The following is a 58,803-nucleotide window of genomic DNA, read 5'->3' on the forward strand; positions in this document are numbered from 1 at the left end:
ACAATCATCCTTGCATATCCTAATCTACTTCAACTGAATCGTCTACTGCAATCTCAAAGTCCAGAGTGGAAAGAGTTTTCTTCATGTAAACAAACCTGTTTACACACACATAAGATGAGTGGTCACTGCAACGTTGGTGGAATTCCTCTGAGTCCCTTCACAGACAGCTTAAGGCTGTACTCTTGAAGTGGTGCACACATAGCTGTGTACAGTGGTTTTCAGAATATTTTGTTAATATTTTGCTAAGTACTGGAATACGTTTTTCATAACTTGGTCTGGCTGCACGCTGTGTTGCTGTGAGAGTGACTGAGAAGGAAGGGAGAGGCCAGAACTTGTTTTCAAGTGGTTTATTGACTATTAAACTCTTATAGCCAGATAAAAGCAGCAGCAAATAACCTGATCTATGTGTTACAGCAGTGCACGTCTCACCTTCTTCCCCCTTGCATCGTATTTCCTATCTAGGTCACTGTGCAGTGCAAAGCTGTTGGTTTACCAGATAATGTTTCTACACATTGCTCCAGACACGGTGATGACAGGCACGTTCTCAGGCTGTTTATGCAAATCACTAGTGTCTCGAGCCCCCTCCTGGCATATATTTTACCTTCCTCCTTGCTGATTTGGTACATGGTATGGCTTGCCCAGCCCTATGGATGGCATTTGCTATACTGACATCGAAACAGCTTTGTAGATAAAGCCATCTTGCCATCAGCCTGTCAAACATAAATTCCATCACTACCCTGCAATTGCTGTGTAATTAAATGTTCTCCTGCTAGGCATACTCTGGTTTAACAAGTTTTATGAGTCATGGCAGCAAAGGGAAAGGAGAGTCTCCAAAAACAAGAATGGGCACAAACACCCCCTTGATAATTATCTTATTTAGAGAGAATAAGGTTCTTGCTCATATAGAGAAGTTTACACCAGGTCTCTTCAGATCCCTTGTCAGAGTATCTCACGCTGATGCCCTGTAAGGTACCCAGAGAAAGTGATTTTGCAGTTCTGAATTACATAAAATGTGGTAGGACAGACGCTTGCAAGGAAGTGGTTTGTTTGCAGCATATTGGTTTGAGAGTGCTTGAGAAGGAAGGAATAGGTGAGAACTTGCAAATTCTGTGCTCTCATAAACTCAACCCCAAACCCATCTACATCACAGGACATGTATTACATGTATGAGGAGAGCATTGCCTGGGCCCAGTAGTCAAGATCTGAGTGTTTAAAGCAGCACCAAAACAATTTCTCCCTAGCTGCAAGCAACTAGGGGCATGAAAATTGCTGGTGTGAGGAGGCAGCTTAGCAGCATCGCTCTCTTGTCTGGCTGAGGCAGAGGAGTGCATTCTGTGCATGGCTGGGACCATCTGCACCCTCTGCTTCCACACCTTGCTGTTCCAGCAGGGAGGGACAGTGTGACTCTGCTTGCCCCCAGGGCAGAGCTACATGCAAGCTTCTCCATGACTCCCAAGTCAGGGAAGAGGCAGTCAAGGAGCATGTGGGAATGAAAAAGTTTTGGTCACATCTGGAGTTCCTCTGACCAGACTTGCCCTCTTGGTGTAGCTTGCACTGAACACAACAGGCCAAAGTCAGCTTCTGGGTGCATGGGACAAATCACCAGAGGTGCATAAGTCAATCTTTAAACTCCAGGTCTGTTGGCTGAAGAGATTACCGCTCACCCAGCACTCAGGCACACTCACCCCCCCGCCAGCTTTCCTTGACCTATTTACTGGCATTGAACTAAATACAGGCAGACCTTGTGTTTCAGCTGCCTGCGTTAGCGTGGATCACTTTGATTCTCGAGATCCAAGGGAGCACACACAACCAGTTTTGCTTACGAACATGAGAGGGTAGTGGTGATTACGAGGAGAATGGTAACAGCCAAAGTAAGATTAGACTGGGGTACTGACACTTCAACAACAGCTGGAAGAAGACTTGAATCTCCAGCCTGTGTCCATATAGCTGTTTTCAGGCTATGACTGCCTAAGCAGGGCTTCAAGAAGAGCTGTTCCCTTCCTTCCTCTCCCCATGCCACCCCAGGGGGTGCTGCAGCTGCCCCAGCAGCGTGCCTGCTCCTCCTGTGGCTGCCCTTGTCCTCTTCCAGGATTGAGCACTGTGTGCTCATGCAGGGGCTGGCCAAACTGTGCTGAGCCAGCTCATGTCCGGTGCTTGCAGCAACACACAGACCAAATGACAGGGCTCTGTGCTGTCCCCCAGATGGGACAAGGATCAGCCTGTGCTGTAACCCCTCTGCTTACCTTGTCCTTCCACCTTAAGGTTTTCATCTATCTGGGTCCTGTTGCAAATGCCAAATTAAACTCTTAATACCCCTGAGCAGGGATGGAGGATTAAATCAAATGAAAGATTAGAGTACCTTAGCAGGATATATGCTTAACTAAGGGTACTGAGTCTACAACTAAGGTCTGAAATACCACCAAGGAGCTGGCTACACCCCTGCTGGTGCCAAGATTTGCCAGGCAGCTGCCTGTGTGAGCTGCTGGTCCCTGTTCATAGACAGATTGCTGCTCTGTGGGTAGCTTGGCAGCTGCCTGCTCGAGACCAGGACACCAGCCTCCTTTGGTGGGCATCCTAACCCACCGGCAAGAGAAAGTGGTGCATGAAATACTTTGCAAAACCCTGCAAACCCAAGGCACATGTTTGACATTCAGAAGGCAGAGGGGTTCACACATGGCCTGCTCCTCCAGACACAGACAGCTTCTTGCTTCTCCCATTTTCAGTCCTCCAGGCACTTTTTGAGGTAGCCACCACAGCACATGCTTGAGGTGCTGGCAGAAGAGAGAGTCCTGTGCAAGCAAGAAACATGGTCTGTATATGAGAAGCATGGGAAGTCTGGCATGCAGGACCTTCAGTCTGTACATCCCAGGAAAAATGAAAAAACAGTAAATAAAGCTGTCTGCTTGTTTTGGCTCAGGTGGCTAGAGTTTGAAACTAGGTTGTGTGAATTAGCATAATTTGATTTCCATCACTGTCTTTTATAAGCCGTAAAGTTCATGCTGTATCTCATATGACTTACGATCTTTATAACCTTCATTTTTGATCTCTTTTTAAACTGTGATATATCCATGCTATTTTTAGTTTTGCAGACTATTTTTGGATAATATCTACAGGATATGGTCTTTTATTTAGCTAGTCTCACAACCAAAACTGTGCCAGACTCTCCTTCTCTTATACCTTGATTGCTGCAACATCTTTTCTCTGGCTGTGAGATACATACACATTTACCTTGTGTCTGCATACATATTCACAGGGCTGCTGCAAAACTTGTTATCTTTGCTTGCTGTTTTGTCACCCCTTTCCACTGATCTCCTTGTCTCAGTAGAAGTACTCAACCCAATTTATGCAACTCCATGCTGATGGTATTACTCTGTACATGCAGTTGGACTTCTTTACATACACACACAGGGGTGGGGTGACTTTGCTGCACCCCAGGTTGCAGCAGGAAGAAGTGCACCCCTCGGGTCTCACTGCAAATGAGCTGCAGGCCATTGAACAGCCAGTGGCTGTTTGTTTCCAGCACTACCTTTCCTGGTGTCCCAAGGCCCTGTTGATGTCTCACCAAGGATATGCACCACCCCTATGATGGGCAGGAAAGTGAGGAGCCCTGGGGAAAGGCAGCTGCAGGGTGTCAGAATAGATTTATTGCCACCCCCAGAGCAAATTCCTCCTATCAGAAGCCTGATTGCTGTGATCTCCAAGTTGCCTCAAGAAACAGGTTTTCAAGGGGAGCCTCTAGGACAAAGAACCTGATTTTCATTAGTATAATCCCTGATGGGCCACTCAAGTAATCTGCAAATTCAGGTACCCCAGAGCCACTTCTTCCCTGGTAGATCCTACAGAGACTCTTCCTCCTTCATCAGCTCTCCTGCTGCTGAGATGTGTGAGTTGTCTCTGGGGCTTATTTTAAGGAACAGTATGGTACTGATCTGCAGTTTTTCTGAGGTGTATGCCATATATGTGGAAATACTGTAAAGCTGCTCTCAGCAAGCATAGATTGAGTTTCCCCTAATTTTAAACCATCAAACACAGCTGCTTGTCTTTGCTTTCAAAGCCTTTCAAGCCTATCCCCGTTCTTTCCATGACAAAATAGAAGGTGAAATCCCACCTTCAAGGAGATGCCCCATATTGCCCCATACTCAGATTTTATCCCTGAAACTTTGTGCTCTCTATAATGCTGCCTTTCACTTTCGGGAGATGCACCAGGGAACATCTGCTTCCCGAAAGCTCCTTAGACTGTCTGCAGCCATCTGGCAATGGCAAGGCTGCGGGTGTCCAGCTGCCCCTTGGGCTGGCCAGGCAGTGATACTGCAGTGATACTGCATTTCTAAATGGGGATGACATTAAGTGGTATTTGCGTGCTGCTCAATTTCTCTGCATGCTGCAAACAAGATTAACTGAGATTTTAGAAAGGAAAATAGACATATATAGGCTATGAGTTCATGCAGATGTTTATACAGATTGCTTAGGAAATGAGGATCCCAACCCTCATAAAAATAACAAAAGAAAATATTCTAGATTATTTTGGTGAATTCTGGCCTCTTATTGTCACACAGAATTTGCCTTGAAGCTATTCTAGGGCATCAATCTGTTTTGTCTTAAGACAAAATTTCTTTTTTCCCCAACCATATTCTAATATTTTTATTATACAAAATGAAAGGGTTTAGACATTTGTGCTAGAAAAGGGTACTGTTATAACAATGCAGAAGTAATCATCTGCACCTATTGTGCAGACAGCATAAAGACATTTCATAATAAAACAGCAATTCCAAATTAAAACAGGAAGAAATTTAGCAGTGTAAGCCACTTCTCTATCATCCAAAGTAGGGATTTTGCCAGTACAAATGAGTTTGCTTACAAAAAACATCACAGCTCTTACTGCAATTATTATACTAGGAAAACTAGTAGATCCAGACTGCCTACAAAACCATGACTGCAGCAGCCACCAATATCCTGAGGACTTACTACACCAAAGTCAGTCCAGTTGTAACTCTTGAATTCATTGAAAGTTATTCCACGAATGACTTTGTCCCAGTGGACTGGATTTCCTTTCATAACAGGGTGTAAAATCACATATTCCAGGAAATATGTAAAAAGTAAAATATTTTTTATGGTTGGGGGAGGGACTATGCAGTGACAATGAATCGTTTCTGTATTGCTGCAGGAATTCTGCCCCTCCAGTAAGTATACAACCTCCCACCAGGGTGCTGTCCTCCTTATGAGGCTTATGAGATCTTTACAGCTCCAGGTGGCCTCTTTTTCCCTCCTAGATAGTGCAACTAGGCCTCACAGCCAACACAACAGTTAACCAGTGGCCTCTTAAGGGGGCATGCCAGGTTACCTGTGAATGGATGGCTTGGGGACATCCTGGGCACCCAGCCCCACACTCAGCCTGGGGTCTTCTCCCTGTGTGAGGCTTATCTGGGCTCTCCTATCTGCTCTCCTATGTTCTCGCTTTTCTAAGCCTGACAGAGAAATAAAAGTACCATTTTCCCTCCATCAGAAGAAACAAAGCTGTTTCTGGGTATTGAGGCAGCAAGACACAGAATGCTAATGTCAGTCAAGTTTGGAGGTCACCATTGGCAAACTAAGCAGCTGGAATGGTGGTGGCTTTGCTAGGTATTTTAGCTACAGCAGTCCTTGGGAAGTTGGAATGGGAGGGTACAAACTACTGCCTTGCTTCCACCTCTGCTATGTTCCACTCCTGCGATGGTTTTAAGACAGCATACCCAACTCTTAGGACAGCATGCCCAACTCTCCATGATATTCTGCCAGCTCCCTGTAACAGTTTGACCATTTCCATGTCCTCTTAAGTGTAAGCCAGCCCCACTTCTGGTCTTTTTTCCTTCATGTGGCAAAAGTCAGCTTTGCCAGTTTGGCTGGGGAGCCCAGAGAAATGTCTTTGACTGATCAGACCCAACCAGGTGCCCTAAAGTGCAACATTCCCTGGGTCCGTTCTACCAAGTACCACACAAGGGATTGGCATGTTTTGGTACCTTCACTTATGATTAACATTGACCCGTTTTACTTTATATTGCAGCGGCCTAGGAAAGTGCCTACAGTCCGTGACTGACCTCATCTTAGAGAGCAGAAAAAAATTAAAACTCATTTAATTCAGGCCCTTGCACTTGTCAGTCAGAAGTTTCACTTGCAGCCGAGTGATGCTCAGACACCATTGGCAATATGGCCAACCTATGCAAGTTCACATGGTTCTAGCTTTGACTCTCATTGCTGTTTCATCCTAGGTTTGCAATGCTGCTCCATTCCCAGGGTGCATGTAGCTCCACAGGATCAATGGCAAGGAGAGCCTGTTTCACAGGCTGGCTTCTGGCAGGTGTTTCACATGTGGTCAGTTCAGACCATTACTTGGCACTGAATGTGACTCAGAGTGTGTCCCTTGCTGCACTGGGCAGTGCCTAGGCACGTACATCTGGGCAAAACAGGTGCAAACCACTGCCATTCCTATGAGGAAATGACACTGCTAAAGCACCAGGGGCTGTGTCACTTGAGGTGTTCTAACTCCATGAAGAATGATGCCTTGGGCTTCTTTTCACTCACCTGCTTGGGTGAAGGGGAGTTTTAATGTGTAAGGTTAAAAACTTCAGTGGTTTAGGAGTTGCTTCATATGCAGCTCAGCTGTCACAGCTCAGCAGCAGCTGCCTCCAGGGGAAGTGGAAAATGGAAAGTGAAGCACAGACACCCTACAGCTGTAGGACTCTACCTGTGTGGCTTTGCTTTTGCCTGCTTTTGTAGAACAGTGCAAGGTTTATGTATTTCGGTATCTGCCGTGTGCACATATTACTGATTTGTTAAAAGCCTGCTGGTTACTCCCCTTCATCTGTTGCACCCAACTACTGTTTATCCTAATTTGGTGTTTGGAAAAATCTTGTCACCCAAATTACATTAGCAGAATGTGAAAGTAAACAAGAAGGAAACAAGGACAACAGCATATATTCCATGCTGGTAGATTACTTGTTCTTTTCCCATGGAACAACTGTGGATGTTTTTCTTATTTAAAAAAAAAAAAAAAAAAGGAAAGAAAGAAAAAACCCCAACCAACCCCCAAACCTCTGGATAACTACCAGCTTCAGCTACACCAGCCATACCCAGCTGTATGCACGTAGCTGAGTGATGCCCTTCCAGAGCAGGGCACATTCCAGTGACTTGGCTCTTTGGGATTAACTGTCCCTTTCATCAAGTTGGCTTGGACTACTGTTGCTGTTGATCATGCAATGCAAATCTTCCTGAGAAAGACTCTCAGGCTATTGATTACAAAAGATAGCCATTTTGACAACCATAACATAAAATACAAACCCTCAGTGTTGCGGGCAGTTGTTGCCATAGATAGGAACTGTGTTATTGATCACAGCCAGATATGAAAATAGGCACCCTTTGCACCACATGACGTTGAATATCTAGTGTAGCAAGATGAAAGTTACCACTTATGCCAACTGGGGGAAAGAGCTCTGCCAGAATGGGGGAGGACATAATTTATCTAATATCCTACCTAACGCTAATGGCTGAGAGCAATAAGCAGGAGAATTACGACACTTCTGCTTGTGAAACATCATGCCTGAGAAGCAGAAGGGTGTGGATTTATCCTCACCTCATTTTAGGTGTCTAAATGAAGCATCTAAGTCAGGAGCACAGTTGTGCCAGGCACTTCTTCAGAAAGAGAAGTGGTTAAGATTTTAGGAGGGATAAATTGCTTTCTACAGGCACCTCCCTCTCTCTCGACCACAGAACACCACACAGAGCTACACTCCTCACCTCCTCACTGGCTGCAGAGAGGGAACTGGGTGGCAGAAACACTGCCTGAAGGGAAGATACTGGTACTTGTTTGGGACTGCTCTTAAGGAAGGGAAGGGGGAAATTCTAAGTGATTGACTCAGGGTTTCTGTTTGGGGGGACAGCTTCAGCCAGCAGCAGTCAGCATGTACAGCAGATCCTGTTATCTCCTGCTCAGAGCTGTGCTCCGGAAGAAGATTGTGCTGGTATAGTCCCCATGAGGTAAGAACCTTCTGTGATGCCAACCCCTAAGCTGCGCTGATTTACACTAGGATGAAAATATCCCCCCGAGGTTTTACACTAGTGAAAGGTCAGCCTGACTGGGACATCAGGATAAACATATAAAGGAGTGAGTGAAATAGCAACTTTTCTCTCTGTGAGCTGGAGCTCTGTTCTAAAGATAGACTCCTGAACTATTTATTGGGACAATTGTCTGTCCCCTCTGCATAGGAGCAGGTTTACCTCCAAATGCTATCACTGTTAGAATAGGTATTGGACAGTTTTGAGGAGCCTTGGGCTCAGGCCAGGATTGCATTGTGCTAACAGAGAATTTAAAACTCAGCCCTGTCCCATATCCTCTGCCTTCCACAAGCTTCTTCGCAGTGTGTTCCCTATTAATGCTGGTTATGAAAACTGGCCATATTCCCTTCCCAAAACCCATAGGACTCCTGGGTGCCAGCAGATTTTACACTCATGTGAGCTGCACCAGTGGACAAGTTCAGTGCACCTCCTTGATGCCAACATGTGCAAAGGAAAAGGCACCTTTAACCTTCCCAGCAGATGCTGCTTTCCTGGGATGCAGGGGACACCTGCAGGTACCCACTCCTTCCTTTCTGACCACAGAAAACCATTGCCAGCATGAAGGGAGAGCAGAGAGGGTGGCTGCAAGAAGTATTTGGAAAAGTTCCAGTTATTGCAAGTACAACTCTGAAGAAAAAATGCGGGTGGTTCTGTAAACCTGGCATGGCTAGCAATGACAAAGTGACAAAGGGCATTTTCCTGTTGGTCAGCCTCGAGCTTGGGAAGGAGGGCCATGTCAAAGCAGTGGAGGTGAAAGTCTGCATCACTATGAACATATGTAGAAAGCCAGTCCCCAAGAGATGATCAATGGTTTGGGAGGTCTGAGATGTTTCAGATGTATTGGCATAATTGACAGAGCTTACAGTCCTATTGGCTGACCCACACTCTCATCTGCTCCTTCCAAGAAGGAGGCTTTGCAGTTCAAAATGCAAAAGAGCACTTTTATGTTGTGTTATGCACCTGACTGTCCACAGTGGTCAACATACTGTTTTTAAAATAAGAGGGTCCAGAAAAGATAATGTTAAAACTTTCAAAATACACATTTTTCCCCCTAGTGAGAAAGGCAGCAGTGCAGAAAGGTATGGATGTGCAGTCATAACACGGATCATCAATAACAGCTTTATACCTCCCCTTCCTCCTCTCCCTAGGAGCCTGTGTGCACCTTCCTCACTACTGCACTGGCACATGTGTTTTGGACAGACCTAGTGCTTGCTCAGGTAGGTCCCCACAGACACTTGTGCTGCCACAGCCAAGAGCATGGCATGCTGCAGTGCTGGGGCAGGGGCAGAGAGCAATGAAGGGGCAGGGGTAGAAATACTGCACAGGGGCTCAGCAATGTGCCCGCCAAAGAGCCGGCTTGTTTCCTGTTGCCTTGGTGGAGGAAGCACCTGCGCTGGAGAAATGAGCTGTTTAACTGCTGCCCAAGATTAAAATGAAGAATGCCTCTGCAAAACTGGCAGCTGGAGAAATGGAAGAGGATTTTGTATTTTGCACCACTGTGAGAAAAAGGAGCAACCTTCCTCGAGGGCTGGGAGGCAGAGGTTCAAAGATTTGCCTCCCAGTTTGTGTAACTGGTGAGACACCCGCTTGTGTAAGACCAGAGTTCAGGAACGCCTTCCTGGGACACCACCAGAAGCTGCTGTGAGGACAGGAGCATGGTTAGAGATGGGAATTGATCCCTCGGAGCACTCAGCCTCGCCTGGGTCCTTGCAGGCAGCCATGTGGTAAAGGTTCTTTGGAAACTAAATAGATCTCATACCAAAAAGCAGCAACATTTGCTGCTGTCTTCCTCTGTAGGAAGCCTTTTTGGTCATGCCTCTAGCATGACTAGCATGACTAGGAACTTTCCTTTTAATTTCAGGACTTGGTCTGTTAATGGCCAGTTTACAGTCAAATATTTTTGAGTCAGATTGTCCTTCAAGTTTGTCTTTTTCTGTCCTGTCCCCCCATGGTGTTTATGGCAAGAAATCATAAGCTCTCTCATCCTTTGCTTTGCTGAAGTTTTTCCAATGTCTTACAGGACAGGCTGTTTATTCCCTGTAATTTTCCTGGACATGTCTTCAGAGCACCTGTTCCAGTTTGAGTGCTTTCTGAAAATAGATCTAACTGGAATTGTATACAATATTCCAGATGAAGTTTCTCCGGTGCCTTTTTCACAATGCTACTAGCATTTACACCCTTTCTCTATCTGATTTTTACTACACCATTTGACTCTATCTGTATAATTTAATCTCTGAATGATCTCTGTTATATCTATAACTTTTTGCGTACCTGCAACACCCTCCAGCTGTCCATTGTTGACAGATTTCATCGCATATCAGTCATGTTTCACAACAATCCTGGGGTTTTTTAGTATCTAAACTGTCCGTAAAAATATTGAAAATCCTAAGACTAGTCTCTGTGGAACCCCCTCATGCCAGCATTCTTCCCTTAAGGCAGTTCCTCACTGCTTTACAGTTTGCCTACTAATCTCCATCTTCTCGAGTTTGCCTTTTAATCTCCTAAGTTGGGGCACTGAATCAAATGCTTTACTGAAGTCCAATAGGTGAGACGTACCATGTTTCTTCTGCCAAAGCGACTGAGTTAATCACATCTAAAAAACATAATTGCTTGGTTTGGCATGATGTAGTTTTGAAAGACCCATCTTGCATCTTATCCTGTTTCCCAGCTACTCATTACATACAATTTGTAGTTACTCATTCCTCTAAATTTTTTTCTAAAGCTCTTGATACGCAATTGGCAGATAATCTGGTGAGGACATGTTTCATAGACTTTCTGATAAATCGGATGTGGGATTTTTGTGTAACAGATCTAAATAATACTCTATGCCTACTTGTGCTTTCATCAGCTTTTAACGTGGTCCATTTTTAACTCTTAGCTTATCAGTCAGGTGAATGCTTGCTCCTGAAGGTGTAGGCAGATTCACTGACCTTATTCAGGACTTCCTGTAAAGGCTTTATGTGTTTTCATGTATTTTATGCTTTAGTTCTCAGGTTGTGCACTGTGTGAATGCTTTGTGCCTTCAGGCTCTTGGGAGAATGGGTTGTAAAATTTGTAAAGAGTTGTTTGGCTGACTGTAGAATATAAAATTAGTGTTTGAAAGGGGAGAGCAAAACAGACAGGGTAAATGAAGTGTTTCTCCTTGGAGTCACTCAAGTTTTTTGACAGCTGCAGTGTTGCGGGAGCAACTCAATGTCATGGGAACACAGGAATTTGTTTTCATCAGAGTTGCTTTCCCTGCCAAGCTGGCAGCAGCTATAGGTGAAGCCTTAACAGGGAAACACTTTCATACTGCCTGTGCTAGGAGGGGAGTTCTCCACCAGCGACTAAGTGACAGAATAGTCACCTTCATGTGACTTTCACCTTCTGATCCCTTTCCATCTCCTCCCTGCCCTTGTTGTGTTTTGTTTTGTTTTCTTGTCATTTCATATCTACAGTAATGTAGTAACTTCATAGTGATCTTCTCAAGCTCTCTAAATATCTCTTCTTTATTCTCTACTTACCAAGACACTGGATGGCAGTGAACACATGGAAGCATGAGGATTTGCACATTGCAAGGGCAGAACTCACAAGGTGAGAAAAACAAGTATTGTGTAATGCTCAGATTTCCAGCTTAGCAAAGATAAGGCTTCCTTCAATCCTCAAGCTGTTTCCTACAACCATTCTGAGAATCATCCCCACAGCCTGCTCTGAGTTATGGGATATTCTGGAGGAAGTTAACTTCTGTCTTTGATCCTACATCAAGCCTCTGTCATTTATGAGCCCAGCATCTAGTGAGCTCTCTACCAGTAGGTGATCCACTGTGTTTTGTCCACCATGGGGAGGGGAGGGAGATTCCTTGAGGTTAAGCATGTAACTTAACAATCCTAGTGGGACACAGACCAAGATAAGAGCTAGAGGGGATGCTGATGGTCAGCCCAGTGACAGTGTTTGCACTTATGCAAGTGTTGGAGGGTGTGTTCCCCAGACATGTGAGGAAACAGCAAAGAAAATACCTATTTGCAAGGGTGAAGGGGAGGTCAGTGAGGTGAGCACTGCAATTATTTGCCAGTATGGACCCCCTCCCTGTTCTCTCTGTACAGTTTGATCCAGGCACTAACAAGCGGAAAAGATAGCCATGGCCCTGTGGATTTAGAAATACACTGGAACACTCTCTGCTTTTTAAATTCCATTTCAAAATTACCACAAACAGACTAAAATTTCTCTGCCATGGGTATTTATGGGATGCTCAAAGCACAATAATTCATGTCTTGAAGTGTGCTGTCTACTTGTACTTGAGATATTGCTGTCGTACATCTAGTCTAATCCACTTCTCACACTGCCAGGTACATAAGGCAGATGTCTGTCATCACCAACCAGTTTTGTCCCAGACCAGTCCCCGTTAAAGTTGCTGACTTGCGATGTTGCTGCTTTACTCATTGCTGTGTTTCCTCGTGTTCTTCGCTGTCTCTTCTTTCCTCTTCATGTCGAAATAGGGCTTGTTGAAGGACCTGGTTATCTGGCACTCTCAAAACATGGCCAAGGTCAATGTGTTTTCTCCACTGTACTGTTTGTACAGCTGTGGGTAATCACACAGGCTCTGAAATCTCAGCATTCCTTTGGCTCTCTGACTGCTTTATGATCACTGTCCCCCCGCAGGCATCCGCACTGAAAGCACTTTGATTTCTGGGGAATAGACATATTCTTCCAAGACTTCAACTTGTACAGGTGTATGTGAAATGTATATTTAATAACAGTGGCTCAAGAGCTTACAGGGAAGCTTACTGTTGATGCTGATGACTTCCATATGGGATGTATACTTGTCATGGAAACAAAGAAATTATTCTACCCGTTTTGATATCATATTCTTAGACCAGTGAGTAGAGACATGCATGTTATGTATAGATAGCCTCAAAAGACCCATGCTACAAGCTTATCCTATGTTGTGCATTACCCTTACATAGCCCATGGTAAATTTAGAAACCATTAACAGAGGCATATAGCATTTAAAAGGAATTCGGATTAATGTTTCAGTTTTTACAGTTTTCTAAACAAGTATCGATTCTCTGGGATTTGTTGGAATAAATAGATTTTTCTGGAGGATAGGAAATAAAACCTTCATGCTGACTTTTTAAAGGTGAGGTTATAAACGCATATCAAACCTTTATTAGTTCACTCTCTGGGGCCTTTGCACTGTCACAGAACTATAAAATGGTCAGTCTGTAATGAGCACAGTTTTACTATGATTTCAGTTTTCCAGGTCAGAGCTGATCATAGAGCACAGCAGTCAGGAAGAGCAGGGCCTGAATTTTGGAGACACTTGATCCAGTAACAGACTATGTCCAAGTCACAGCATGGGAAGTTTCAGTGAGGAGGTTTTCAGTCCTCAGCATCTTCAAGGTCGTCACCCATGACCCAAAATTACATTATTAGATTAATACTCTTGATGAAGTCATGTCCAGCTCATTTTGAATGGACAAAGGTCTGTAACACTACTGTACTTCATCTACTTGTCTTCAATTTTTTGTTTTGTTGCAGCTCTGTATAGGGGCTGCATTAAAACCCTCCCCTGAGACCCAGAATAAAAATTCTGGTTTCTGTGCCTGGAGCAACAAAGATTTACCTTTCTGCAGAGTATCAGAAGACTCATAAACCCCCTGAAGCACAGGGGCAGCAGCCTGTTAGTGCAATGCTAAGACCTTGTTTCTAGAGCACCCAGGTACACAAAGGCAGAACTAACTCTGTAATAGCATTTAAACAACAAGGTGAAACCTGTCAGTACTGGTCATTGTGACCCTGTGGAGCAGAAGAAACTTGGATGAAAACAGCCCCTAGATGTGGGAAGGTATAAAGCTATGTAAGAAGGTAGGTGGAAGACCACCAACACAATTTGAAGCAAAGGATTCTTCAGTACAAATCTGCAACTGGTATCTCCTGCTCTTGACCCCTCATAATATGGTTAGCTTAACCAATGCCAATTCAAAAGGTAAATGGCCATTCTCTGTGACCAAGTTGGTCATGTATCAGTCCCCTTTCCCTTCCTCCTCAGGCCTAGAAGGCCCCGTGCACCAGATAGAACCCTTCTCCCCGTCCGTATAGGCCTCAAGGTTCCTGGGTGCCGGGCTGACTTCTCCCCTCCTTACCAGCCTTGAAGGTCTCAGGCACCCAGCCAGCCAGGTTGTGATAACACCACCACAGACAGGCAAGTGTAGCAGAACACAGACCACGGTCTATAAAATCAAGAAGTTACAACATCTAAGTGGGACTTGGACCACAACTGCTGCTGGAAAGCAAAACCTATGATCTCCCAGTGGCCAGGGATACCTCTACTATCATCTGCTTCCTCCAACATTTGAGTGAGTGACTCATATTCTTATATATGTTTTTAATCTTTATTATGATTGTCATGGATAATGCAAGCGAAGTTTTAAGACTGACCCATTCTGCAGAGGGTCCAGGTGATTAGGAATGATGCCTCAGAGCTTTTTGGTTTTTTTTTTAACTTTTGTAGATTTTAGAAGTAAATGTGTAGTGAATGTAGTGAATATAGATTTTAATGTAGCTGTATTATATCCCTTACCCTGTAGCATAGTGTTTACACATACCCAACCTTACAATCCCATCTCATATCACTCCCTCTAAATTTCGTTAGCGTGTTTAGTCTTCTTTCAAGGTAGAATTGTAGAAAAACACCCTAAGGCCTGGACCAGAAGATATCACAGAGACACAGCAACCTTCAAGCCCAGAACTCTGGAGGAACTCCAAGGACTGTACGTGCTTTGAAGAAGATGAAGATGAGAAAGAAGGGGTCCCAAACGCCCCCAGTCCCAATTCCCAAAGGGGCATGTCAGGGGGCAGAATGGGGCAGAACCAGGGGTGGACAGATCTGGAATTGGATGGACCTTATTATAATACCATAGAGCCACTGTCTGGGTGAGCACATGGTATGTATTCCTCTAGGCTTACAGACTCATTAAAGGACCTGCTCTCTTTATCATATCTTCTACACTAAATCGGCCTGGAGTCTTTTCCTCTGTGGTCTTTTAAACCAGAAGCTAACCTGTGATACAAACTTCATGCTATGCTGCTCAGAAAATGGTGATATGCTGATTTGGGTTATAAAAATCCTGTTCCGGTAGCAAAATTTTATGCTATGCTGATCATAAAATTCTGTTTAAAAAAATAAAGCTTTAATTGTAACTACAACTTAGTGCCATCATCATTCTACCCAGGATCCCCATAGTGTTGGGTAACAAAACACCTTTTACAGAAAATCTCTTCTGGCCCAGCTGGGAATAAATCACTTAGAAGAAGCCCCATACAAATACCTGGTACTAGGTATTTGTATGTAGCTAGTTACATAAAAATAGATGTAGCCATTTTTTCAGGAAAGGAAGCAGATTTGTTCTGGTGTAAGTATATCAAATAGCTCATTCTCCAGTCTAATAAAAAGCAACAGGTGGCTCTTCAGCTCTGCTTCACCCCTACCTCTGTGGTAGGGGTCTGCTAACTAGAGTGGCCAACTGTCCAACCACAGAGAAAACAGAGTCTGACAAAGACACAGAAAGTCCCTGAGACCAGCAGTACCAGCAAAGTGTGTGCTCAGGGGGCACTTGTTAATCTCCTTTTTTCCTCTACAATCACCGCAGCCTTCCCACATGCACCAGCCACTAACGTTAGTGCTGCAAAATCCAGAAAGTTTTGCACTGTAGCAAAGCATTGTAGGAGGGATGGGTATTTAGTTTGTTTCTTTATCCTGCAGAACAAGGAGAGCTTCTTGTTGGGGTTTGGAGTCTGTCACTGGGAGTGGTTAATATGAGGTGTGCACGATAGCTTATGCAAAGAAGGTTCCCCTAACCTGTCATTTCTTGTGTGGGTGTGTTTTGCCCTGGAGCAACCTTTAACTGCTTTTTTTAACAGAACTTTTTGGTGGGAATTGTTAGGAAAGTATTTCTCTAACTACCTGAGCCTTGCTGTGTTTTTTTGGCCCTACCTATACCGCAGCATAAAATATTCTGTACATTGGGAATTCTCAAGACTTGATAGTCATCTCAATGGCACCCAATTTAAAGAGAATTATTCCTGATTTACATTGGCATGAATAAGGGTTTTCCATATATAATGTAATATTTTGCCTCTCTCAGATGTAGACACAAAGGCCATTCTCAGACTCTTTCTTACAGAGGGTTAACTGCAGATGAATCAGATTAATTCATTTGCCAACAGCCATTACCTCCAAACTGCAGCATTGGAAAGGACCAAGAGAGTAAAGGAGAATATGCATTTGGCACTGCAGGGGTCCGGGTGGTACTGAGTGTTGTAGGAACTAATTAACCCTGAGACTCCTCAGGGTTAATATAGTTCAGATGAGAGACTTATATATGCATTAAAAAAAAAAGCGAGTTCTGCTGTTACGTGATTTGATTTACCATTTTTGATGAGAGCCACACCTTCAGGCTCCCTCACTTTTCTGACTCCCACAGCTGAAGGAAACGTTTTAGGACTTTTTTTGTTTGCAGCTCTTACTCTACCAGCATCTTTTCCAAAACTACAACACACTATAACTTTAGACCTTTCCCCTGTCCTACCACTATGGCAGAAAAGCCCAGCATTTAATAGACCAAGCCAGTCTGGAGCAGCTAGAAATACAAAGGATCATATGATTTCAGTTAGAATTTGCAAGGGGCTCAGACACAGAGAGGGGTATGAGAGAGATGAAGGAGAAAGGTTAATCTCTACGCTTCACTTCTACTGCATTAGGGGCGATGCAAAATAAAGATATTCTCACCTTGAATTCCTCCAAAGCAATTCTTTCATGTGGTTGCCTCAGTAGAATGAAATCTTTATGAAATAGCCAGCATACCCACCCAGACATAAGCCAGGCACTAACTGTTCATGTTTAAAAACAAACATTCCCCATGGGTACATTATTCATAGCCGGTCATTTGCCAGTTTTCCCTTGGAAGATATAAACTAAACATTAGGAATAAAGGCAATGCATAGTTTAGTCTCTTTATTTTTTTCTGAACTGGATGTTGCAGCAAACCTGTAGGTTCTCTGTCCTCTTTTCCACTGGCTTATTTATATAAGTCAGCTAATTCCATGGTGCATTCCCAAAGTCTTCCTGCTGATCCACTCAAAGGTTGCACCATGGTGTATAAGCATTTGGATCCTGCCACTTACAAGATTGAAATTCCAAATTCAACCAGCAGAAAAATATTCACAGCTTTCAAACATTATTCCAGGGAAAGAGGAAATCATCCTCCAGATCCATCCTGCCACTACTATGGGCATCTCTGTTGCCTGAGAAACATAACAGGTTGTTGTTATAACAACTAGAGACCAGCTGACCTCCCTCTTCCTTTTGTCAACCAGCTGCAAAACTCCTTGCTCATGTAACAGTCTCAAATTGAACATCTGACCCCAGTTTATGCAATTCCCCTGTGACCGTTTCGTAAGCTTTTTGTCACTTCACTTCACTCCACTCAATTGTTTGTTGAAAGCACTCTCAGTTACACGGGCTAATGTGAACGTTTCGGTCTAATAGAGAGCCCTGTGGCTAAGCCCTCCATCTCCAAGGCAACCTCACAACCTTGCTCTAAGAGTACGTCATGTCATGAGATAAAATGAAAACCAAAAGGATAAGCAGAGATAATTCCAGCTCTAACTATCCATAGTGCTATTGCTTTAGCAGAAACTTCAGGAGACATTCCCAGGCTGGTTATTTAAACGTGGGAGGGCACCACAAAGATAGCATTTGTCTCTAAAGCTATACAAGCCATACAGGGGCACGAAGAGCACACTGTGATGCTGCCAGGGAACCCAGGGATCTTAAACAGTTTGCGTAGTTATATTGGAACGATTGAGGGCAGCAAGACATGGTGTTTTCATGTGTCTGACAAATCACCTGGGTCTTACCTCTGTTCAGCTCCATTACTTGAAGCTACAGGTGTTGAAGCAGCTTCACTACTGTGGTCCTTGAGTTGGACCCACCACCACTCCTCTGTCTGCCCTTCACAGAGTTCAGCTGAGTCAGTGTTAGACTTGGGCTTTGCCAGAGAAGGAAAGATTCATTCTCCACTCCCTTGAGTGCCATTTCAAGGTGGTCTCTGCTGATAGTAGTGCAGCAGACCAAAAGTCTCACTAAAGAACATTGTGTAGGAATGTGACTAAAGTAGGTCATTGCTCAAAGGGGCAGACTTCAGGGATAAAATGAATGAAGAAGTTCCAACCCCCTACAGTGGTCGTTTTCAATTGGTTTGCCCACACAGAAAGGCACAGATCATATCTGGTCCACCTTCTCATGCTCTCTCCTCACCACTGTGAGTCTTAAAAACCACTTTTTTTCCATGTGAAAGCTGAGTTATCAACCTTGTCTTAGGATCTGGAGCACAGTCATTCACAACCCATGTGCAACATCTCAGCGTGACCTTAAGTCTCTGAGAAAACCTTGTTGGTTTGTTGTTAGGTTGGGGGGGGGGGTTGCCCTACTCTAAATCCTTGCACCTCCTTTCTGTTACCATTTACTCCCTCAGAATGTTGCTATTCCACCTTCACACTTGTGAAGGTGCAGGTGTCATTGTCTTCAGGGGTAAAAAACACATAACTGGAAGAAGGAGAAAGGTTTAATTATCAACTAGAAGAAAGGGAAAAATATTGCAAATAACCTGTTGCCAAAGTGGTTTAACACTGCCACATTTAAACGGATTGTATCAGGAAAAAAACCCCAACCAGTTCTTATTTACAACATCTCAAGGATGTCAAGCAAGTTGTTGAGTATTGTGCACGTGCAAAGTGTCGCTGGTCCAACAGAAATCAGCGGAAGACCAAACCTCCACTCCCTAAAATTGGCTGAAAATTCTCCACTGCTGGGAAAATTCAAATGCCAGTGCTCTTTCCACTCTCCTGCAACATCAACATAACCAAAACAACTCTGCTTTTTACCCAAAGAGCTGCCAAGAACAGGGAAATAGCACAATTAAAAAAAAAAAAAAAAGGTCTGTGTTTCCAAAAGCAGTTTTGTACATCTTCTAAAACAAAAGGCTGTGCCTGAATGTGTGCAGCGATAACACTGACACAAATCATTTCATGTCCTGATTTTGCTACATAGAAAGCAGAAAACTCCTGTGCAGCTGCTGGAGCAGCAATCAAGCTGTTGCACAACTCAATATGCAGATCAGGCCTGAGGAAATTCTGCTGGGATCCTCTTTGTCCTCTGCTTTTCAAGTGTGATTGAAATCTGTTTTCTCAGATTAGGAAATTGGAGAGAGGTTTTATGTTACGCTTCGGAATAATTTTGAACACTGCATGACAGTCATGTGTTCTCAGTGTTTGGAAATACCAGGTTTTAGCAACTCCTGCTTGGCTGCCTGGAGACTGTTTAAAGCTCACTGTCAAAGCTTTACTCCTCTACTATCTGACTTAGGTGGTTTATTGTCCTCCTGAATCTGTTGACAGATTCACCTGGTATTCAAGTTTGCTAAAAGCTGTATTTGTTTATTTGTTAAACACAAAGGCCTGAGCCAGGTCTGGTGTCCCTGCTCTTTCTGAGCTCCCTAAGGCTGGGCTCTGCTAACCTTGGACTCTGAAGTATTCGCATCTCACAGCTGGGCTTATCTGGTTTCTAGCAAGGTGCAAGTTCCACCCAAAATTTTTTCCCTACTCAGGATGTTTATAATCACTCCTGGAGGCTCTTTCCCTCTGTCAAATCAGATCAACCAATTGACCAACAGATTAAAAAATTATTAAGGGTGGGGAGGAAGGACAGGCACACACGCACACCCACACACAAAGGCTGTGAGCACTCCGCCTTTGTGCTCATATGAACTTTGTTTCCTTGGGAATCCAGCTACTAAAACAGGCAACAGCTGTGACAAGCAATGAAATCTAGCAGCAGAGCAGCATGACTGATGATTTGCAAACCTTTAGGTTTGGGAATTTGCAACACCCCTCCCTATCTTAAACACGCAAGAGGAACGTATCAGGATGCATGTATAGGAAAGCATGAATCCAGTGGGGCAAGCAGACTTTTTGTAGCTCATCATCATAAGAACTGAAGTGTCATCAAGTGTGGGGAGATTCTTACAGCATGCATCCATCTCCCTTATGCTCAATCCTGTCATGTCTCCTGCAAACACTCACACGAAATCCCTGGCAGAGGAACCATAATTTTTACCAGGCCTGACTAAACATAGGATGCAAATAACCTGGGTTCAGGAATTTGACTGCCCTGTGGCAGAAGCTACATTTGCTGCTTCTCAAATATCTTTTCCAGGTATCAGTTGGCTTCACTATCAGATCTTTTCAGTACACAGTCAGTATCTCCAGTTTCCAGGTCCCGTCTCAATGTCAGTTCACATCCTCCCTGGCCTTCTTCACCTGGCACACCACGTGGCTGGGCGCTAACGGGAGTATCCTGGCACTTGGTGTGGTGCTGTGGATGTGCTCCTGATTCACCTTGCGTGGAAGGAAAGCACCATGGCCCCGACATGCCAGGAAAGAAAGGGGCAGTAAGGAGAAAGGAGAGGACAGGCAGTATGGAGAGGACACAGTCTTAAGCTGTGCCAGGGGAGGTTTAAGTAGGACATCAGGAGGAATATCTTCACAGAAAGTGTGATTAGATATTGGAATGGGCTGCCCAGGGAGGTGGTGGAGTCACCGTCCCGGAAAGTGTTTAAGGAAAGATTGGATGTGGCAGTGAGTGCCATGGTCTGTAGTTGGCATAGTGGTGTTCAGTGATAGGTTGGAGTCGATGATCCCTGAGGTCTTTTCCAACCTAACTGATTCTGTGAAAGCACCGTGGTTGATCCTGATATGCCAGGACAGAAAGGGGCACTAAGGAGACAGGCGGGGGGTGAGGGGAGGGCGACGGGACAACCGCTTTGTACGGGTCCGGGCCGAGCAATGTCGTTGGGTTTGGCGGATCCAAGGCGAGGAATGCCGACTCCCCGGTGGCGGGACACGCCAGAGGCAGCGCAGAGCCGTGAAGGGGACCCGTGCCTGCCCTGCCCCGCTGTCACAGCGCCGCCGCCCCGCCCAGCACTACATGTCCCGTCGTGCCGCGGGCGCCGAGGCCCCACGGCGTGGTCGCGCGCTAGCTGCCCCGGAGTCGCCTGCTCGGAAGCACGGCCCGCCTTCCGTGCTACCCCGATTTCGCGGTCAGCAACGCCCGAATCACCCTCCGCCCCGCCACTGCTCCCTCACCGCGCCTCCCGCGCCGCGGTCGGCGGGCCAGCGGCCTGCGGCTCTGTGGCGTCTTGCCGTCAGGCACCCGCGCAGTGCCCCGCCGTGGCGCAGGCAGGGCGGGGGCGGCGGGGCCCTGGGGGCGCGCGAGGCGGCAGCGAGTTGCCGGGGGGACGCGGCGGCACCGGGATGAGCGGCAAGGAAGGTGATGTCTCTGCCCTCCCTTCCCTCCCCTCCCTCCCGCAGGAGAACGAGGCGCGAGGAGCTGGAGCCAGCGGAAGTGGGGGGAGGCCCCGCGGCTCGGAGGGGACGGGGGTGCGGAGCCTCCGCCGTGCTCAGCGCTGCCCTTCGGCCGTGTCGCTGAACTGACACTGAGGGAGGCCGCTCCTTCACGGGTGTCCCCGACCATTCCTTCGTGGGTGTCCTGCTTTCCCACTGAGGCTGTGCCAGAGAACGGGGTTTTAGGGATTGAATCCTTGGGGGTGAAAAAGCAGTTGCTTCAGCGGGAAGCTGAGTGTGTTAGGCCTGTAAAGCACTTAACGTAACTGCGTTTCAGTATAGTGTATATATATCTATGCGTATATATCTTTCTATCTATCTATATACACACACATATACATATATATATATATGTTTTGCAGCTCACTTTGCAACCTGTATGTTGGTTTAGCCCCAGCAGTCACACAATGAATCACAGAACGGGTCAGGTTGGAAGGGACCACAGTGGGTCATCTGGTCCAACCTCCGTGCTCAAGCAGGGTCATCCCAAAGCACATGGCACAGGATTGTGTCCAGAGAGTTCTGGAATATCTCCAGTGAGGGAGCTTCCACATCCTCTCTGGGCAGTCTGTTCCAGTACATGGTCACTTCACAGTAAAGAAGTTCTTCCTCATGTCCAGGTGGAACTTCCCATGCATCAGTTTCTGTCTGTTGCCTCTTGTCTTATTGCTTGGCAACACCGAGAGTCCCACAGACCCCCCCTTCAGCAGGCAGTAGAGTCAACAACAAGAAAGCTGGCTCTTTTATTTTCATTTTAATTTTTTTAAAAATCAAGGTTAAGTTACTGTTGTTGTAGCCCATGGTTTTTTGATATTGAGGTTGTTGATTATTCAGGGGAACCCCTTCTCTCGACTTCTCTTTCTTCTTCTTTTCTCACTTCAGGAGGGCCTGTTTTTTTCCTGTAGGTCATGATGATGTTCCCAACTTTTGGTATACTGCAGAGAGTTTAACTCTCTGCACTATTTTGGGAGATGTATTTGTAATGTTTTAACTGCTACAGGAAAAACAAAACCCTGAACTCATGTCCTAACAGAGAAGAAGGAGAAAATGATGTTCAGTTTCCTCTTTTAGAAAGTAGCTACGCCCACTTCTGGTTTTGGTTTGGGATAATAAACAATTAAGCGGAAACATTTTAAAATCCAGTGTTCTTCTGTAACTTTTAAGTAGCTTCCTTTTGTTCTTCTTTTAAGGCAGTTGAGAGAACTCTACATGTTCAAAAAGGTATGCTTGTATGCCAGTTTGATAGATGTTAGGAAGACAAAGTGTCCAGCTGTCACCAAAAGGAGGGAGCGAGAGGGAGGAAAGGTTGATGTGTGGGCGACACAATGAGTCAATCCAAGGTGAAGGAAGGACAAAAGGAAGAAACAGTACAAGATGTAAATCAGAAGTAAAATACAGTCCAAAAGAGATGAGTTCTGGATCTGGGTCTGAAAAGGGAGTCTAGGGAAGAGGCACACAAAGCTAGCTGAAGGGCTACATCAGGGTGAATAGAGAAGAAATTGGTTAATGGGCAGAGTGTAAGGACCAAAGAAGCTACAGTGCAGGAGCTAAACCTGCATACCTAAGTAGTGGTAGTCTATTTAAATTATACCTTGCTTCTTTTTCTGGTTACTGAAGATGCATGACATAAATAATTACAGTAATAAAAACTTGCAGTATATTGACTCCTTTCAAGCTGAAGAAAAAAAAGGAAGGGAAAAAAAAAAGTCTAATCCTATAGACCCTTGTTCACGGAAGGATTTCCATGCAACCATTCCCTTACAGAAAGAAAACATAAAAGGTTGTCAAGACCTTTCCAAAAAAAAAAAAAAAGGACTTAGGATCCTGCCACACTTCTCCATTGAAATTGGTTGGAATTTTTTTTCTAATTTTCACTAGAAATGTGGTAGAAAAAATAACATGATAATGTGAAGCTGGCATCAGTCAATAACAGTCATCCAGTTACCTTATTCTATCCTGTAAAATATGACTGCAGTCCGGAATGCTCTGAAGACAGGAATGCTCTGATTGTACTCTGGCAAAACTATTTTTAAATATATTTTTTTGTGTGTATCTTCTATTAATAGGATCGGGTGGGTTCAGAAAACGCAAGCATGACAATTTTCCACATGGTCAAAGAAGAGAGGAGAAAGAGAATGCTAATCCATCTTCAGCTTTGATGACGTCTTTTAAATGTAAGTAAGCATTTGAAAAAGCAGATTATAAAAACATGGTGTAGAAATTGCTAGGAAATCACCAGTATTTAGTGATGGAATAAACCATCGCTCTCTGAAGGAGAAGCTTGGAACTAGTTGGACTCATGATCCTTACCTTTAGAGCTTAGTGTTCTGTTTTTTGTGCAGTGAAGTCCTGAGAGTGGGACTTTGCATAGCTCCCCCTGACTCATGTCTTGCTCCTGTTTCCATCCCACCTGCTGTTCCCCCTCCCCACCCCACTTTTGCTGAACCTGATGCTGAGCAAACTGCACAAGTGGTCAGCCAGGCAAAAGGTGAGCGGGCCCTTTGATGACAGAAAACTGTAGGATCTGCAGAGGTGTAAAGCAAAATCTGAGCCACTGGGGGCAAGAGGAGGAGGTGGCGACCTTTGGGAAGCTGAGGAGGCTGCTGACCTTGGCTCTGCTGCATAGATGACTAAGCTACTTTTATGTAAATATGGATGCATTGTTTTTTGACTCGGTACCTGTTTATACCTGCACTATTTAAAAATAAGAGTTTAACTAACTAATATAGACCTGTATGTAGACACTTACTTCAGTTGAGTACTGTTTAAAAATTAACTTATATTTGAGTTTCTTTAAATAAGGAAGTGTAAACTTCCCTTTAGCAAAATTGTTTTTATAGGATTTTTCACAAAACCAGATTTAAACTCTATTGAATTTAAATTTCTCGTAAGACTAGCCCTGAGGAGGCAAAGTTGAGCTTCAGAAATGAGAAACTTTGGCAGAAGAAAGAAGGAGATTTAGTATGGGCAACAAATTAATTCTTGGTGTAAAATTTTCCCCATTCCACCTATTTTTTATGAAGCTATGGAGGGTGAAGAAATATAAGCTGTAACAGCTATAACATCTGTAACAGCTGGTCACTTCCATGTCAAATAATTTCCTTGCTTTTTTAAATACAGGTATTTAGATTTTTCTGTGTAAATCATCTTGGCAGATGATTAACTGTGACCCCTGAACTTTGCTCAGAGAAGCTGTGGATGTCCCATCCATGGAAGTGTTCAAGGCCAGGTTGGATGGGGCTTTGAGCAACCTGGTCAAATGGAAAGACTCCCTGCCCATGGTGGTGGGGGTTGGAACTAGATGGTGTTTAAAGTTCCCTGCAACCACGCTGCTCTGTCATTCATGTTGAATATCGTACCTACACTTGTTTCCTTCCTTTTCCATGAGATCTAGGCAGCAGTATTTGGATAATTTCAGAAAGGATTTAAAGGACACAGTTTATTCACCTTTTTTGAGATCCACTCTTTGTACTGCACTAGTGTTTATAAGTCCCAGACAGAAACACTGGTGGTCTTTGTCTCTATGTCAGGCACAAGCATTAGGAAAAGGTGTGCTCCAGATGGTTTACAATTAAGGAAACTGCATAAGGTGAACCAGAGTTGTGCACTATTTCTGTGTATGTTGTTTGAATCTAAACAACTTAATCATAGAATCATACAACCACAGAATATACTGAATTGGAAAGGACCCATCAGGATCATCGAGTCCCGCTCCTGGCCCTGTGCAGGACACCCTGTTGTCCAAACGCGTCTTGAACTCTGTCAGGCTTGGTGCTGTTACTGCTTCTCTGGAGAACCTATTCCAGTGCTCAACCACTTTCTGGGTGAAAAACCTTTTCCTAATATCTAACCTAAACCTCTCCTGGCTCAGCTTCATGCTGTTCCCTTGGGTCCTATCACTGGTCTTGAGTGAAGAGATCAGTACCTGACCCTCTGCTTCCCCTTGTAAGGAAGCTGTAGACTGCAACAAGGTCTCCCCTTAGTCTCCTCTTCTCCAGGCTGAACAGAACAAGTGACCTCAGCCACTCCTCATACGCCTTCCCCTCAAGGCCCTTCACCCTCCTTTGGACACTCTCTAAGAGCTTAATATCTTAGTTATATTGCAGTGCCCAAAACTGCACACTATTCAAGGTGAGGCCACACCAGTGAAGAGCAGAACGGGACAATCCCCTGCCTCGACCGGCTGGCGATGCTTTGCCTGATTTCCCCAGGACACGGTTGGCCCTCCTGGCTGCCAGGGCGCTGCTGACTCATATTCAACTTGTCATTGACCAGGACTCCCAGGTCCCTTTCCTGGCGCTGCTCTCCAGCCTCTCATTCCCCGGTGCATACACACAACCAGGGTTGCCCCATTAATGTGTGGCCTTAAACGGTTATACGTGTTTTGCTCTTCTTACTCTCTGTAAAGAAGTTGTACTTGAATTGATCTACTGGCATCAAAGATTTCTAAAAAAGTAATGAGAAATTGTCTTCTGTAGTAATTACAGAATCACAGGATGGTTTAGTTAATCAAAAACCAAGGAGTTACACCATTTTTTTGTTAATACATTTTAAATATGACAGCTCAGTGATACAGAGAGTGGATAGTACCTTGGCTTTTAAGGTTAAGATTTATTAAGTGTCCTTAATATCAAAGTATCAATAGAGTTGGAGTCTTTGCTTTCAGTGTTAGATTAGACATTATAGTGGAAATATGGAGGAAATGGCTGTGTGGTCTTGATGTGTTAGGCTGGAGAACCCTGCTGAGTTCTAATCCTTCACAATTTTAGGCAGTATCACAGTACAGTAGATTTTCTTGCATCCTGTTAGGCTAAAGATTACTGTATGTGTCTATTTTACTTCAGGTCAGAAAGCACTTCCTAGTAGTCCCTAACAGGTTTAAAATCCAACATAAAAGTCTGAAAGCCACAACTGTCCAGAAAAGATTGGGAGCATTGCTAATATTATAGATCTTCAGAAAAGTGAATTTCCTGGTAGATGACATTTGTAAATGGTCATAGTAAATGTCATATATGTTATCCTATGAAGGGAAGTTCCAGTCACCCTTCTTCAAGTTCCTGCCACTATGATCTGAGGAAAAATTTCTTCTTTATGATAATTCAGGGGTGGAATTGACTCTCAGAATTTGGAAGAGACACACCAAACAGACATGTGTAAGAATTAAAAGATCATTTGTGATCTATCTTAGAGCATTTGTGATTTGTCTTAGAGTTTCAGAATAAGGTTAGGAAGAACAGAACAAAATAAGAGGAACCAAGCTTTTACCAAATACAGTTACTTCTATAAATTCATGTAAACGTTGCTTGCCAGTGAACTGCTATACTTTTTTAAAGGATATTCCCTTGTCAGACCCTTTAAAAACGTAACCTCTTGGTTTATTTTCTTCATTTTCTCACACAAAGATGTTAACATTTCATTAGGAAATGTGTTAGATTTCTCCTAAGTATCTATTAATGATTTATTTAGTGGAATAATGGTCTATGAAGTGTTAATGGAATCTGTGAAACATTCATGATGTTTGACTGTGATAACTATATACACCTCCTCTCTTCTCTGTATTCACTGTAGTTGGAGAGAATTAACATCAGCAAGTCAGAAATCTTATTTTCAATAATTGATCTCACTTTGCTTTACTACTTCTAATCCTTAGGGATATTAAAATACTTGACTTTTGGCCAAGTCTAGCTGGGATGTGAAATGCAACCTTTCTTATAACTAAATGGTGCCTTTTGAACAGTATATGTGCCTTAGTCAGATACCTTTTATTTGTTTTGTTTTAGAGAACTAGTGTATCTTATTTACAAATTATTGTAGGGTTTTATTTTTAGATTTATTTTGCTTGATTTGGGTGAAATCTTAAGTCTGTTTCCTGAACAGCAGTACTGTGAAATAGATTTTACTAGCAAAAGCAAGTATTTTTCCTTAAAATTGTTTGGGCTGCCGTAAAGCATCATCAGGATTGATGTCTATTTAAACCTGACTTATTAAACAGAGGTATTATTAATGATGAATTTTGCAGCTCTGGCAGGTGGTAGGCAGTGGTGCCCTGTGCAGCCATGCCCCGCGCAGGGGCAGCCACGCTGCCCACCTTGGGGTAAGGCACCTGGGGACAAGGCTGGTGGGGTGGGGGCTTGTAAGCAGTGACTGCAGCCCAGGCACTTTGCTCTCCCCACGCTGTGTTCATGTGCTAACTGTGCTTGTTGCTGTAACGATTGACTCCGCAGCATTCCAGCTGGAGCTTGACACCAGGCATGATAAATATGAACGGCTCGTGAAGCTCAGTCGTGATATAACTATCGAAAGCAAGAGAACGATATTTCTGCTCCACAGGTTTACCAGGTGAGTCACACTGAGCGTGAAAATGTTCATAGAAACCTAGAAGCTGCCGTGCAGTGTTGTCTGTGTTTGTGATTAGCAGCTGCAATGTTCTGTTGAGAGAAATTTAATTAATTTCCCATAAAGATCCTTTAGAGTGGATTGGAGCTAGTTAATGCACGCTCCAGTTAGAGAATTACAAGATGCTGATTCAAGTTTCTTGGTTGGTTTTATTGGTGTATTAAACTAGATCAGAGCAGCAGAATGCACAGCAGATGAGAGCCTTGCAGCTTTTAGCAGGCTGTGAGAGAAAAGTATGCACCCTTCCTTCAGGTTAGTTGCCTGGGCTATTAAGTCACCGTTTTGGTTCTTGCAGCCCCACCCAAGGTCATCAATGCAAAGAGGAGGTGACCTGGGTCCATTTATGTAAATACTACAACTGGATAGGTTGTTCTATGAAGTTTGTGTTCTCATGTGTTCTATGTTTTGTGTTCTCATGAGCCTTCAAGCAATCTTTGAAAGCCACAAACAAACCAGAACAACAGGAAAATGTGAAGCTTTGCATAGCCCGTTGTATAAAACGTTTACCATATATGACAGACATTGGTCTTGCATGTTATAGTTGCAATAGTTCTCCCTGTTCCTTTTTTTGTAATTTAATTTGTTTTTTGTTACCTATCAATGCATTTATGCTGAAGTACTAACAATTTATAGTTACCATAGTAGTAACAGTTCCGAACAGATTATGAAGTTGCCCTCTTTTTAACTTGGTTTTCTTCTGCAAAGAGGTATTGTGATAATTCCAGTAACCACTACAGCCTTGACTGTAAATAGCTACTCCCACTACTGGGGCTAGGTAGCTGGGAACTCGTGGAGGAAAGAACAACAACAAAAAACTCCTAATTACTCCAGATTTTAGATTCCTGTTTTGGAAGACATTCCTGTTTTGTGAGAGTGGAAGCTTTCCATGCTGTGTTTTGTATTTCCTTCTCCTTTGCAATTATTGTGGCTTTAATCTCGTTAAACTTCACTATGTGCTTTTAAATGTTTTCTTGAGACCAGTCTATCAGTAGTTCCTTAAATAGACTGTAAACTAATATACCATATAGATTATTTGTGGTAGGGGAAGTTTAAAGGAAATTAAATATACTTGGCATTTAAAGCTTATTTTATATTGTGCTTTTGAATCAGATATTTAAACTGTTCCTGAACAGCATAGTCCATAACTACTTCCTGAAAGAAATCACGTGTAGAAGTACATCATGTATTATATTTTGCAATACTGTCAAGTATTGCAAAATATTGATTTTTTTTTTTTTTTTTAAAGAGGTTGAAGGACTTCTGTAAATACTGCTAGTTTTCTGGAATATTTTTTGAAGCCTTTGCATATGTGTCTCCTTTTTCTTACTTAAGCAATAATTACTATTCCAGCCTGGAATAAACATAATCCTACCAGAACTCTGTTTGGCTGTTTGATTATTTTCCTAGTAACAATCTACAGAATCCAAATAGGTATCAATGGAAGTTAAGCTGTTTCTCATTCCAGTGCCAGCTTTGCTTTTTCTTGAAGCCATTAAAAATATATTGATTAGTAAAAGAAAATGTGTAATGTTTTTTAACTGTTTGCTCATGCTCTGAAAACAGCTCTTCCTGTTTTATGGTTGCAGTGCTCCCAATGGGGAAGAAATACTAAAGGAGTCTGAAGTCAAGCTAGATGCTGTCCGACAGAAGATCAAGCAGGTTGCACAAGAACTGATTGGAGAAGACATGTATCAGTTCCACAGAGCTATATCTCCAGGTAAATTATTTTAAAATAGGGAAAGTGTGCTAGTTTGAAGTGTGCTCAGTTTCTCTTTATGTAGCAGTACTTCCTCCTCATGCTGCAGGTCTGAATTTGTTACATTTCTGTGGCTATAAATCAGGACTCAGGTTACTAGCAAAGTTAGCTCTGGTAGAGAGCCTCTCTGGTAGAGAGGCTGTTGTCCTTCAGCCTTCTTTTCAGTGCAGTTTAGAGGAAGATTTCAATAGAAGACTACAAGTGGAAGAATTTGGACCCTGATCTAAACTGCAGTTGGGAGTAGTTCTAACAAATATACTGGCTAGTCTTCTCTGACTGAGAGGAGCATGTGTAGCACACTCAGTTACCCCATCTGAAGGGTTATAATTTCTGGGAAGAGAGTAGGAGCAACTGTCTTGTGAAATTATCCATTTTGAGTTGATAAAATTCATTAATTAAAATCCTTAGATTAGCATTTTCTTCCTTCTTAAGACTCAGAATGTGCTTCTGCCTCTCTGTTAGAAGCATTAAATCAGTTTATATGTTTCAATCACATCTTTTTCTGCTCCTCTCTGTAAACAGCAGTCCTTTACCAACATTCTTGAGAATTAAGTTGCAGTGCTTTCATGACTCTTTCTGTCAAATCATATTTCTTTGCTGAATCTTTGCTGACAATTTGAGTCTTACCTAAAATTGGTATGCCTTGTTTGTGGCAACATATGAGTAAAATATGTAACTGCTTCTTTGACATCTTGGTCATGACATAAAAGAGTCTTGTGTTTATCGATCTCCGATTTAACGTATTTGGAATTGTGTATATTTTTCCTTGTTTAGGTAAGACTTTTTCAACTGAGGAGAGCTGAAGATTTGCCCTGAATCATTTAATTGTTTAAAAATGTCCATAAGATTGATTTGATAGACCAGAAGCAAATACATGTACATTATTTACAAGACAAACAGTTAACTTGTACTCATGTCTTACACAAACTTAAGTTTGTTAAGGGTGAGACAGCTCTTGAGTGAAAGCTCAGTTTAGCAATATGGAACCAGAAGGAGCTTGCTCTGATAGTCTTCAATGGCTCTAATTAATTCCACAGTCCTCTTACCTGTGATGCATTAGGTTGTTCAAATTAAATACAAGTAGTTTTTTCTTAAAGAGCTACCTAATCTGTACGTGTCTTGCTGCTGTTTATAGCTAAGTACTGTAATGACACATTGAAAAGAAAAGGTAATTCAAAACGCTGACACTACAGATGATCTCAAACTGAACAATACTAGTCCAAGTATGAGTATATTGACTGTATGAGTATATTGAAGTATGCTGAAAATGTGTTTTGATTTTCATTTTAAGTACTATTTATAAAAGCCAAGAATTCTTGCATTCAGTTTTATGAAAAAAAAGTTTCTGAAAGCTTCATTGAGACTTGTAAACCTTGTCTGAATAACCCCTGAAGTTTGTAGCCCCGTGTGAGTCACACAATACTGTCTACAGAACAGCAGTGTTTGAGGTCTACTACCTCATAGATCTTTGTGAGACTGTGTGGTGCAAGCTGTCAGTCATGCCATGGGAGCAAGATTCTTACAGTGTAACCAGTTACCCTGCATCAGCTGCCTCACCTGAACTGTCTTTTTTTTTTTTTAAATGTGTCTTTGTGTGGGTAAATTCAGAGGCTTACCTACCTCTAGTTTTACTGAGGAGCAGCTTGCCTGGAATTAGCTTGCATTCATCTCAGACATAATGGAGTAGACCTACATAGCAGACATATGGAAACTTACTGCATGATAACTTCTGGGTGTACTCGTATTCTTATAAAACAAGTGAGCAAACCTCATGCTAGTTTTCTACTTCCAGATTCTCTCCCCTGAGTAAAAAAAATTGATTTTTTTCTTAAAAAATACATTTTTTTCAAACCTTGAAAGCTAGATTTCGTTTTTTATGTGAAAGATATGTAAACTTAAGCTAGGCATAGCAACTCGAAATAAAGAAATTGATCCAAAAAAGATTTTGTTCAGGTTTCTTTGTGTGTTTGGTAAATACTCATATACAGTCAACTACACTGATTCTCCTGCATAATCTATTTCTGACTTGCATGAAGGTACTTGTTAATACCTGAATGAACCTGAATAAACTCTTTAGAAAACAATTGAAAATATGCTATCAGAAACGACTCAGAATTTCTAAAATTTTTTTCTGTTGTAAATCTTGGCCTCTTAAAATGTCTAAGATCTGTTTGTCCATTGTAGAGCAGGATGAATTACTGTAGGGGAGGTTAGTAGTAGAAGTCTTTAGTAGAGGAACTTAGAGACCTACTGCATGTGTATGGTGACTCAATGCCTCCACAACTGCAAAACTTTTAAATAGAATATGCAAATTCAGATGTAAGGGACCTACAGTGATCATCCAGTCCAACTGCCTGACCACTTCATGGCTGACTGAAAGTTAAAGCATGTTGTTTAAGGGCGTTGTCCAAATCCTTCTTGTAAACACTGACAGGCCTGGGGCATCGACCACCTCTCTAGGAGGTGTTCCTGTGTTTGACCACCCTCTCAGTAAAGAATTGCCCCTGATGGATGCAGCAGAGCCATTCCCACATATCCTATCACTGGATACCAGAGAGAGAAGATCACCACCACTCTCTCCATTTCCCCTCCTTGGGAAGCAGTAGAGAGCAATGAGATCACTCCTCAGCTTTGTCCTCTCCAAACTAGACAAGCCCGAAGTCCCTAACTACTCCTCAAAGGACATTCCTTCCAACTCTTTCACCAGCTTTGTTGCCCTCCTCTGGATGCCTTCAGGGACATTCAGATACTTCTTAAATTGTGACACCCAGAACCGCACACAGTTACATATACAGTAGCACATCCCTAACACTTGCATCAACTTGGAGTGAGGTTGGAGTGAATTTTCTGACTACAGTATTAAGAAAATTTAAGAGAGTGAATCTTATTGACCTTTCAAGGTAAAAAGGAAGGAAGGCAAAAAGGTATTAGTGTGCTAAATAAGTAAGGGGAAGAAGTAGACTCTGTTGTCCATCTTTCCAGCAATCAAAGGTGCAGTCTCTCAAATACCTGAACTTTGCAGTTTCTTTGAACAGAACTAAAAGATGGAAAATGCACTGCATTTCTGAATTTAGAACCAGAAATGGCTGTACTTCTACTTTTTTCCTCTTTTAAGGTGACATAAGTGGCAAGTCTGTGGACTGTCATAGGTTGTATAATACTGATTGGCCCTGAGATCTCCCTGTTGTTTCTGTAATTTTGTATTTGTGCCCCATTAAGAAGACTGTTTATAAAATCCAACTGAAATAAGTTGCCTTCATTCTATTTCTATAGGTCATCTACTTAAATTCTAACTTTTCTACATATGCTCCTCTGTGAGGGAAGTTTGTGCCTGCTGGTGCCCATGTTTTGTAAGGGCATGCATTAGAATATGGGCATGTGTCACTGAGAAAACAGGGAATGCTTTTAGGCATTGTGTAAATGAACCTGAGTGTATAGCAAGTATGAAATGCTAACTTTTAACCAGACCTTTACTCTTACCTTATTAATTCTTCTGCTCTCCAGTTAGTCCTTGGGATGGCAGAAGAAGGAACATGCGGCATTAAAGGCTTGTAGATCTTGAATGTGCTGAAGCTAGGATCCAGGAGGTGTCAGAGGTGTGAAGGTGCTTGATGTCAGGATTATGAGGCTGAGATAGAAAATCTAGAAACATGAAGAGTGAGGGGACAGTTAGATGAAGAGCAACTGTGAGAGGGAATACTTTATTCCCCATGCCCAGTACCGTTTAGAAGAACAGTAACTGGGAGGGAAACAGTGATAAGAGTTAAGAATGTTGCTTTTAGTTTTGGTTTTAAGTCTAGTGTTCTTTAATTGTTGCTTTGCTTTGCTTTTTTTTTTTTAATGGGAAAAGCTTGCATACCTTTTTGAAAATAAATGTAGCTAAGAAAAGTGCTACATCTTTTGTCTTTATGTATTTCCTAGACCTTTAAGTCTTGACCTTCCTTTGACCTAGTTTTCAATTCTGATTTTGTATTTTAAAGAAATTCTGGAGAATTAGTTAAAAACGTTGCCATTAAACTGCTTTTTTCTTCAAAAAAGAATAAAGAAACGCCTGTGTCGCATATCTCAAAAGCAGCATGTCTAATTAACCTCAAACTTCCTAAAAATATTCTCCTTTGTCTTGAAACCAAACATGAAACATCCTCCTGTTCCCCACCCTACCTCTCACAGAAAGAGTAAAAGGGTTCAAAATGGGGCTTATAATGGAAACCGCTGTTGCAGCCTTAACAGGGGAATCATGACTGTCTGCGTGATAAAGCTGCCTAATACATATTTTATTCAGTATAATAACTGTTAGCCTATAAATAGAAAAGTGCTATGAGTATAATGCTTGGGAATATTGTTTGCCACTTGTCATTGTTAAATGCTTTTTTTGGGGTTACTCCAAGCAGTTGTTCTTTTGACTTGAAGATAAAACAATTCTGGCAGAGCACTAAAGAAGTTTCATGCTTTCCCTCATTAAGAATAGTGCTAATGGCACGCAGGACGTTTCCCCAAAGGACACTTGCATGAGCTCAAACACTGAGTATAGCACTAATTGAACAACAACAAAAACTGATGACTGTTTTCTACACGTTTCTTAACAGTACAGATTGTCCCAGGGGATGATTAAACAAGCAAACAAAGAGATACTGAAATAATGAAGGCTTTTTTTTAATGCAGAGCTCTTCATTTGTTATGTTAGTGTTCTGCTTTGTTGATATTTTTAAAGCTTTACTATTTGTAATATAGAATTCCTGCTCCTTTGCCCTACTTTGCAGTGTATACCTTATATATCCTGTGAGGAAATGTGTACTGTTTCTTTAAAATTGTTGAGAGACACTATGCAAGAAAACAACTGCAAAAGATTGTATGAATCTATGAAAGGGAGGAAGAAATTTTTCAGGATTTTTTATTTGTATATATATATGTGTTTAAGCATTTAGATATACATATTTAACTCTCAGCTGCTAAGGGAAATATCAATTGTATACCGGGCAGATCTGTATGAGACCTAAAGACAAGAAAGAAATGGTCTGCAACATGTGTAGGGTCCTGCACTTGGGTCACAACAACCCCACGCAGTGTTACAGGCTGGGGGAAGAGTGGCTGGAAAGCTGCCTGGAGGAAAAGGGCCTGGGGCTGCTGGTCGACAGTGCCTGAACATGATCCATCAGTGTGCCCAGGTGGCCAGGAAGGTCAATGGCATCCTGGCTTGTATCAGCAATAGTGTGGCCAGCCGGACCAGGGCAGTGATTGTGCTTATGTACTCAGCACCTGTGAGGCTGCACCTTGAATCCTATGTTCAGTTCTGGGCCCCTCACTACAAGAAAGACCTTGAGGTGCTGGAAAGTGTCCAGAGAAGGTAAACAGAGCTGGCGAAGGGTTTGGAGCAGAAGCCCTGTGAGGAGCAGCTGAGGGAGCTGGGGGTGTTTAACCTGGAGAAAAGGGGGCTCAGGAGGGACCTCATTGCTCTCTACAACTATCTGAAAGGACATTGTAGCCAGGTGGGAGGCAGTCTCTTCTCCAAAGTAAGGAGCAATAGGACAAGAGGAAACAGCCTCAAGTCACACCAGGGAGGTTTAGATTGGCTATTAGAAAAAATTTCAACACGGAAAGGATTGTCAAACATTGGAACAGGCTGCCGAGGGAAGTGGTGGTGTCATCAACCCTGGAGGTATTTAAAAGACATGTAGATATGGTGCTTAGGCATATGGTTTAGTGGTAGACTTGGCAGTGCTGGGTTAGTGATTGGACTTGATGATTCTAAAAGTCTTTTCCAGTCTAAACAGTTTATGTTTCTATGTTAGGATTTATGGAATTATTCTAAGCATGTTCTGAATTTACTCTACATAAATGCAAAACTTGTGTAATGCAGAGGGAAAATTAAGGACTGCTTGGCTGCTTGTTAGGTTGGCATTGTGTGGGATTAAACGGAGTACCTTTTTAACATGATTTTGTTAAGTGAAATCTCTAGCTATTTGAAGATTTACTCAGTTTTTTGTCTCTTAAAATTTTAAATGAGGAGCCCATAATTCTTCTGGGGCTTCTTAAGTAGTGTGGCATCAAGTGGTGATAGTAGATGCAACTGGAGCATTGTTGGCTGACCTTTATTTGCTGTGCGCCTGTGCTAGCAGCAGTGGTGAGGGGAGTGCTGTGCACAGAGAAGCTCATTAGCTGTTTATCATGTCTGCACTTGCTCTCAATAGGATTAGATGAGGAGGCTGTAAAGTGTCAGCACCTTGTCAAAACTATTGCTCTGTGACTGCTGCTGCTGCTGCAGGAAATTCTGTGTAAAAGTTCAGCTCTGACGCAGTCTAACACATAATTTATCTTGTGCAGGCACTATTTGTGTTCTGAGAGAATGGTATAATGGAGCTTTTTTCTGTCTTCTGCCTTATACCATTTAGAGTCACTTTAAGCAGGTAAGCATATTGCAACAAACTGCATTGCTGGATCAGACAAAACCAGTTAAGGCTGTGTGGATGAAAAGGAAATACTTTACTTGCACTAGAATGCCAGTTTTTAACTGCAGTATATAGGACCACCAGCCATGATGCTGTAAGAAATGCTGTGGAGATGAGTGGGGTCCAAGCAGCCCAGATTTGGATTACCGATGATTTTAAGTAATAAGGTTTTTTGGGGTATTGTATGAAGGATTTGAATTAGATCATAAACTAAAGCAACTATCCACATGATGATTTCTGTGTTACTGGGTTTTTTCTTAATTTTTTTAACTCGAAATATGGAAAGAACATCTCATATTCAAGCTGTGCTAACTACCTTTCTATTTGTAGACATACATGTATTTCTGAAATAATATCAAGGTACATAATATCAAGGATCATATCAAGGATAATATCAATGAACTGTTCTGCACATCAGGAACAGTGGAAGTAGGACATTATTTTCTTCTTAAGAAAGCTTAAAAACTGTAATTAAAATAGGTGGCATATTGAATCGTAGGCTGAGGATGCACAGGAAAAGCTTTTTACTGCATGAGGCAGGTATCATGGATTGTAAATGTCTCACCCAGGATAAAAGCTGAACACACCTAAAACACTGAAAGGAATGCTATTCATGAAGGAAGCAATCAGGTTTATGCAAGATGGTGGGAAAATATAATAACACAGGAACAGGATGTAACTGAAGAATTAATCTATTTGCTGTTGTAGGTGAGAGGTAAAATGCCAGAAATGGAAACAAAGTTTCCTGATTATACTGGAAAATTAACAGAATTTGCAGTGAATAAGCTAATGTTTATCAAATACGATTTTGTTAATTTCTTTCTTTCTGTTTTGTTACTTTTTCTATTTCTCTGAACTCACATCCCCAACTCTGCCAACAAGCTTGGTCAAACATTTTCTTCACCTTGCAAGTTGCTTGTTTCAAATTTGGTGTCTTCAGCTTGTGGCATTTTACTACTCTTTCATTATTTTTGGTTCATGCCTTTTTTCTAGGTTCATCCAGGGAAAGGGAAAAATTGGCAACTGCAAAGCCTTTCACTTTGTATTCTCTGCTGCAGGTCTTATATGTCAATACATAAAAACTTAAAACAAATTTGGGAAAATGAATGCGAATTCAGACATGACCAAACAAGTCATACACTATGTGAGCATTGATTATCAACTGATCCCTGAATGGTAATAACAGGAAGCTGTTCAGGGTAGCATAAGTCCTTAAGTACAGTCTTTTAAGGATGCATGCTGTGGTTCAGCATGATCACAAAGGTTGTCCTTTCCTAGTTTTACCTTAAGACCTAACTGTCCTAAAGTCCTGCTGTACTGTTATGACAAATACTGCAGTTATTCACATGGCAAACTGAAACTAGTGATATTGTTTATCTTTTAATTCAGTTTTATAGCTAGCAAACGGAGGAGACTTTGTACTCTCGCTCAGGAATATTTTTCAGTCTTGCAGTTATTGACATTAGTCGTTCACAGATCAGATCTCTCCAGCCTTTACGGGAACCAAGTGCAGCTGGGACATAAGAGTTCAAGAAAAATCTATGAAGCTTTTTTGTTTGTTTATTTAAAATCACGCAGGAGAATGTGTCATAGAGGAACTCCATTCCAAGAATACAACTAGTACAGCACCTCGTGATTTGGTTTTTGTTTTGCAGTCATATGATGAGAAATAGCGGTTGGTGAGTGGTGATATACCCTTATACCATCTCACCAGAATCTATATTTATGAGGATAAATGGTCACCACTGGTACTTCTGTTGTGCTCGTGAGTTGGGTCTGTTGCATGGAAACAGCATAATCTTAAGGACAACTTTCACTGTGGTTTGAACTGCAGAAGCTGTGTTGTGTTAGGTGCTCTTCCTTCTTTGATCATTGAACATCCTGGCTGAGTCAGAGCTTCCTTTCTTTGGTATCTTGAGCACTTGCCTTCAAGGCTGTTAGTACTGTAAAATTTGCCATCTAACTGAATGACTTCTAAAACTCTATATTAATTATCAAGGCAATTGGTGGCAGTCAAAGAGGTCAAGAATACTTTGTAGGTTTCTGTTTGTTTTTTAAGAACTCGCGTAGAACGTTGGCTGCTCCTCAGAATTACTATGTTTGGGGCTGGCACGTGGGGTGTGAAAACAAACCCCCAAACTTCAGAACAAAAAACTTGATTACAGAAGTAACCATGGTCCATCCCTCAGATTCTCAAGTAGAAGCAAAATAGAAGTTTGTGATTTTCTGACCCACAATTAGTCATCTGCAGAAAAGCCCAGCACTGCTCATGTGTCCATGTGTTTTTAATAACAATACAGAAAAGGCTTGATTAACCTGTTCTCTGCAACAAAACATTAAAATATTCTTCACAGTTCTCTGAAGGATTTTTATGCCTGTTTGGGGAAATAATTTAAGTCTCTCAGGCACCTGTCTCTATTTAATAGGGAACCTATATTTGTTTCTGTAGTTGTTGGGAGAACAGTCTAGTCTTGGGATTACCTTTACCCTAAAATTGGTGTGTATTCAACTTTAAACAAAGTGCAAACAATATTAACACTTAAGTATGTGAAATAATCACTTCAACGCATGCAGCTAGAAGTGAACAGAATTTTTTTGTGATCACAGGTGTGTCAAATAGCAATTGACTAATCATCAAAGCATTCAGGGCTTAATACCATAAATTGACATGAATTTAATTATTGGTATAATAGTAAAATTGCTCAGCCTTTGAATTATTGCTCAGTAAATAGAAACAGATTTTTTTCCCAAATTTCTAAGATTGTATGGACATTTTTCTAGTCCTTTTATTTGCATTTGTTAGTTACTACTGGTTTATAAAATCCATCCCTGAGTGGAATCACTCTTTTAAGCCATTTTCACAACAGGATGTCCAGAGCATGCCTGTCTCTGAGGAGGGCTGGCTTTATGCTGTTTCAGCATACTGTTATAAAATTAACCTTTGACTTCATGCTCACAATCAACAAAGCAGTTTGATTGTTTCACAATCCCAGTTTTAGTTTAGTTACTTAACTTTTTATCGCTTCTGCCTGGAAAGAGACATGTGAATCTAAGGAACCATTGTCAAGTATGCAGAGAACTTAAAAGGAAAAGACTAAGATGTGAGTTTTTGGTTTCATGTTAACAGGACACCATACATTTAATTTTTGTATTAATACTCTTAAATTTAATCTGTGTACTTGTTTCAGTTGATGATGTACCTGTTAATTATTTGCTTATTTTACTAGTACTCCACTTCATTGATCAATATGCTTATAGAAGTGCATTCCTTAAGTCTACCATCCTCCCCGTAGTCTGCAGAGATTAGTAATAAGGGCTCTCCACTTTAACTTAGTTTTTCCTCTTTTTGGGATTTCCGCAAGAATATGAATTTTTTTCTCTTCGCCCTCCCCCTGGGTTATGTTGGTGTTGGGGTTTTTTTTGTTGTTGTTGCCTTATATATTTTCTGGGAGGGGAGCGGAGGGGAGAAGGGATATTTGTTTCTGTGTCTGGGGTTTTTTTTAATGAGAATGTAACTTGCCAGCCTAAATATGATGATAAGATAGAGCCATGGCTGTGCTGTTCTGATTTTGTAATGAATTAGCAAGTGGGTAGTTTCACATGACTCACCCTGTAAATAATGTGCCCCACCCTTCATATAGTGATCCTGGAAGAAACTTGCTGAGTATATCTTCCTACCGTCTTTCTAGTGGCTGTTGTTGGCTTGTCATTTCTGCTGTGTGGTTTAGGAGAGGAGCTGGGTAAGAGAGCACAGACTTGTGTCTATCTGCATGTATCAAACCCATCAGCAGAGGCTGCTCTGTAAACAAAAAGATACAGAGAATGAGCACAAAGGATAAGGAAGAAAATGAGTTTGAGTAGAAATAGGGAGAGAAGCAGCTTATTCGGGAAGATGGCAGGTAGCATTGGCGTTGCTAACTCTAACATGAAATCCATTTGAACCTGTTTTGTAACCGTTGAACAGATATTTAAAGGAGGAAGTGAAGTAAACAAAATTTTAGGAGGAAATTTTCACCCTTTGTTTGATCTGTCATTCAGGGTTGAAGCTTCCATGCATGCATGCACGTACATCTCAAGTGGAATTAGATTCATTCTCTTTACCCTAACGTGACTCCCGCAATGAAGTAATTTCTATTCTTAACTCATTTTTTAAATAGGACTAGCTTTTTCTACGTCTTATGCATTCATTTGACTCTTGGATTGAGTGGTCCAATGACTTGGTTTGGGGTTTTTTTAAGAAACCTGATTTCTTGCTAAGTTTCTTAGGGAAACTGATTTTCTTTCTTCATCAGAGCTTGCCTATGTAGTTAAGGAAAAATATCTTGAATATCAGCTGATACAGCTGACAAAAAATTGCTCAAATTTTCAGGCAGAAAAATCTCCTTTATAGATATGTGCTCAGAAGATATTTCAGTGTAACTTTCTAGTTCTTATGTAGAAAATGAATTTTCAAAACATAGAAAGAAGCTGTTATACTGGATCACTGTCACTTGTGTAGTACAAGCTTTTTCTATAGAATAAATGTGATAAAATATCAAAATACTTAAGCAATTTTTTTACCTTATATCTGTAATTTTAAGAAATGCTGGTAGAAATAATACAATGCTTTTAGTTGGGATTTTTGGTCCATGTACTAGGAAGAACCCCGAAAACATAAAAGGCAGTCTTAAAAATATTCCATTAGCGGCAGCTCAATCCATAAATAAGCCAATTTTGGAATAAATCCAAAACAAGAGCATAAGGGGAAAGGTATTGTTGGATGGTGTAGTGAAATGGGATGGGGTTTTTCACCTTGGGAATTACTTGCTGAAAATAACGGATGTCCTACCATTAAGCTAAAACATAACATGTTTAAACATCCTTCTACCTGCACATGGAAATACCTTATTTCAAGGTCTTGGGTCATTGAAATGTCATACTGTAGCTACTTCTGGAAGGACTTAAAAAAATTAATCATCAAATATTAATATTTTTTACGAAGTAATTGTGACCAGGATTTGTTACCAGTCTATTTGTAATGGTAACCTTAAATCAGGTTTTGTAAGACTTACTTGTAAATATTGGGAGCTAGATTCCCTAACTGTGAAAAGGTGACAGTAAATGGCAAACCAGACTGCTTGCAACATTCACATGGTGTTGTTAAACAAAAGGAAGAAGCAGAAGACATGTCAGCTAGGGTGGGATGACAGGAGGAGGCAAAAATGTGTATACATACATATAAATATGCCCATATAAAAAAATACGTAATGATAAATGAACAGAGGAGCCAAACACTTATAATGGAAAAGGATAAAACTTCTCTCTGTGTGGAGGAGTAGTAAGGTGGAGTGAACTGAAGTAGGAGAAAACTGTTTACCAAAGAGTTTAAGGCTGATTTGGTCTCTCTGAGAGCTGTGGGAAATGCCAGATTGATTCTTCATATGTGATAGTCTTCTCCACAGATAGCAGAGAGAGATTCTCACAGATACTGGCATATTGAGTGCTGCTGTATCTGGTAGCTTACAGCTTATCCACAGAAAAAGCCAAAATTTCGTAATGGATTACTGGTTGTGTTACATCAGAGGGCAAGTCAGGGAAAGAGTGAGTGATGAAATCTACCTCTCTACAGCTTCTGAAGTTATTTATCTTAGAAGATCCTGAGTAGCTTTTATCTAGTATTCTTCTATTGCTTGTGCCCAGAATGCTTTACCTGAATTCAGTTGATTAAATTATGGTATTTAATTGACCTTGCAGCTCCGTGTTTGTATTCTGGTTTGTGAACAGCAGTGTTTAGTGTGATTTTGGTTGCTGCGTGTTTATTCTGTTTTTCCCACTGCTGCTGTAGAGAAGCATAAAGAATCCAGGCTAAATTGCCTTTCTGAGTTACTTCCACTCAGATACATATTTAAAAGGAAAAAAAAAATGCAGGCCACTTATCGTGCTTTTGTGACTGTAATATGGAAAGCCTTCTACCCCTTGAGTTAACTCTAGTTTTTCAGGGTATTTCCACCTTCATCTGTTATTCAAATCTATGTTCTCTTCTTTTTGATTTAGACTTTTTGTTTGATCCAGGTGAAGTCTAAATTTGCTTCTTCCTGCATATCTCCATAGGCTGAGGTCTTGGCCCTGTAAAGGTCAGTTGAGGATATTAAAATTATTCTAATGGAACTAGGATTCTACTTCTGGTACCATGGCTATGTCCTCATTTTCTCACTATATGCACTGACAAAACTATTGTCTAATCCTGGCGCTCTTGCAGCATGATACCTCTTTGCTTCTCTTGAACTGAAATCAGCCCCTTAAAATGGCTCAGAATAGCTCTGCTAGAACCATCTCTGTCATGTTACAGTTCATTCCTTTAATGTCATCCTTTGGAGCTTCTGTGTCCATGGGTCAGATATACACATGCATTGATTTCGTCTTCAAAACTTTTTATAGCTTAGTACTGCCATGGTTATTTGTTCCAGCTTTGTTTCTGCTTTTTTTTCCACCGGCAGTGCCAACTTAAGCTTTCTGCTTATGAACTTTTCTCACATGCTTTCCCCAAATCTGCTCTCTGCACATAAGGAAAAACTGACAACTTGTGAAATCTCCTTGTCTGAATATTCAAACTCTTTTTTATATCTCACCTTTGCTGTAATGCATACAGAAACTCACCATCTGCTAAGTAGGTGGCAAGAGGTAATTGTGGCAGGTAGCTGCAGGTGGCATACAATTCTGGTACAAACTACATTTGTTATCCCATCTTTTATTTCCTCGCCAACATACCAACTCCTTTTGTACCCCTGCCTGCCTTGATTTTACAGTGTAAGTTATTTGGACAGAGCAGTTATTCAGTATATTCATAGAATCACAGAATAGATAGGGTTCGAAGGGACCTCTAAAAATCACCTAGTCCAACTCCCATGCCAAAGCAGGGTCACCTGTCAGTCCTCTTATTGGACATCACGATCCTGTCTGGTTGATTTTTTTTTTTTTTTGGTCTGGAGTGGTTTATAACAACTGACGATTTAAACATGAATTTCACCAAACCTGCATATTTTAAGGAGCCTGTTCACTGATTCCCACAAAATAGAGAAGTGGGAAATGAATTGCTGTTGCTAATAAGGTGAAACAAGGGAAACTTTTTTATTCTTTTTGCTTTTGATTTACCTGCAGTCTTTTTCTTTGTCATTTCTCTTCGTGAACTCGTGAAAGTGTAATCCACACTCTCCATAATACAAATGCTGTATTTTAAAAGCTCCATTATCATAGAATGGTTTGGGTTGGAAGGGACCTTTAAATGTTATCTAGTCCAAACCCCCTGAAATGAGCAGGGACATGTTCAGCTAGGTCAGCTTGCTCAGAACCCCCTCCAGCCTGACCTTGAATATTTCCAGGCATGGGCATTGACCACCTCTCTAGGCAACCCATTCCAGTGCTTCACCACCCTCATTGTAAAAAATGTCTTGCTTTTATCTAGTGTAAATCTACTGTCTTTTACTTTATAACCATCATCCCTTGTCCTATCACAATAGGCCCTGCTAAAAAGTCTGTCCCCATCTTATAAGCCCCTTTTAGTTACTGGAAGGCCTCAATCAGGTCTCCTGGAGCCTTTGCTTCTCCAGCCTGAATAACCCTCAGCGTTTCCCCATAGGAGAAGTGCTGCAGCCTTCTGATCACTTTAGCGGTCCTCTTCTACACCTGCTCCAACAGATCCAGATCTTTCTTATGCTGGGGACCCCAGAGCTGGATGCAGCACTCCAGGTGGTGTCACACCAGAGTAGAGGGACAGAATCACTTCCCTTGACCTGCTGGCCATGATGCTTTTGATGCAGCCCCAGAACACAGCTGGCCTTCTGGGCTGCCTGCACATTGCTGGCTCATGTCAAGCCTCTCATCCACCACCACCCACACGTCCCTTTCGTCAAGACTGCTCTTCATCTCTTCATCCCACAGCCTTGATTGACATGGGGGGGTTGTCCTCACCCAGGTGCAGCACCTTGCACTGGGTCTTGTTAAACCTCGTGAGATTCCCATGGGCCCACTTCTTGAGCTTGTCCAGCTCCCTCTGGGTGGCATCCCATCCCTCAGGTGTGTCAACCACACTGCTCAGCTTGGTGTCACCTGCAAATTGCGGAGGGTGCACTTGATCCCACTGTCTGTGTCATGGATGCAGATATTAAACAGTGTTGGGCCGAGTATGAACCCCTGGGGTACACTATGGGGAGCTGCTGTTCAGTATGTTTCTGAGAGTACCATGATTCTTTAAATTGAAATTACAGAAAGTTCTGAATGCAAAATGCAGTTGGAGTAAAAGCTTGAACATGTTTATCTGCTATGTGCTTGGTCTGACTTCCATACTTCAGAAGTGTTCTGTGTTAGATTATGCTTCAATGTTATTTCTGGATTATGTTAGTTTTCACTTTTTGCTAATAACCTTCAAATAGTCTAATTTAAAAGACTTCTTAAAAAATAAATAATCATGAGGGTAGATCATTGCCAAAAGTTTGAATTATTAGCTTAATTCTGCTGGTTTTGCAGGACTTCAAGAATATGTTGAGGCAGTCTCATTTCAGTATTTTATCAAAACACGATCTTTGATTAGTGTTGAAGAGATCAACAAACAACTAATATTTACAGCAGAAGACAGAGAAGAAACAACAAACACGGTAAAAGTTTTTCTTTTCTCAAGTGACAAACATCTTTCTGGGATGGAAATGCAATGAGAAGGCTTAGTCACATTTTTGGCATCTGATTAAATAAGGCCAGTAAGTGGAATGGGATTAGATATACATGTGGGCTTTGACTCACTTGTTCAAAATGCTTTTTATTCTGATAAAGTTGTAAACTAAATCCGTGGGATACAAGTTTATAAATTTCACATCCTTTTTATTCAGAGCAAACTGAACTCTTTCTGGTAGGGCAAAAGATCCAGGACAGGGAAATACTAGCAAACAATGTAGAAGAGGGATTTTTACTGCCTGGGACCGCCTGTAAGACCTGCTGGTGTATAGTAATGTTGCAGAAGTTGGGAGAGATAAACAAAGCCAAGGCAGGATGAACTCCCTGAATAAAATCTTACTGCTGGTACTGAACTAGTCACAGGAGACATTCTATTCAGCTTCTGTTAAAATGTGCTGCATACGTCTTAGCTTGGTCCTTTGTAGCTTTCCTGGAGTTGATTACTCCCAGAGGACAAGCTGGTGTCCCATCATACCTTAGCCCTAATACCCTATCTGTTTATTGACTTGCCTGTACTCCTACCCTGCCCTAAATGGGTCATAGGACAAACTGCTGTCACCAACCACAGTAAACTGGGTGCAGTTTGATTGTTGGCAGGGGAAAACGGGTGATTTGGTCGCAATCTACAGAAGCGCACGCGCAGTTGATGTGCAGTGTCCTATAATGCTGCTTTAGAAGAATTCCTGAGTCCGTTTCTGTTGAAGAGAGTCTGCTGCAAAGCACTTCTCATTCCTTCTTTATTCTCTTGGTAAGATATTTGCAAAGAAACCAGATTTGTAGCTTAAATTAATTTGTTTTTACCAGAGGCATGCCCACTGTGGCACACTTAATTTTAACAAACTATGAAGTTGTTAACCACAGCATCCACGCTTCTTACCAGTCTGAATTTGGGTAGATAGCGTGTTATGGAAACAAGTGAACGGAAAGAAACTTCCATTATCTCCCATGTTACCAATATTTTGGCAATAAAAAGTATTGGAAACTTGAATAAAGGAGCAAACTTGTAATTTTGTGATGAGTTTTCTTCATGAAGGTTTTTTTTTTTAGCTATTTTAATGAGTTCAGTTGATAGAAAACATCTGAAAATACTATAGCTATCAGCTTCTTTTAGAAAATATATTTTGAAATTCAAGATTTTATTACAAAATTATATGATTCTTTTTCATAATGCAGACTCTTTTTGATTGTTTTGGTAGCTTTGGACAGACCATTTAGGAAAAAAAATCTTATCAGGCTGAGATCTGTCAGATGAAAAAAAAACCCAGTCGACTGCAAATAAATGTTGCTACAAAGATGTGATCATTGTGTTTGCAAATAGAGATGGTAGAAGTAGCTTATCATGCTTGCTAGAATTAAAATCACATCTCAAGTAAAAATTGATGCTTTCTTACATTCTTGTCTGCTGGAAATCAGAGCACGTGGAAGTGCCATGCCATTTAATTTTCCAGAATGTTTTTAATTTCCAGTTATGTTAGATAAGTTAGTGTGTATTTGAACCATTACAGACTGCTTTTTCATAGTTCTCCGTACTGGACTTTGTTTTGTTCTGTCCCCAGACCTCCAATTCCCGTGACAAACAACCACATACCTGGAGCCTGAAGGTAACACCTGTGGATTACCTGCTGGGAGTGGCAGATCTGACTGGAGAGCTGATGCGTCTGTGCATCAGCAGTGTTGGGAACGGTGACATAGACACGCCTTTTGAACTGAGCCAGTTCTTGCGCCAGATCTATGATGGTTTTACTTTCATTGGCAACACTGGACCTTACGAAGTATCTAAGAAGCTGTATACCTTGAAACAGAGTCTGGCAAAAGTAGAGAATGCCTGCTACACATTAAAAGTACGGGGATCTGAAATCCCAAAGCACATGCTGGCTGATGTGTTCTCCACCAAAACGGAATTGATTGACCAAGATGAGGGTCTTCCTTAAAATAAGGACAACTCAGAAGGGAAGAGGACTTAGAAAACGCTTTTTAGTTATGGTTTGTGGGGTTTTGACCCTTCTCAAAGCTTTTTAGGTAGAGACATTTTTAGTTTAATCTATGAGAAGACTGTTTGCAGTAGTAATTTGTAACCAAAAATACTTTTTATGATGTGCAAGAGAACAAATGTCTGACTTTGGCCTCTTGGTATGGAATTTCCTGTATTGCTCCATTGTATCTTCTTTCAGAATGACCAAAATTTCCACTGCATTTCAGTCCAGTGACTGTCAGTTGCGTGAGTCACGTCAAACTGTTGTTGCTCTTGTTATTATAAGTTTTCAGCAAGCACAGCAGTGGAAAAAAATGGTTAGGTACTCTTATTTAGCATTATCCATAGGTTTCTGCTGACCCATTTTCTAAGTATTTGTGTTCTGTAGCCGTGTCATACCTAGAACAATGCACCTGTGTGTAAATTCATCCCTTGACTTTAAACTGAGGTGGTCTCAACAGTGCCATGTAACTTAAGTTTTCTCTGATTAGTGCTTTAAAGTATGAAACTGAGGCTAAGTCAACTTTTTACCTGTTGGTAATGAAGCTAATTGCACCAGATAAATAATACTATGCACTGGTTATTTTGGGGCTCTGTTTAAACTGAGCTCTGTTCGAGTTAACACTGGTACTTCACAATTTTGACATGAGCTAGAAGATCCACAAAAAAAAAAAGTGGAATGTATTGTTTTACATTTTTTGTAGTATAGTTTAATGCAGAATCTGACATATTTCTGTTTGTAGACAAAAGAAGTTGTTGTACAAATTGTGTACTTTGGTGTTACGACAAGCTGGTTTTGGCCAGAATGAATGCAATGCAGTGTTGGGAGTCTGTTCTCCATTGTTTGTGCTGCCCTGAGGACCTCCAGTGGGGTTGAACTGCTATAAGTGAAAAGCTTTAAATATATGTTAGCAGGAACTATATCATGTGCGTGTTCCTATGGAAAGGAAATTGCAAACAGAAGTAAGGCAGACATTCTGGCTTCCACATTTATCTTTGAGGTAGGTATGTCACTGTTGGCAAAAAATCAGGGCTTTATGCTGCTGTCTGAAGTTATGAAAGTCTGATAATGTACATTATGCTAAAGGAAAACAGATAAAACAACATGATCTTTAGACTCCAGGAAATAGGCCTCCCAACTGCAATTGAAAATACTGCATGGTTTTTATTTCCACTTCCATATGCTGTGATACTGCCAATATTTTTTCCCATGAGCATGTCCTGAATAGCTGGAATCATCTGATATATGGTTAGGAAGGGGTAAATACATTTCTATCACATTTTTCCATTGTTTCCATGTAAAGCAGTATGTGATGGGTTGAACAAGGAGTGGCTTTTTTCCTGTTGCTTAATACTATTTTTTACAATAAATTCTGAAAAGTAGTCACTGCCTCTATGTTAGTCCTTTTGCCTGTCTGTCCAAGTGGTAAATTACAGTGTGAGTTTCCTGCTGTGCAGGACTTGACTTGGAAGTCTCACTCCACTTCTATATTCATACTTCAGTGGGTACTTTCTAATCCCGAATCTCTTTATTCTTTCTCCCTTAACTTTATTCTGTGAAGTCTAAAAACTAGTTAGAATAGAAACTTCATGTGATCCTCTTGAATTAAAAAAAATCAAAGCAAAGGATTCAGATGACAAAACAAGTATATCCCTGGAAGAAACTTGCAACACTACCTACATTTTTACATTTGTCCTTGTTTTTTCTCTGTTTCTTTTTCCCTCTGATGGGAGGAGAGAAAGGAAAGGAGAAGGATACTTGCTAATAGGAATAGGAATAGTTTTGGAGTGTCCCCTCCCCTGAAATGTATACATTTAGTTCAGTTGATGCAGCTAAGAGTACAGTTCTGTGTCTTTTGGCACAGCTAAATTTATTGCAAGTAATTGCTTGTTGAGTGTGTGTCAAGCAAAACCAGATATTATTAGAGGTATCATGGGATACTAAACAGAGGTCTGTCTCTTGTCTGTCCTAGCAGCTATCAGGTGGAATTAAAAAATCTTCATGAAAAGGGATGAGATGAATTCCAGCACATAGCTGTACTTGGCTTAGTGACATTCTGCCTCTAGCCATGGAACAAGCACACAGTGGCCACCACTTTAGTCAGCTCCTGCTTTTGTACAATCATTTTAAAACTACAGATGCCTAAAAAGAGTACATTTTTTCCCTAGCAATCCTTAAAAGTAGATGCTCTTTCAAAAAATACACACTGGTTCTAATGATTTTGAGATTTAAATTTTCAATAGGGCAAGAGGAATCTTTTTGATGACAGACATGATTTCTAAACTTCAGGCTGCCTGCCCATAATCAAAAGCTGTGAATAATTTCTAATAGGGAGCAAAGTGTATGTGCAGTGTGTTAAAACACCAGCACAGATGGGAAGTAACTAATGGCCTGCAAACCTCCTTCTCAAGGAAATATTTTCCCCCAAAAACAATTGCACTGTAGCTATTTGAAAAGTGACAGACATTTATCAGCAAAACAAGCTGCTAAACAAGCAATGGCAGTTTTCCCATTTCTTATCCCATTACTCTATGGAGCTATTGATACGTTTGGTCTACAGCCAGAACAGGACTACGTCATAGCAGATGTTTCACGAGGGCAGCTCTGCGTGCTAAAAATCATCTGCCTTTCTGGAATCTCCTTTCTCAGAAATGATTTTTCTTTATGGGTTCGCTTTTTTTTCCTGACTGTTAAGTTGCAGTGAGGAAAATAAACCCACCCGCATTTAGCTTTCCAGAACTGCCAGAGAAGTTATGCAAGAGAAATTTCCTGTTGACAAGACATGTATGTCTGCCTACTTAAAGTCCTGCTTACTTGGATTTTCAGTGAGTTTACTGCAAATCAAAATTAAAAAAAAAAAAGCAAAAGAAAAAAGAAAAAGGATCTTTTATAATATTTAGCATATTAGGTGCCTTATGGAATCCAGACCAGATTCTGGCACTGCCCTCAAAGAGTTTGCAGTTTAAGAGTAGGGAAAAGGGTAGCCAAGACAAACAAAAGGAAGATGGTAAAAGGTGGGGGACATAAAAGTCACAGGATTTTTACGAGAAGATGATATGTAGTAGTAGGTTGGTTTACCACTTCCCATTTTGAAAAAGAAACTTGTCAAAACTTCAGAAAGTCTGGAGTGTGACAGTAAAGGGTTAGTTGGAAAGGGCGAAGGCCAGTGGAGAGGCAAAATGGAAGGAAGTGAGGTAGAGACAAAGAGGGGAAGAGTGGCAAGGAGTGGGACAGCATGGAGGAAGAGCAGGCTGAGCCACAGGACAGCGGGTGCACATGCAATTAGGGTGGGACTGGGGAGGACGTGGGACAGGAAGACAGCCCTGCAAGAAGTTGGAACAACACTTTGAAACCAGGTGACTTAGCTATAAAAGAGACTTGGAGTTGACCGTAGGAACTGAATTTAAAATTACCACAAGGTCCCCAAAGCATTGATCTAGCCTTGGGCCATAAATAAGGGGAACTTGATTTCCTGAGCAGCTGAGAACCTGCAGGTCCTGGACTGAGCAGGTTTTGCAGGCTTCCAGTCATGCTGTCACAAATCAACAAGCTCTCAGTTCCCATACGACCCTACTTCCCATCCACATTCCCTTCACTCACATATCGGTAGCCACAAACCTTGATGTGTGAATTACTATCATCCACAGTTGTTAGAAACATGGTTAGATACAGTTTTTAACATAAAGGAATGCTTACGGTGACCACAGTTTTCCCCTCGTGTGCTGTTTACGGGTCCATTTCGCTGTCATTGCTGCTTCAACCCCCTCTCTGTTTCTTCCCTTTCTTTACTTATCCTTTCTTAGGCTGTACTGTTCTTTTGAGCCATTGCCTATGTCCATCCCATGGTTCAGTCTTTTCCGTGTTTAGCTGGAATCCTGGGGTAAAACATTTCCGTGCAGGAAGAGGAATCGGCCGATTTCTTAGGTAGATTTGTCTACTTGCACCTTCAAATTTGGAAATTTATGCTCTGAGGGGAGAGGTCTGGTATTCCTGCATTTGGATAAGGCCTGGTGCGTATGTCCTACAGGAGCCATGGTGCCGTGTGTCAGGGATGGGTGGGCAGACCTCATGTTGCTTTTGCAGGTGAGCAAACCGTGGTTATTCTGAGGTTTGCAATCATCACGAGCCAAGGAAAATTACCTACAAACATGAAAGAAGTTTCTTCTCCAATTCTGAGGAAGGTTGTCTTTGAGGAGTTTGATTTCCCACCAACTCTACCTCTTTTTACCTCACCCATCATCCCTTTGAAAGGCCTATTTGCAGAATGTAGAAGAAGAGACTTGCTGATGACTTCTTCTGGAGCCAGTCGGTGCCTCCCTGAACACTGGCCAAAAGTGATGTGATAATTTCTTTCTCAACTCCTCCCACAGGCTGGACAGGCTGGCTCTGGTGTCCCTTTAGCCACCCGGGGGGGCTGAACTCTGAGCCTCCACTCTTGGATTTTGCAGACCAGTGACAAGTGGCTTCATTCTCTTTTTGTTTGTTTGTTTTTTTTTTTTTCCCTAGTGGTGTTTTCATGTCATGCAGATGTTCATTCCTCCCAAAGAATGGCGCTGCTTGTGTGCTCTGCTCCTCCACTGCCACAACACAGGTCACATGACTTCTTGAGCTCATCATAAACTGTTTCTTGGCTATTGGTGCAGTGCAGGTTTTGTGGGACATCATCTAGGTTTGGGTACTTCTCCTGCAGCCCTAAGCTTTCCTGCAGGCTTGCAAGTCCCTTTTAACGTGGAAGGGTCCTACTAGTTCCATTTAATTCTTCCTCAAGGTCCTCTCTTCAGATGGCCCCAACAAGAGAAGCTGAAAAAAATGATCTGGAAATAGTGGTGATTTTTGTTAGAATGAGCTTTTTTATGCTTGGGGCAGGAACCAGAGGGGCAAAGGATGTGCTTGAACAGTCCATCCTGGGAGTTCGGATGTCACAGAAACATTGTTAAGTGCCAGGAGTCTCGTTTTAGGAGGAAACAAGGGTTGTTTCTCTCCTTGCAGCAAGTACCGTTGGAAGGTATGTTTTGCTTTGCACCCCACACCTAGAAGGAAAGGTGACAGGCAGCAGATGCCAGGGCTGCAAGGGAAGATGAGTAAGTTGTGTCAGGCCGTGCAGCAAATCAGTCAGGAGCCTGGAACTTGATGCAACTCTTTAACCTCCAGCCCAGCTCTCACGGCTGTGAGCCTCAGGTCCTTCTGCTCCCAGAGTCAGCCAAGGCTGGAAGCTGCCCCACCAAAATGCTGAGGTCGCTCACATGTACAGGTCTGTGACCTGCCACATGTGTGCATTTACATATGCCCATGAGCAGGAGATGGTGGCAGAAACACAGATGCAGAACCTCCTGGTGGCCTTCATAAAGTTCTGATGCCTGCTATTTTATATTTATGAATTATTTTATTTATATTTTATGTATCTTTGCTGACAGGGCACAAAGAAGAGGGCAAGGTGTGGGCAGGACATATGCTGACACCTGTTTCCTTTGCCACCTTCCCAAGTGTTTTTTCTAGCCTTTTCAGCTAAGCCTCTGTCTGTGGTGGCACATGGTTGATGGGCTGCTGGAGAAATGCTGCTTTACAGGAGCAAAGCAATACTTTGTAAATAATGTAGATCCTTATTTCTTAATTTGAGTTACCTGTGGTGAGCTACCAACCCACAACTACACCGAGGTTCCTAAATCACTTGGGCTCATTTGAGATCCTTACCTCACTACAAAAAAATTTATCATCTCTTAAATGGGGTAGGGCTTACCTGGGTCCTACTTTAAAAATATGCTCTATGGGGAAAGGAAAGCCATGGGCATTTGTGGCAAGAGGCCTGGGGTTGTGACTAAATGGTAATGCCTGTTGTAAAGAACATAAAAGGTTTCAACCCAACCTTAACAGGGCATATGCTCTTCTGAGACTGATCAGGAAACATAGGGACACTATAAACTTCCAATTTATTTGAGATATATGCTATAACTTCTCTGGACCTGCCTTCTTACTGAAAGGGTGTTTGTTCATTATTAGAGAATGTATAATATTTCTGCCACCTAGTGTCCAGCTTGTGGAATGCTCAAGCTTTTGGTTTTGAGTTACAAGTTATTTGTTGTTTTCTCTTTAAGTTCTAAACACGATTAGTGGTGTGGTATAAACTTCACTTATAGACTTAGGTAGGCCTCTGATAGTAATAATTTATACTTGGCATGTTCTACTACTTGGAAATCTGGGGAATACCAGGGAATAGCATATGTTTATTTTATATCTCATCATATTTGTATATGGTGTTTTGAAGACAAATAAATAAAAAGCCATAAGAAACTTTGACTAGACATGTTTTTTCAGATTTGTGAATTATACAAATGCTTTTATTTGAACTAGTATTTTCAAGGAGTACCAGTGCTAATAAGTAGACCAGAGTCCTAAATTCCTGAATTTATATTCTAATCAAGCTACCTATACAAAAAAAAAAAAAAAAAAAAGGCAAGCCTTTTTTAGCTGTTAAACTCCTGGTATAAAATCAAATGCTTCTGCATGTGTGAATTGTGCCTGCATGCTTCCCTGCTCTGACTGCAGTTGTCACAGCAAACCCTCAGCTAAGAAAGCACAAGAGGCTTCAAACCCACTGTGTGTCTGTAGGATAAAAGAAGTGGCTGTGCCATGCTCTCTGAACAGAGAGGGGCTGTGATTGGTGTTTAAACCCTAGGACATTGTCCAGTTAATGCTAACGGTGTGCTGGTGCCTTCTGTTGTCCTGGTCTCTCGTCTCTCTTGCCCCGTGCTGTCCAGGAGAGACCTGGCATGCACCACAGCACAGGGATGATGAAACTTCGCAGCAGGCTTTTTAAGGGCATGACACAACCACAGTTATCTCTTGGATTGTCCCAGTGGAAAGGCACCAAAAACAGTCACTTGTAAAATTGCATCAATAGACTTAAAAATGGCGGCCCTGTCTCTGTGGAGATTCTTCTTTATTCTTCTAAAGGTCATTCAAGAATAATGTAAAGTCCTTCTTCTACAGGCTACCTTTCACAGGATACCCACTTTGGGACTGAATCCATAGAAGAGCATAGATCCCCTGTTCTTACACCCAGAGTTCCTGCCCATCCTGTACCCAGCTCCAGGGTGGTGGACTGGCACACTGGAAATGATCGGGTGAGGCTGGTGTGTCTGGATGCGTGGCTGCAGAAACCTGCTTTTACCCAGGCACTCTGCAATACAAAATTAGCCCTGTTTTATGTTACATTGTCACAGTCGTATCTGAGCATCTTTGGCTTTTTGTAGCTTAGCTGGGGGCCAGATACCTCATTAATGTAAACTGCCTTCTGGATTACAGCCACAGGAGGAAGGAGATGCTGGTTTGTTTTAGAGCAGTTCCTTTGCCTCTGGAAGATCACAGGTTTCAGAGGGATTTCCGTCTTTTTCTGCCACAGCTTAACAAAGACTGAGATTTCATATGAACCTCTGAATGTACAGGACCCAACATGCACTGTGTATAAAGGTAGGAGACACTTTGAGTCCTCTCAGTCTTTATCATAAACTCAAGTGAGATTCCAGCTGGTGTCTTCAGTAAAACCATTCTGATGTCCCTGGCTCTGATGGGGAAATTAGCGGCATCTCTAACCTGCTGAAACTCAGCAACTACATCCCTCAGGTAAAAGCTCAAAGCTCCCCCTGAGGTCATCAGGAATTCTGAAAGCTGAACTTGATGCTCCTTCTGGGCAGCAGGAAAACACAGAGATAGGCAGCTACAAAGCTCTCTCTAAACCTTGGCAGCCCTTCCCTGGCCTGCCTGTGGCCCTGCTTCTCTTCTGATGCTGATTTCCTTTGATTTGGGAGTCACATTTTGCAATAGGGTGTTACCATGGGGGTTTGCTGATGCAACACCCAAAAATGGAATAACTGGTATATGAGTACATGCTTGTATTTTTGCCTTATTTCCTGTGCACTTCCCTCTCCGCCACCCTGTGCACACACATGGAGCATGCACATAAAGATGTGAAAAATGAAATGACCTGTAAGGTTTGTTTGATTTTGTGAGTTTGCTTATGGTGCGACATCCACTGTAGTAAAGACAACAATTGACTAAAATAAATGTCGAAGAGCAACACAGACCTGCAGAGCGACAGGATGGGGAAATAGACTGAATGCAGGTGGATGTGAAGCGCTAACACATAGGGAAAAATAATCCCTGTGTACCCCCTTCAAAATAGCGGGATTTTTTCCAAGAAAATATCAACTCAATGCTTGTCAAGAAGCAAAAAAGCCAATCATATGTTAGGAATTATGAGGACTAGGAATAAAGACAAGAATATGCTGTAATGTCATGGTATGAATCCCTAGGTCACCTGCTTTTGAGTGTGACTCTGTTCCCCTATCTCAGAAAGGATATAGCAGAACTGGAAAAGGGCAGAACTGAGAAGGGCAGAAAGGATGACTAAAGGTAGGGAATAGTTTCTCTATGAAAGGAAATTGTGGAAGTCCAGTGGATTGGATAGGGAGGGTTTAATAGAGGTCTACAGAGTTACGTGTGCCATAAAGAATGTGGATATGGAGCAACCATTTACCATCTCTGTCAAGTGAAGAATTAGACACCAACAACTGTGGCTGGCCACAGCCTGGCTCAGAGCAGGAGCAGGAGCTAGTGCCTTGCATAGTGGATGGAGACCCTCACCCATGGATGCTGTGTGGGTAAAGTGGCTCAAGGGGGGCCTGGGCAAGCCCTTGGAGAGTGTGAGAGCCATTGCAGGGTACTGACTCAACTAACTAAACTGAGCTGAGGAAATCCCTGAGCCCACTTTGGGCCCAGGCTCCTTCCAGGTGAATGCTGTGTTTGGCTGGAGGGTGGCCCTGCTGGGAGCTTTGCCCCCCTGCTCACCATGGGCGAGCACTGGGCAGCCCCTGCAGGGGCTGAGCACAGCCACATCAACCAGGACCCTGCACATCAGGGGGAACAGCCTGTGCTCTGGGCCAGCTGCTGCTGGTGTTTTCCTCCTTGCTTACCAGGAGAAGGATGCAGGAGGTCTCCTGAGAAGAGACCTGGTTTCCTGGCCAGGGAGCTGCAAACATGGGGAGGGAGGATATTGGTATAAAGGGCTGTGTCTGTACTTGGGGTCTCATGCATTACAGCAGAGGAGAATCGAGTTTAAACAAGGTTTCCTGGGTCATTGAAGCTGAACGCTTTCTGATGGAGCCAGCCGTCTTACACCTTTCACCTCAAGCTCCCCCAGCAAAATGGTTGGGTTTGTCACATGGGACTCAGGGCTGGGAAAAGGACAGGGTGAGGGCGGCTCAGCTCCTAAACGAGCAGGGCACGTGGAAGCGGTGGAGAAGCTGTGGGAATCCGGACCATGCATGTAGCAACATGCAGGAGAGATCACTTGAGATCACAAAGCTGCCACTGGATGTGCTTCAGGCACAGTTTTACAGTGCAAAAAGGACCACTGCAGCATCTCCCTGGCGTGACCTGAGCTCCTGCCTTGCCACAAAACTCACACCGCCTGAGCTAACGCAGGTTTTGATGTCAATGTCCTTAAATTGTTTGTCTCTGTTTGCAACAGGCTTGTATTGATTTAGGTTAATTTGGTTACCCAAAAAAGGGTTGTGCTGATTGCTCTAAATGGATTAAATAGTGATTTTAGTTAAACTGATGGCAGGCTTGTGTGTAGACAGGGCCTGGAGCTTTGTAAGCTAATGACTTGGCAGTAATGCAATTTTTTTTAGGCATCTGAGACCAAGCTGTTGTTTTAAACATAAGACCATAAATGTTACTATTCTAGTAAATGGTGATAGTTTTCTGTTAACTTGTGCTCCTTCTGAATCCTGGCAGATCTCTTTGCTAACTCTCACTTTTCTGACAATAATTTCACAAGTACGTTTACTCCAAATGGATTTTGGATTAAATCCAAGTTCAAAACATGGAAAATTTCCAATTTTTTGTAAGATTTTCCAATTTTTGTTCACCTTCCCAGCCTGCTAATTTTTCCACTGTTTTAGTAATGGAAAAAATGTTTGTCTTCATTTTTTGATAAAAATTCAGATAGAAGAAAAATGCAGAGAAACCCAGCTGTTCCCAATAGCAGGGACCTCTTCACAAGTGAGCCCTGAGAGGAGGACAGGTCCACAAGCAGCCACTGTTTAATTTTTTCACTCAGAAAAAAACAAGGGTGAGACAGTCATAGAATCGTGGAGTGGTTTGTGTTGGAAGTTGCTTTAGCTCTTGGGCATTACAATTTTTGTGTCCAGATCATCTCAATGGGAAAAAATTACTATGTCTGCATAAAATCTTTCCTGCCTGACTCTGATCCCACCAGCTGAGCTTCTGCCAAGCGAATCTGTCTTCACAGGTCTTTTCTCCACCAAACTGCAAATCCCATTTTGATTCATCTGCTTTCTCTGTTGATATTTTTATCTCAGGTTGGGACTGAAATTTGAAAAGAATGTGACTCCAGACAAAAGACTCACTGAGCCTTGGTTAGCGTTGATTTGCAAGGATGCCTATTGAGACACTGAATAAGCCTTAGCTCTGAAAACAACAGTCCAGCAGGTAGGCTGTGATCCTTTTCTGTCTGAGGCAGGTATATAGAACCAGAAAGTTGGTGGTAAGAATGAGAGGAGATGTCATGCCTCAAAGGACAGAGAGAACAGGAGGAAGGAAAAGCTCAGGGTTGCCAGCTGGACAGCAGTTGGAGACCAAGAATCTGAAATTACCTAGAGAAATGAGTACACGGTAACCTAGCATGTGCTAAAAAAAAATTTTGGCAGACATTTATATACCACTAGTGCAGGTTGGATCCCAGACCTGTTTCTGTATTCCTGGATTCTGGAAATTGAATGCCAATAACTTAGAGCACATGTAGAGGTGGAGCTGTGGGAGAAGGACATGGCACAATTCAGATAAATCAGGGGCTAGAGTATTTATGGAGAAGCTGAGTTACCCAGAAGGAGTAACAAACTGATTGTCCAAGACATAGGCCAAAGAGATCAAGGGAATCAGCACGGTAAAAGCAAGTGGGCTGTGTGTGACTCAACCACAGCAGCTTGCTGGGGGTGGTGGGTTAGGAAGGAGTAGGGAAGGGTGGAAGTGCAGCCACAAGGTAGTCCCACAGCTGTAAAATTGCAGTCTGCTTGTAACCCTGTGGCAATTAGCACTGTGGAATCCATCTTCATCTTCAGTGACCACCTCGCCAGAATGACGATTCACCCCTTTTTCTAACCTGCAGCATGTCCGCAGATGTTTGTGCAACCCCTGGGCCTGCAAGTGCATTCATCCCTCTCATACACATCCTCAGTGCCCATGACCAGGGTATAACAGTGTCACAGGAGCACTGATGAGTAGTCTTTTTATGACACTCCACTACACACTTAGGATGCGGATACGGATTGTGTGTGGCAAAGCAGGGCCCTGGATTCACATGCCTCCTGGACCCCCATTCATTCCCATTCATCACCCAAAATGATGATGGTGATCCAGCCCTGATAAAGTAACCCTCCACCAGCAGCCAGGAGCTTTTCCCTATCTTGTATGTGGCTCTACAGCCCCATTGAGCAAGGCTCAGTGGCTGATCATTGAGACATCTAAGTCTGGAGGCTTGGGGATAGACATATTTGTCAAAAAAAAATTACAGGATCATCTTCTTGCCTTGAATGCCTGAAATGTAGATGAACAAATCTTAATCAAACTGACCAAAACATTTGCACAGAGCGGATGGGACAGCTAGACTGGGAATAAGGCCATTTATCCCCTCCTCCCATTTGCCATCTGCTGGTGTCTGAGAGCTCCAGAAGACAGCTTCAAAGCTATTCTAGGCTCACAGCAGTAAAAGCTGCCCATGAGGGATGGATGCCCAGCCCTGGAACACAGCTCTCCCTGGTCTATGAGTTGTAAAATAAACTCTCAGATCAGAACGTCTGGCTTTGCTACAAAAGACTACAAAGCTCACAATTAGTAAAAGAATATCCTACAAAATCCTTCTTCATACTTCCCTGAGCCTCTTCTATGAAACAATTAGTGGATGCTCTTGTTTTGAACTCTG

The 58,803-nt window shown here is 42.2% G+C and overlaps 1 protein-coding gene and 1 long non-coding RNA gene across 3 annotated transcripts; both read left to right on the plus strand.

Moving 5' to 3' along the window:
* The first annotated feature begins 5,317 nt into the window (after positions 1-5,317).
* On the plus strand, positions 5,318-15,360 carry LOC127469325 (uncharacterized). 2 transcript variants are annotated; one of them, XR_007903942.1, is made up of 3 exons: positions 5,318-8,010; positions 9,237-9,305; positions 11,596-15,360. It is a non-coding gene; the product is annotated as an uncharacterized LOC127469325 (long non-coding RNA). The 2 variants fall into 2 exon arrangements; XR_007903941.1 differs by having other exon boundaries at positions 5,318-9,305; positions 11,596-11,661; positions 14,214-15,350.
* Positions 15,361-21,305: 5,945 nt separating this feature from the next.
* TSNAX (translin associated factor X) lies at positions 21,306-53,098 on the plus strand. The gene is made up of 6 exons (XM_051783473.1): positions 21,306-21,454; positions 23,595-23,702; positions 27,753-27,867; positions 29,511-29,641; positions 44,629-44,756; positions 46,386-53,098. The coding sequence occupies exons 1-6, from the start codon at positions 21,439-21,441 to the stop codon at positions 46,758-46,760; spliced, it is 873 nt and encodes a 290-aa protein (XP_051639433.1). The 5' UTR covers positions 21,306-21,438; the 3' UTR covers positions 46,761-53,098.
* Positions 53,099-58,803: the final 5,705 nt, after the last annotated feature.

The sequence above is a fragment of the Manacus candei genome, unplaced genomic scaffold (assembly GCF_025592945.1).
Source record: "Manacus candei isolate 608988 ecotype Guabito, Panama unplaced genomic scaffold, ASM2559294v1 h1tg000017l, whole genome shotgun sequence".
Classification (NCBI taxonomy): domain Eukaryota; kingdom Metazoa; phylum Chordata; class Aves; order Passeriformes; family Pipridae; genus Manacus; species Manacus candei.

Bases quoted from the DNA above. Each gene is read 5' to 3' on its own strand.
- TSNAX (XM_051783473.1), top strand. The intron at 23,703-27,752 runs GTAAGTAAGCAT...TTGACTCCGCAG, and splicing joins TTTGATGACGTCTTTTAAAT to CATTCCAGCTGGAGCTTGAC. The intron at 44,757-46,385 runs GTAAAAGTTTTT...TTCTGTCCCCAG, and splicing joins GAGAAGAAACAACAAACACG to ACCTCCAATTCCCGTGACAA.